Source organism: Cygnus olor, chromosome 19 (genome assembly GCF_009769625.2).
Source record: "Cygnus olor isolate bCygOlo1 chromosome 19, bCygOlo1.pri.v2, whole genome shotgun sequence".
In the NCBI taxonomy this organism is placed as follows: Eukaryota; Metazoa; Chordata; class Aves; order Anseriformes; family Anatidae; genus Cygnus; species Cygnus olor.
The window spans coordinates 2,081,911-2,134,386 of NC_049187.1; the positions used below are offsets into that span (position 1 = coordinate 2,081,911).

General features: G+C 58.9%; 2 protein-coding genes and 1 long non-coding RNA gene across 8 annotated transcripts in view; all 3 read left to right on the forward strand.

Moving 5' to 3' along the window:
- The window catches only part of LOC121057562, a 2,431-nt gene extending 2,323 nt beyond the window's left edge, over positions 1-108 (forward strand). Inside the window, exon 2 of the long non-coding RNA XR_005813844.1 lies at positions 1-108. This exon is cut by the window's left edge and continues 1,809 nt beyond it. This is a non-coding gene — a long non-coding RNA (uncharacterized LOC121057562).
- Positions 109-3,944: 3,836 nt separating this feature from the next.
- LOC121057504 (glutamine synthetase) lies at positions 3,945-11,011 on the forward strand. 6 transcript variants are annotated; one of them, XM_040531825.1, is made up of 7 exons: positions 3,945-3,969; positions 5,787-5,962; positions 6,521-6,682; positions 7,863-8,009; positions 8,864-8,991; positions 9,920-10,119; positions 10,289-11,011. In XM_040531825.1, exons 2-7 carry the CDS (start codon positions 5,797-5,799, stop codon positions 10,608-10,610), a joined length of 1,125 nt encoding a protein of 374 aa, XP_040387759.1. In that variant the 5' UTR covers positions 3,945-3,969; positions 5,787-5,796; the 3' UTR covers positions 10,611-11,011. The 6 variants fall into 6 exon arrangements, with proteins under 6 accessions (XP_040387759.1, XP_040387758.1, XP_040387755.1 ...); XM_040531824.1 differs by lacking the exon at positions 3,945-3,969 and adding an exon at positions 5,480-5,518; XM_040531821.1 differs by lacking the exon at positions 3,945-3,969 and adding an exon at positions 5,511-5,570.
- A 10,610-nt stretch (positions 11,012-21,621) lies between these two features.
- On the forward strand, positions 21,622-51,839 carry ARRDC1 (arrestin domain containing 1). The gene is given in 9 exon segments (XM_040531906.1): positions 21,622-21,874; positions 36,392-36,502; positions 46,927-46,977; positions 47,467-47,621; positions 48,109-48,291; positions 48,670-48,799; positions 48,802-48,845; positions 48,977-49,382; positions 50,103-51,839. Coding segments are annotated over 9 exon segments (1,263 nt in total). The 5' UTR covers positions 21,622-21,756; the 3' UTR covers positions 50,168-51,839.
- Positions 51,840-52,476: the final 637 nt, after the last annotated feature.

Here is a 52,476-nt window from a genome sequence, read left to right on the forward strand (position 1 = left end):
CCTGTCACCTCAGCTTTCTGAGGCTGTGCGAGTGCCATGTCTGCCTTTTTCCTCCAGTTTCTTTCCCTTTAGCCTAAAGTCACTGCCGTAGGATTAAAAAGGAAAATTTAAAAAAAAAAAAAAAAAAAAAAGCTGCTGAAGGAGGGTGGTTGGGATTTGTTCCAGGCACCAGGGCTGGAGGAGCCAGCGGCTTTGCAGGGGCCCTGGGGACTTTGCAAAAGCTCTGCGTCCTGTTGGGAGCAACCTTACTGAAACAAGTGCCTGTGTGTCCCTGAAGCTGGGAATAAGCCCCAAAACCATCTACAGAAGCTTCCTGCAAACCACCCCCAGCGTGAGGAGTGGGAGCCGGGGCCCTCACTGAGGCTGACTCACTCACGTGAGGCTGGTGATGAATCGCTGCCTCTGCAGTTGGGTTTTGCTGCGATCTTGAGCAAATCTCTGGCTCATCGCAGTCAGTCGGTGTTGCAAGGCGTTATCTCCTGGTCACCTGCGGTTGGAGGGCATCCTCCAAAACCTGCTGGGCACGGAGCTGCCCCAGCCAGCCCAGGTAATGTGCAGAGAAGGGACATGGCTTGGCTGTGCTGGTATCCAGCCGGTACCAGAGAAAGCACGTATCTGGAGGTGGAGAGGCTCACCCCGTGCCAAAATTACCCCTTGCCTGCACTTGGAGCTTGGAGGACAGCATGGACCTGGTCAAAATCCATCCTTGCTTGGTTCAGAGCAGGGCTTGATGAGAGGAAAAGTGGGAAAATCCCAGTTTGGGGTCTTTCAATTTCCATCAGGGTGGGAGTGAGTTGGGGTGAGTCTGAGCAGGAGGCTCACGGACCCAGGGAGAGCCCAGGCTGGGAGCTGGGCTACCAGAATAGGGCTGGTGGCTGCCAAAGTGCCATTTAAGTTGGGACTGTGGGTTGCCCAGTTGTGCTTTGGTGCGACAAAGTTATCTGTGAGTTATCTAAGGAGTTATCTGCGTATGTGTGTGCGCGTTTGTGTATAGGAAAAGGTGTAAATGCTGCTTGAATGAAGAGAAAGTGGTTTGGGTGCAAACATCCAGGCATAACGAGATTTGTGTTGCTTAAATGTGTTTTAACTGTGAATGCAAACTGTCACTTCAGATGTTTTGTAGGAAAAGTGTAAAAGTGAGCGTGTGTTGGAGGCAGAAATGCTCCCTCACCCCCCCCAAGGAGACATCGCCCAGCGATGCTCGTGCATGGTGCCGCAGCACAGCCACACAAACAGGGTGAGCTCCACGGGACAGCCAGATCAGCCGTGTCCCTCAGCACCACCTCCAGCACCAGAGCGGGCTCACCCCTGCTAAACCCTTCAGGCCTGACCTGGCCCACCCTGGCCGCATCCTGCCACATCCCAGCAGCAACCCCAGGAAGTTATTGCTGGGGAGCGCACACCCACCTCCAGCATCCCGCAGCATCCCCCTCGTGTTTCCCTACCTGTAGATATCCGCCCCTTCCCGAGTGGTGCGCAGGAAAATCCCCGCACGCCCCCAGCCCCCTGCCCTCTAATCCCTTTATGGTGTTTGTGCCGGGCTCCCCCACGCCGACCCTGCTCTTTGCCTTCCCTCTAATCTCCCCATCAAACAGTTTGGGCAGGGGACAGAGCAGCACGTGCTGTTTGGAGCGGGCAGAGGGAGCGCTCCTGCCTGGGGCTGCAGGCGGTGCTTTGGAGATTTCACCCATGAAACCAGGGCACCCCTCATTTCAGAGCAGCACCCTGATTCCTGGAGGATAATTTTGAATAAAAACCCAATTCTCCATCCTGCTAGCTCTGCTTTGTGCTGTGTCTGGGCACTGGGGGGCTGACCACTGCCCAAGGCTGCAGAACCCCCAGCCCCAGGTGCCCACCCCACTGCTTGTGGCTGGGGAAGGTGTGGGCAGCGATGGGTCCTTTGCCCAAAGTCACCCTAGCTTGTATCTGTTTAACCCATTCTTGGTAGAGCGTGTTGTGTTCCTGAAGTTTTTCAACCTGGAAAATTTGCTAAGGCTTTTGTTGTTAATAAAGCAAAGGCTTTAATAATATCTTTGGTGTATCTTGGCGAGGCTGGGAAATGCTCGGGCTGATAAAGCCTCAAAGTCAGGGAGATAAAACCTGGAAGAGTTTCAGCCTTGGCCAGAGCTCCCCAGGGGTTGCTGACTGCGGCCTAACCCAAAACCCAGGTGCTGGGGAGGGGGCTCAGCATGGAGCCGTGGGAGACCCCTGCCAAGCCCGTGCTCACCTCCGAGCTTCACAGCCACCATGAGGGAGGTGATGGCTCGTCCGTACCAGGGATCTGCTCCTCCTGCAGTCCTCTAGCTGGAGAAAACCCTCCCCAAACAGTCTTCTACAAAGTCCTCTGGAGATTTAATGTGTGACCGTTCACAGACACAAGGACATCCCTGCTCCTGCCTCCATCCCTCTGGCGCGCTGACCTTGGGCGGCTCACGCATCCCTCGCCCGGGTGCCTGGCGGTGGCTGATGTTTGCTGTGCCTGTCACGGAGCGGGCAGGCAGGAGCCCGCTGTTTGCAAAGAGCCCAGAGCTCGTTGGCTGGAGGGTAAAAGGTGGTTCATGAGGCTCAGGGATCCAGGTCGGAATTGTGCTCGTTGCTATTAGCGTACCGTCGAGTTTATGCTGTGGAAATGGCTGGAATTAGACCATGGTGAGATAAGACTTGATCCCAGGGTGGACAGCAAAATGCAAATAACCAGGCGTTAACACTGTACGGCAGGAATACCTTGCTAAAATCCCTAGCAGGCTTTTGTGGCTGAACAACGCTGTGGTATCCGTCAAATATTTGGTGAGCTGCCCCGTTGGCGGTGTTTGGGGCAGGTGTGGGACCCTGCGCTTGCAGGCTGGAGCCGTCCCTGCTGCCCCAAGCCATAAACGCGCCCTGTTTGCCCTGCCTGGCTGGGCTTTGACCAGGGAAGGGATTACCGGGGTTTGTTCTGTCTTCCCCCTGCAACTATTTTGGTGCTTGGCACTTCCAGCTGCCCAAAAATGAGTTTTCCTCCCTGAACCATAGTTACTACTCGACATTAGTGCAGTTGGCGTTTTGTTTGTTTCTCTGTATTTTTGAGCTTGCTGTGTATGCACTTTTTGGGTGTTTCTGGGCACATTCAGGAGGGAAAACCAGAGCTTTTGTTGGGCATAAAGTGAGGATTCGTGGATCTTGGCTGAACCCTGGCATTGCACAGCTCACCTGAAAGCATCACCACTGTGTTAGACCCATCCAACACGCGGGGGGCTCAGTGCTGGCTGCTCCTGGGGCCAGGTTTGTGTTGTTTTCCCAGGACGGGGACTGTGGGTTCTTCCTCCTCACCCCCAGCCATTGAAGCGCAGCACCAGCCCCTTGCACCCCCCGTGGGCTCCAGTTCCCGTGTGGGAGCCTCGGTGCAGCCCAGCGTGGGCAGGGGAGCAGTGACATGGCCAGCACGCCCACGGCCACGCAGCCGCCTCGGGAACACCTCTGGGACCCCGCCTGGGCTGCACACCCAGGCACACGCTTCCTCCTGGGCTGCCGCCCTGTTCGTGACAATTTCCAGCCAGGAACGAGGAAACGTTTGGGCTTCGCAGCCAGATTTATGGATGTGTCCCCAAAGCACCCCGCTGAGGGAGGTGGCTGGTTCGGAGCCGCATGCTTTGAGGGGTTCCTGCACAAAGTCCCTGCGTGTCACCCAGCACGGAGGGTGACACTGAGGAGCCCTGTGCCCTCTGCCACTGCTGCTTGGGTAACCTCGGGCACATCCCTGGGCGCTGACCTCCTTCCCCCGGGGCAGCACCCGCGGGTGGTGGGGTGGGTGACGTCCAGGTGCCGCTGATGTCACAACCTGGGGACCAAAATTGCTAATTAGGTTTTGCCTCTGTGTCTGTCGATCTCATTTCCTGGTGCTTGTGCAATCGCAGATGCTTTTGTGTGTCTTCCTGATTGTTTATCTGCCTGCGGGAGCAAAACACCTCCAGAAGAAAGCCAGAGCTGCGGGTGGGTGCCCGGCGAGGAGGCGCAGGGGAGGGTTTGCTGCAAGAGGGCTTTTTAGCTGCCCTGGTGGCATGGAGATGTTTCACTGTTTTGCACAGAAACATTCCTGGGGGTGAGTCAGACAGCCGAAAGCATGAATCTGCCTGAGGTAGCAAAGCCCCGCTCTGCTTCAGAGCCCGGGCATGTTTTAAAGCATTTTCTCCTCTTTTAAAATAGAAAAACAAGGAAGAGTATGGGGTTGTGTGCGCTCCTGCAGCTCTGGCAGCTGGGACTTTTGGGGGTTTATTTGAAATCCTTTCCCTCCTCCCCCCCCAAATAAACACTATCAGGGGATTTGAGATAACGCCCGTGAGCTGCCAGCGCTGGCTGTTTGCGCTGCGGCTGCGCTCGTGCCGTCGGTGCGCTGGGGCGGTTTTGTTCTGCCTGCTGGGACAACGGGGAGCCCTGCAACGCCGTATCTTCGGCGAAGTAAAAAGGCAGCGGCCTGTTTGATTAATCTAATTGAGATTTGGTTTCAGCTCGATAGCTGGAAGTTGCTGCTGTATTGAAGCAGTCGGCTCCAGCTCCCACCTGATTGCTGGGTTCTTGCAGCTGACTGCGAGTCGGAGCAGAACCACTGCTGCAGGCGGGTGGGTTTTGCTTCTGAAGGTCCTTAATGACTCTCTGGTGCTTGAAAACGTAGAGTATTGTGTTTTAGCACAATGGTTTGTCCATGCAAGGGGCAGGACAGGATTCCTGGGGGGTATGGTCCTGGGGGGGCCGGGGAGGAGCGTGGCACCCACCGGAGCCCTCTGTCACAGCCTCCTGCCCTGGAGCGGGGCTGTGGGGCAAAATGCCGTCGGGATGACCCTACAGAAACAAACTGCCAGAAGGGAGGTGGTAGAAAAGAGTTTGAATAAGCAGGATGCGTTATTTTTAAGGACGTAGAGCTGTCAGAGAGCATCCAAGGGAATGCTAGGGGGATGGTGAGGGGTCCGGAGGGGAAGATGGGTGAGGAGCAGAGGGGCAGGCGCTGAGCTCTGCTCTCTGGGGACAGCGACAGGACCCGAGGGGACGGCACGGAGCTGGGACAGGGGAGGGTCAGGGTGGTGTTAGGGAGAGGTTCTGCACCCAGAGGTGGTCCGGGGCTGGGACAGGCTGCCCAGGGACGTGGGCACGGCACCGGGCTGCTGGAGCTCGAGGAGCGTTTGCACAAGGCTCCAAGACACAGGGGCTGGTTTGGGGTGGTGCTGAGCGGAACCGGGGGCTGGACTCGGTGGTCCCTGGGCCGTTCTGTGCCCCACGGCTCCTCACCCAGCGCTACCGCATCGAGCTGACCCCAGCGCCCACCGCCCCACGAGCATCCCCCACACCCCCCCCCCGAGCACCCCCCACCTCCCACACCCCGGAGCACCCTACAAAAGCACCCCAAGGCCCTGCCCGCCTTCCCGGCAGGGGCCGGGTCCCCGCTCGGTGCCGCCCCCCCCGGGCGGAGCCGCCCCCGCACCGCCCCCCCCCCCCCCCCCCGGCCTATAAAGCGCGGCGGGCGCGGCCGGGGGCAGCGCCGGGGCCGGTGAGCGGCGGGGCCGGGGGTTCGAGTCCCGCGGGGGGCGGCAGCGCTGCGGGTGCGGCGCCGAGCACGGCGGGGAGATTTGGGGGGAGGACGGGGACATTTGGGGGAGGACGGGGACACGTGGAGCGAGGGGGCCGGCTGGGGGTGACAGACAGCGGGGGGGCGCTTTGGCGGAGGGGCCGGCTGGAAAGTAAGAGCGGGGAAGGGGGGAAGAGGGGCAAAAGGGGGAAGAGGGGCGGAGGGGTGACGGCGCGCTCCCGTCCCGCAGGGCCGTCGCCATGTCGGTGTCGCACAGCTCCAGGCTGAACAAGCTGGTGCGGGAGCAGTACATGCGGCTGCCCCAGGGCGGGCAGGTGCAGGTCACCTACGTCTGGATCGACGGCAGCGGCGAGGGCGTGCGCTGCAAGAGCAGGACCCTCGACAAGGAGCCCAAGAGCATCGAAGGTAACGCCGCCGCCACTCCCTCCTGACGGCGCCGAGCATCGCCGGGATAAAGTTTTGGGGTGCTTCGGGCGGCGGGAGGCAGTGCTCGCCTTCCTTGGTTGCGTGGCACCGGTGATACCCGCTGCAGCTGTCTCACGGGGTTGTATAAAGTGGCAGTGTAAATATCCGGCTGCGAGGCTGCCGTTTGCCTAATCTGTAATCTGTCATCAGTGCTGGGTGGGAAGGGGAACGTGAGATCCTCGCCCCTGTCCACTGGGCAAACAGGCGTGGAGCCGGGCTGGCATCCAGCGCGGTGCATGCCAGGCGTTGGCAGAGGGTGGCCGGCGGGGAGGAAAAGCTCCAGGGCTGATCCTGCCTGTGCCCCGATGGCACTGGGGTGGGTGAATGTGCTGGTGCTCAGGGTTGTGCATGAAAACCTCGGTGGCTGTCATGCCACGGTGCTTGGTGCCCTCTTGTGTGCTCCATGCCGGGTCTAAGCCAGCAGCACCTCGCACTATCCGTACGTGAGATACCTCCTCCCAACCCCGCTCTCCCCTTTGTCCCTCTCCCACCCCACAGATGTCCCCGAGTGGAATTTTGATGGCTCCAGCACAGCACAGGCGGAGGGTTCCAACAGCGACATGTTCCTGGTGCCCGTCTGCATGTTCAGGGACCCTTTTTGCCTGGACCCCAACAAGCTGGTGCTGTGCGAAGTGCTCAAGTACAACAGGAAGCCTGCAGGTGAGCACCGGTATTGTTAATAACTACAAATCCCAGCCACCCCGCTATAACTCGGGGTGCCTCTCTCCAAGAAGACCGCTGGCACTGACGCTGCTCCTTGCCAAACGGTGCTGAGCTCTTGGCCTGAGGCTCCGAAATGCGAGCACTGACAGAGGCGGGTGCGTGCAGGGACCTGTTGCAGCAGCTGCTGCGAAGGGCGAGGAGCAGAGCAGCGAGAGGCGGCTGCCGTCCTGCTCCCGTGCAGATAGGTGGCACGGGGTGGCCCAGGGTTTAATCCTGAGCACGCCCAGCCCTGCGGGGCTGTGCAAAGCATCAGTGCTCAGGCTTGTAAATAAGGGGAAACTGTAGGAGAGAAGCAGTGTTCAAAGCGATCGGAGAGGGGAACAGCAGCTCACTGTAATGCACCGGCTTGGTGGCTGCTCGCCTTGTTGATGGCCGCAGGAAAGGAATGCGAAGGTGCTGGCGTGGCTCGGGGCGTCCTTTTGCAAACGCAAGGGCTTATCGCCAAGGGCAGAAGTCTGCAGTCCCAGTGTCTGTCTGTCCATCTGATAAAGCCCAGGATGGAGGAGGGGATGCCTGGGGGGAAGGGTTTGGGTTGGGATCCTTGCCCGGCAGCGCTGCCTCTGCTGGAGCAAGTCTTAAAGCCAGCCCTGGGTGCTGGAGCCAGGCAGCTTCCAGCCCTCCAGCTCCTCCCGGAGCGGGGCTGCGTTGCCATTAAGGACCTTGTGTGGCACGTTGTCCTGCTCCTGAGCCAGCCCAGCTGCTCCCAAAACCACAGGGCTGGAGGGAGATGAGGATTAAGCTGGGGATGGGAGCAGAGAAGTGGTGGGAGGTGGTCAGTCCCTGCTCCCAGATGTGCTGGGTGCCCGGGGGACAGGGCTGGGGATGTGTCCTGATGTCTCGGTGTGCAGGAGGAGGACACTCATGGGGCGGAGGCAGTGGTTTTGGGGGTAGTTTAATGAAACCTCCTGGGCCTGTGGCCTGAAGCTGTGGGCATGCAGTGGCTCTGCAAGGAGGAACCTGGTGAGCAGAAGGCCCTGCAGGAAGGGGGATTCGCTCACGGCTTTCCCTGAGGCTTCTGCGGGAAATGCTCTGGGAGGTGGCTGAGACTTGAGTGGGAGCTGAGCATGGTGGGTGCATGCCCGCGGCGTGGGTCTGACCGGGACCTCCCTGCCCACAGAGACCAACCTGAGGCACACCTGCAAGAAAGTCATGGACTTGGTGAAGGACAGCCACCCCTGGTTCGGGATGGAGCAGGAGTACACGCTGCTGGGCATCAACGGCCACCCCTATGGCTGGCCCGACAACGGCTTCCCCGGCCCACAGGGTAAGTGCTTTCCTGCGAACCCCAGCCCAAATGCTCACCGGGGGATGCTGCTGCTGATGTCCCTACTGGGGCAGCATCCCATCCTATCCCCATCCCATCCCACTGCTGGTGCTCGGGCACATTTCCCCTTGTGGGAGCCAGGAGAAGGAGGGCTGGAGCTGTTTTGCCGACTGCCCGGTGGCTCACGTGATCCGGCCGGCAGCGCCGCTCCAGCCGGACCCCATTGCACAAACAGCTCTGGGCTGCACGACTTGTTTGTCAAGGGCTCGAGAACTCGGCCGGAAAAATCTCCCCGCGGCTGTTGGTGAAAGGACCGGCCGGGCGCTGCAGCGCACGAGGCTGAGCACCTCCTGGGAGAGGGCCAGGGGTTTCCCAACCTGACTTCTTCGCGTGGCAGGGACGGGCTGTTTGCAACATCTCCTTTCCCCTAAGCGGGGAGAAGATCTTCCTCTGACCTGCGTGAATGAGGAAGAGCGCTGTGAAACCACAGCCAGCTGACTGTTCTGGGCACGAACAATGCCAGCTGTTGGCAGAACAATCTCCAGAGCTTGAAGTGCTCAGAGGGTCAATGGGGTGCCCCGGGGCAGACCCAGCCAAGCTCTCCTTATCTCCTGGCTGCCTCCCAGTTGGCGTTACAAGTCCTGTTGAGCTGCAGAGATAAGGCCCAGGTTGCGCAGATGGTCGCTCACCTCTCCCCTGAGTTGGGGTTGGTGGCCCGTTGCACCAAGGATCCCCATTTGATCTCCATAAATCCTCTGCAGCCGCTGTTGGTCCCAGTGCCTGGGGGCGGTGGGGGCACACTGCCGTTCCTCCCCAAAGCCTTATTTGTGTGGTGCCTTCTGTTTCCTTCCCAGGCCCCTATTACTGTGGGGTTGGAGCGGATAAGGTGTACGGGCGGGACATCGTGGAGTCCCACTACAAGGCTTGTCTCTACGCGGGGGTGAAGATCTGTGGCACCAACGCAGAGGTGATGCCCTCCCAGGTAGGTGCCCTTGGGGCTCAGAGGTGCTGACCACGAGGATGCTCCAGGTCTGCTTCTCCCAGACTTGTGCTCCCTATTTCTCCTTGGGGCTTCTCTGCTGTTGGGTCCCCAGTGATGGAAAGCGGTCAGTGGGGCTGGGCCACCCTGCGGTGCCCAGCACAGTGTCAGCGTGAGCCAGGATGGGCCGCGGGAGCAGCAAGTGGAGCTGAGGGTGTCTGCGTCCTGCTCCTCTGCCCTAAGTGCTGAGAACCTCCTGCGGGACACAGCCTTGGGGTGGCTGGAGGGGATTTGGGTTTTTTAGGAGTTGACACAAGGGAGCCTTTGATTGCTTTATGCAGGTGGCCAGACTGGCCGACGGCAATTTGATTCTCCCGCTGATAAGCAGGGGTTTATCAGCAGTGGGGCTGAGGCAGGCTTTTAAAGACCCTGCTGTTTGCCCTGATCTTTTCAGGGTCCTCCTCGGCTGCCCCCAGCACCCCGCACTCCGGCCGGGCCATGCCAGCAGCTGTGGATGCGTCATCCCAGCTTAGTCACCAAGGGTGGCGCAACCCTGTCCCCAGGAAGGACTCGCGGGGACATCTTTAGTCCCGTGCCCAACTTGCAGGAGGATCTTACATGCCAGCAGCTCGAGCGCCAGCCTTGGAGCAGGACATGATACTTGTTAACTTCCATTTTGAGAAAAGCCTTCCGATTTTCTCTCCTTAGTTGTGAGCAGTTCATTCCCATTTTTTTTTGGCGTGCCCAAGCTGTCCTGTTGCTTGACTCAATGCTCCCCATCCCGTCGCTGATTCCTGACGGGTGAATTATAAAGCTCAGCCATTCCCCACGCTGGCAGCTCTTGTTGGGGGGGTGACAGGGACATGAGCTGCCCCACAGCTGAGGCACAAATTTCTCCCGTCCCCCCAACACATCTACTCTCTCCTTCCAGTGGGAATTTCAAGTGGGTCCGTGTGAAGGCATCGAGATGGGCGATCACCTCTGGATGGCTCGCTTCATCCTGCACCGCGTCTGCGAGGACTTCGGGGTGGTGGCCACTCTGGACCCCAAACCGATGACGGGCAACTGGAACGGGGCCGGCTGCCACACCAACTACAGCACCGAGGAGATGCGGAGGGACGGGGGTCTCAAGTGAGTCCCTGGGGGAGCCCTGGGATGCACGTAGGAGGGTTGGGGCCATGCGCCGAGCCAGGGGGAGTGACTGATTTTAAAAGCACATTGCCATATGTGGTGGCCTGAGAGTGCCCCTGGGCTCTGCTGGTCCCTGTGCCAAACCTGACCCTGTCCTGGTCCCCCCCAGACACATCGAAGCGGCCATCGAGAAGCTGAGCAAGCGGCACGACTACCACATCTGCGTCTACGACCCGCGGGGCGGCAGGGACAACTCCCGGCGGCTCACCGGCCACCACGAGACCTCCAACATCTTCGAGTTCTCTGCCGGCGTGGCCAACCGAGGCGCCAGCATCCGCATCCCGCGCCAGGTGGGCCAGGACGGCTTCGGCTACTTCGAGGACCGGCGGCCAGCGGCCAACTGCGACCCCTACGCAGTCACCGAGGCCATCATGAGGACCACGGTGCTCAACGAGACCGGCGTGGAGACCAAGGACTATGCCGACCACTGAGGCCGTGGGGTGGGTGGAGGTTTTCGTGTCGACGCGAGCCGTGCCCGCACGGTGCCGTCGGCTGTCAGCTCAGACTCTTTAGGAAGCTCGCTTCTGGTTTTGTGAAATGTCGCCTTAGAAATTATATATATTTTATAGTGAGAGGGAGGGGCCCAACCTATTTTCTCAACCACTTTTTCTGGTTCCTGGTTTTAGGTCATCCTTGGGGAGTTTTTTAAGACTTGGATGGAATTTTTTTTTCCGATGGACTTTACACTGTGATGTACATAGATTCCTACGTGGAAGCTGCAGCTGCCGCTGTTTGCACCTGGGGAGGGTGGGTGCTTTTTTTCCCTGTATCTCTGTTGCAAGGAAAAGATAATAAATAATTTTCCTGGCTGTATGGCAGCCGGGTTACGCTGCGGCGGGTGCATTTTTCTGTGGCTCCTCGAGCTCCGTGCAGGATTTAATTGGGGTCTTGCTGATGAGTTGCTGCTTCTGGGGCCAGGGAGCGCAGGAGTTGAGATGCTGGAGGCACCTTGGGCAGGTTTTAGCCCTGAAACGGGGAGGGTCTCCCCCAGCTGCCGGGGCCGCCCTGCCCCATTTGCCGGCGGCCGAAAGGCCATCTCCCTGCATCGTGATCCCCACAAGGCAAACAGAACGGCGCAGCCTGAGCAAACAGCGGCCGGGGCAGCAGCTGGCGGGCGTTTACACAGGGCGTGCGCCGCTGAGTCAGCACCGGGCATGGCGGGTGGGCGGCCAGCACGGGTGGGGGGATTTTGAACCTGGTTTTGCCTTTACCTATGCAGGGATGAGCCCCAGTTGAGGACCCCAGGTCCCTCCTGCTGGTCACGGTGCTGCCAGGGTGAGCTGGGGGTGCTGCTGTGACCTGGACACATGAGCAGCTGGGTGCCCTTGGTGTCTCTGAGCCATTCATGATTAATGTAGCCCGGTCCCCACACTAAGAGGGACAAATTTTCCTTCCAGAAATTGCCAGTCACAGCTTTTAGTTGTCTTCATCAAAATCACAATGCTGCCTCGTTTTCCTCTCGTTTCTGTGATGTCTTTAACGGGCGATGTGAGCACTGGGACAGCGACTGCTGCCTGCAGCTGGAAAATCAATGAAGAGCTAAATCTGGAGCAGGAAGATTCTCGTGTTCCTTTCCCTGGCTGTACCAGCGCCTCTAAGTACAGTGCCGCACGGCTAAACCTGGGGAAGCGCATCAATCCGCATTTCCAAGCGCCTTTAGCACAGCACTGCGTGGGACCCAGCCCGGCGCTTTGTGCCTGTTCCAGGTCTCAGCTGCAGGTCTCACGCTGCAATTCCCCTCTGCTGGAGCAGCCTCCCCTGGGGTAGGACTGGGGGGCTCCAGGGACTCCCCAAGCCACAGCCGGGGCTGTTCCACGAGCTGGGGCCAGCCCTGGCCGCTGCTCGCAGGGGTTGCTGCAGCTGCTGTGTGCTCCGATGGTGCTCCAATGCCTTCTTGCTCTCCTTTGCCAAAACACAGATCTCGCTGGTCCTTTTTGAGGTCAAAATGGGTCAAAAACCATATTTATTTTTTTTTCCTAAAGCAGGAGGATTTCCACCCACAGGGCCAGCACCAAAGGGGAAACAAGGACACACGCGTGTTCCTACAGGAGCTTTTGTTACAATTCGCTGTGCCTGCTGCTGTTGGAGGCGAGCTGTGGGGCTCAGCTGGCGGGGCAGGCACTGGGGACGGATCCAGCCCTGGGGACCGGGCCGGGACGCACCCAGCACCACCCAGTGCTCCCCAACAGACCACGGAAGTGGTGGCAATGGGGGACCCCAAGGCAAAACCCAACACAGGATAGGGCTGCTGGGGCTGCCGGGGGTTTCCAGGGGCTCGGCTTTGCTTTGGGGGATCTTCATCCTCCGGGGCTGTCCCCAAAAAGCTGGGCCGGGCCTCATCCTGCACAGCCCGCGGCCGGGCGTTGGCGCTGCCTGGGGGTTTGCTGCCCTCAGCAGGCTCCGGGGCGAACGGCAGCGAGAGCAGCCCCGGGACAACCCCAAAAGCACACCAGCACCCAAGCTGGCATTTCCACCCCAGTGGCCAAAAAAAAAGAACAAAAGCAAAAAACAACCCCAAAACCAGAAAAAACAACCCCCAAAACAAACCAACAAACAACAAAACCCCCAAAACAAAACCAACCCCCCTTTGGGGCTCATCCCATACGCATCCCAGAAGCAGGGCACTGCCCAGGGCTCTGCGGGGTCACCCCAGCAGCCAGCACCCGGCAGCACTGCCCAGGGGACCCTGCAGCTCCCAGCTTTCCATGGCTGCCGATGCCGTTAGGCTGATTTCAGGCGAGGCCTTCAGGATTGTTTTTTATTCCGGTAATAAAAAGGACATCAGAACCGCAATTCCGACGCTAACAATAGCGTTACTCAAAGCCGCTGGGCAGAAGCGAGGAGTTCTGGGTAGAATAAAGACCTAAACCGAAATGTCAATAATAACTTTTTTCCCTCTCCTTGTCTTCCAGCCTGCACAATCCGCTTGAGTCTCTCTATCTTAATGAGCATTAAAATGGTTTCAAATTAGATCTACAGAAAATTGAACTTTATTCCCTCGGAACTTCAGTCTGGCCTTTAAAAGCCGGCGGTAATAGTTGGGTTTCGTGTAAGAGCATCTCTGATCTCAGAAGCTCTCAGCCTGGGCGGGAGGCACCAGCACCAGCAATTCTCCGCTGCGGAAACACAGCCACAAGCCGAGGGGGACGCACAGCACCCAGTGGCACCCAGCACACCACGAGATGAAATTGGGCAGGGGCTTGGCATGGGACATTTGGTCCCAGCCCCACGCTTGTTCTGGTGCAAGCCCTGCTCCTTCTGGCTGGCTTTGCACCAAGCTTTTGGCTCTTTTTGGTCCCTAAAATAGGGAAGAGGATAAAAAGCCCTCAGGGTGTGCCTCATTCGGGGAGGTGCCCCCTTGGGGACACCCCAGGTTGTGTCTGGCCACGATGGCGATGCAGCCCCGCACAGCTTGTCCAGCCTGTGACCAACTGCGTGGCCCCGTCACTGTTAAAAACTGAGTGGGGAAGGGGTGACGGCGGCTGCTGGAGACCTGACGTGCCCTCGCTGCTGGGAAGATTCAGCACTTAGGCTTTCCAGGAAAGCTGTTTCCATGGCAGGGCACTGGGACCAGATGGGTGTCCCCCAAAGCAAGGGGGGCTCAGCACTGGGGGGGGGGGATAGACACATATGCCACAAATGCACCTCCTGTCTGCTCTGTGCTCATGGGGTGTCCACGGAGCAGCCTCCGCAAATGGGCCCTCAGCGAGCTGCAGCAGCTGCTGCTGCTCACCCCAGCACCCCCAAGGCACCCGGTGCTAGCGGAGGGTCTGCAGGGCCAGGTGAGCTGCCCAAAGCCCCCTGCGAGCTGCAGGCTGGGGGCTGCAGGGGTGCTGGGTGGGGGCAGGAGCTGCATAAGGCCACTAATGGGCTTTGGTGGCCCCAACCAGCCTCAGCTGGGACCCTCACCCACAGGGGCTCCATTTAAGCTCAGCCAGGGGCACTGATCCTTGCCTGAGCTGCCTTGGTGGGTGTGCTGGTCTTTGGATGAAGCCTTGGTCATATAGACCCTGACCTGTAGGTTGGGTTCCCAGCCTGACCTTGGGCCTGTCTCGTCCCTAGACCTGCTGGAAGGTCTCCAGGCTGTGCCTGACCCTGGCTGCCTTTGCTGGGCCTGGGTTGCAGATTGGCTTCAATTTGGATTTGTGTTTTTTGTGGGGAATTTGCTGATGGTCTGGGCTCTTGGTTGGATGTTTCTAGCATCTCTGGGCCTGCCACATCTGGAGGCAGACACCTAGGACCACAGCTGGGAGACCCTGCCCTGAGGCTGTGGTGTCCCTGATGGACCTTGCTGTGCCCCAATAGGTGGGGTGGAGGGCTGGGAGGGCTGTGCAAGGGGCTGCAGGAGGAAACACAGTGCTGGAAGAGGTGGGCTGTGGGGTACGGGTGTCCCTGGGTGGTGCCCCCTGGGGTGGCGTAGGAGGATCCCCTCCATGGTGCCCCTTGCAGTGCTCCCTGATGCCTCTCCATGGTGAGGTCCCTGGAGGGTGGTGGCACCCCCAGCTGGGTGCCTGGTGTGTGTGAGGAGTGTTGTGCTGTGCAGGAGTTTGCTTGTGTGCTCGAGCTGGGACCCTGCTGCTGGTTTCTCAGGCTCTGCTCGCTGTGGGGACCCTGCACCCATGGGTGTCAGGCTCCTGACCGACAGCGGTCTCTGTTTTGCTGCCAGGTCTGTGTCTGGCTGAAGGCTGCTATGGTTTTGGCTGTGGTGTCTGCTGAGCTCAGGAGAGGGAAATGAGAACCTTGAACTTCCCCTCACTGCCACAAGTATGCGGGCTTGGGGCCAGTGCAGTGACCATCACTGTAGGGCTGGGGTGCGATGCATGGTGACACCTCACACCAGTACCCATGTGAGGAGCTGGGGACACCACGGTGTGTCCCCACCAGAGAAGTCCTCTCCCCATGCATGGGGACAGGCAGTGGCAGGCTGGGGCCAGAGTCCAATTTCTTTTTCAGTCCTCATTTCCTGCAGAGATGCAAGGCTGGTAATGGGATGCTGTGAGCAGGAACACATCTGAAGGGGACAACGAGATGCAAATGCCGTTGTTTTTTTTTTTTAAGCCCATTTCATTTATGCAGTTTATGCAGGTGCTGGGGTTGCAGTAAGGAAGGCAAGTGGTGGGATTTTAACACTTGCCAAGGGAGGGGAGCTGTAGTGGTCTGTAGACAAGCAGGTAGCTGCTGGAGACAGGGTTCAAACCCAAATGAAGTGACTTTGGGTGCTGCTCTAGGCCTGGGCACCGTGATGCTGTGAATCCAACATTCTTGTTGGCCTTGATTCCCCCCTGCAGCAGGTGTGTGGGCTGGCTTGGCTGCACCAGTGGCTGAAACGTGAACGCACACTGGGTTGGAGGAGGACTTAATCTAGGACACGGACCCAAATCATGCTTGGGGTGTTTCCACCTCGCCCATGTGCTCCCAGGCCATGCTGTTACCTGGCTCCTGGCTGCTCTGACCCAGGCACACAACATCCTTCCCTCCCTGCCCTCAGCCAAGGGTGCCATGGCTCGTCACATGAGCCCTGCAGTGCCCAGGGGGTCCTCTTTCCATGTTCCCCCCCTTCTGGGGAAGGGACAGGCTACCAGGTCCTGCACGGAGATCACCGCTGGTCTGCTCCAAGCTGCCCTTCTGGGGGACTGGTTGTTCAAGGAGCTGGTTCCTTGAGGCATCTGAGTGATGTCTCTCCCTAGAGCTGTCACACACTGCTCTGTCCTCTGCTTGTGCCCCCCCCAGTGCAGGGGCTCTGGTTTTCCCCATACAGCCCAAAAAAAGGGCCACGAAGCTGCTGGCTGCAGAAGCATCCGTGCTGCCTGCTCACTCGGTGAAGGTGGGCTGGGGGACCTCACCGGCTTGTCGAGGTGGGAACCTCACCTCCTCACCGGTGGGACCGAGCCACCAGCTCGTCTGGCAGTGTCCTGGGCCGGCAGGGGATGTCCTTTGTCATGGCTGCGGCAAGGTGGAGCAGTGCTGGGAGGGGCGGCTGGGACAGGCCCTGGGGGCAGGCACTTCGTGATGCTCAGGCTGGGGCAGGTTTGTCAGAGGTGACTCACCTGCTCCTGACGTTTCCGCTGGCATCAGACCAGTGGCCTTTGAGCTCATGGAAACACAGATCGATGATGACTGACGGAAGGGACGTACCCTGCGTGGAACAGCCCCGCTGTGGGCAGGGGGAGAGGAGCAGGGGCAGGAGCAGCAGGGTGCAGGGGGGGATGCCCATGCCCTCCTGCTCCCCCCTCCCAGCATCCACCCCAATGCAGTCCATGAGCAAAACTTGTTCGGAAAGCATTACTTCGTGCTGAAAAATGTTCAGTGGCTGATGGTGCCCTCCAGCAGCAGCGTGTCTGAGATGACTCCTGTCTGCCTGGGTCTGGGGGGCTCCCTGGTCCTTGGGGCTGCACTGCTGATGTCCCGCAGCCAGTCCTGGGAGGGGGCTGTGGGGTGTCCCCTCCCCAAAAGCTCTCGGTGTGGGATGCTGACATGACCCTGGTGCCCACCCTCCTCTCCCCAGGCACTTCCTCCTGGTCTGCGAAGAGGATTGGGGGATTTCTGGGTGACTTTTGTTTTTAGCTCTGTCCCCGGTATCTAGGGCAGGGTGCATCCCACAGCTTTTAGCAGCCAGAAGGGGGACATCTGGGCTGGTTAAATTAATCCTCATGGGGGGCTGCTGAGAGGTGCAGGGATCACTCCTCTGGCTGGCAGCTGGGGTGGTCTCAGATACACCACTGCTGCCTTCTGCCCCTGGATAAGGCCTCTGCTGGAGGTCATCTCTACCTCTGTCAGCAGCGTGGGAGCGAAGGAGAAATGCAAAACATGTATAAGAGTCTAGCCCTTAATTTTAACATGGCCCTTGTCTCAGGAAAGGTCCTGCTGCGGTCTCAGAGCAGGGGACAGTCCTCCTGTCCCTGGAGCCTGTAGGTGACAGCAAACAGGCTGCAGTCCCCGCTCTGCCTGGGCTGCGATGCGGAGCCCGTGGGGAAGGGACATCTCACCTGATCCTCCTGTCCAGCCCCACTCTGAGCAACAGAAGCTCCTCCAGTGAGGGAGGAGATCACAAATCCCATCAGTGAGATTAGAGTAATAACAATAGTAATTAACGCCTTGCTGCTCTCTAAGGATTTTCTAGCAAGGCTCACCAGGTGCTGGCTGGGTGTTAGGCAATTAAAGCAGTAGCACCCACGTAATGGAGACAGGTGACAGCTGTGCCACCGGCTTGCAGTGCCTCCGCTGGGGTCTTGTTCTGTCCTTCGATTTGTCAATTAAATGAAAAAATGGGGTGAAATTAAATGGGAGGAGCTGGCTTAGGAGGGGTGACCCTGAATCAGCCTCTTCCCACAATGGTGAGGGTTATGGGGGGGGAAAAGCAGGTCAGGAGCACCTGGTGTTGCCCATGGATGCTCATCTGGTCCCTAGCAAAGAGACACAAATACCCCTGCGTGAGCTCAGGGGCTTGCAATACCTCTGTGTGCATTTGGGGACAAAATCCAATGCATCAGCTCCTGCATGCGTGTCGATGGAAATCTGCAGGAGCAGCCTCCCCCATAGAGACACAAATGCCAGTACGTGGGCTTGCGTAGACACAAACCAGCACAATAACATGGAGGCTGGAGAAAATGCTTTGTGGGGAGAGACCTGAAGAGCTCAAATTGCTCGGTTTATCAGGGAAATTGAGATGTGTCTTGATTTCAGCGTGTAAGTACCATCACAGGGAGAAACTACTTGGCACCAGAGTACTCCTTAATGTCAGGGAAAGGCAGAACAAGAACCAGTGGCTGAAACAGAAGCCTGCCAAAGAGCGACTAGAAAGCAGATGTGTATGTTAGCAGCGAGAGAGGTGAGGAGTGGAAGCAGACTGCCAAGGGCTGTGGCAGGACTTTTTCCCCTCTTGGTAAAGGATAGTTTTGTCTCTCTGGTGGAGATTCCTCAGCTGAATCATCACCCTATTATATCTCTTAGTTGTCTGCCAAGCCCCCTCCTTGCATGGGGGGCTGCTGGAGAGCCTTGGAACATTGAGATCCTAGAGATCTGTACCCCTGGGGTGGGACACTTAGCTGGAATGCCACTGCGTGCCCTTGGGTGAGCTGTCTGGCAGAGCACCCACCGAGCAGAGAGGGGGTCCACGGCAGCGATGTCTTGCCAGCAGAGAAGGAAGGTGTGTGGGAGGTGTGGCAGAACAGTGCTAAGTACGGTGTGAAGTGATGAAAGGTGTCAGCCCAGCACAAATGAATAATCGGTGTTGCTGCTGTCAGTATCAGGTGGCACGGTTGGCTGGCCAGGGAGCCGGCTGAGAAGCAGTGAGATACTGAGCAAAGCAGGGCAAGGGATTTGCAAAGGTTAGAAACCTTTATATTATATTTATATTATAAATATATCAGTATTGTGGGTTCTATATATATGTGTAAAAAAAAAAAAAGTTATGAGTGATATATACAGTACAAATACATCAGTAGTGAGCCCTCCAGGGGCTCCATGCTCAAATGTGTAGTTTTAGCCCAAGGGAGGTTTAAGATGCCATGGACAATTTCCTCGGTTGTGCCTCTGCTGCTTTCTCTCCTCCTCAGTCACAGCAGCTCCAGTGCCTGATGTCTTGGGCTGTGCTGGGGTGTCCCCAGCCAGAAGCTGAGCCCCCACCCCATTGTCCAGTAGGATGTGGAGAGCATTGGAAGAGCAAGGATGATTGAGATGAAGACTCCTCATTCCTTTCTAGTAGGACTGGAGAGGAAGAGAGGCCAAGAGGCCAGGCTTGCCCCTCTCCCCAGCTCTTATGCACCCTGAAGTGACAGAGCAGGTGACGATGACCTTGCAAGCTACAAACTGTCCCAGAGATAACGCTAATGCCTCACCCAGGAGTGCTCACCTCATTAAAGCCTGTGCCAGTCACTGCTCAGGTATCTCCGGTGCTTCCACACTGCCTCTCCCGGAGGCTTCCTGGTCCTGCTGGGGCGATGATGGCCGTGGGGCAGGGGAAGCTGAGGCACGGCCAGGTGCTGGGTCATCGCGTGTGGCTGGGGGACAGCCTTGGGAATGCTAGAAGGGGACACATTTAGTTACAAGAAATTGCCCATGATTTAACCATGAAGCCTTCTGCATACATCATATCTATCTATCTATATCTATATATATATATAGGTAGCACAAGACTTGCAGCTACAGCTGTCCCTTCTTGGGCATATTTTGTTCCCAGCCACTTTCCCAGGCCCGTGGCAGAAGCTCAGCTGTGCTGTGGGCAGAGCATGGCTCAGGTGCCATGGGTGTGTGTTGGTGCTTGTTTTGTTTTGTTTTGTTTACTACTACATTATTCGTCAAGAAGTTTCGTGTTCCTTAAAGTTAGTGGAATGTGATGACGTCTGAAAGGAAAATGCTATTCTAAAGCTGGGGTTAGCATTTTTTATTTTTCCCTTTTAAGATTTTTCCCTTTCAATACGGGGAAAAAAGAGGAAGGGAGAAATGAGGGCGAAGAGGAAGTGAGAGTTCCCACCACCAGAACAAAGTCTTCAAAACAATTTTAAGCAAAACAACAGGCCAGAATAGCAGGAAAGGGAATCTTTTTCAGTTTATCAAACATCCTTACCTCTTTTTTTTTCCCCCATCTACTCTGAATTTCAGTGCCTGTGAGTCTGCAGGCAATTAGACAACATCGGTGACTCCAGGGCACATGCAGATGAGCAGGGAGGCAGGAATGCAAACAGGCATTTGACTCTAATGAGCAAAACCCTCCTGAACTGAGCACCATCGTGCCACGTATAGGGAATGGCAGGTGCCCTGGCACTGCAGGGCTCATAATTGTGCCCATCTCATTACGTTTTATGGACAGTTAAGCACTGGGGAAGGATCAGTGCCATGGCATTGCTGCCGGCCATGTCACAAGAAGAGCTCCTGTGTTTGTTAGAGCGCTCAGCGACTGTCTTGCAGGGCTGTAGCTGTGCACAGCGAGCATGTCGCTGGAGCCAGGATGCCTTTGTTCAGCTCTTAGCACAGGAATCCTTTTTATTCTTGTTATGACCTTGGGCAAGTAACTTTACCATGCTTAAAATTACTTTTCTGCAAACAAGGAGTATAAATATCTTTGCATCAAGAGAGTTGCAGTGCAGCGAAAGGGGCTCTGTTTTGGCTCATCAAAGGATTTTTTTTTTTAACTGTGTGTCACTGCTCAGCGTCCCTCTGGGCGAGGGTGGTGGTGCTGCCCTGGTGATGGGGACGGAGAGGGTATGACCGCTGGGTAGCTCAGTGGGCAAAGCCCTTGGTCTTCATAGACTTTCCATGGGGGAAACAGGTTCAGTAAAATCTGCTGTGGCACAGGGTGCTTCTGCCACCCCTCATTTGTTTGTTTTCTGCTGGCAGTGCCACCTGGGGTGGCTGAAAAGGAACCGAGTTGCAGAGGCTGATGAAAGAGGCTGCAGGCTCATCTTACAGAAGGAGACTGGTGCGTGTAGCCTGGCAAAACAAAAGCTAAGGGCAGAGCAAGGAGAGTGGTGTATGGAAGCCTCCGAGGGTATGCACCGCAGGAGGAGATGAGCTACTTAAAGTGTTGGCAAAAGCCCATTGGGGTGTATGTTGCCTGTGATGATGCTCAGGCTGGAAAGAAGAGGTAGCTTTTAAGCAGTGGAGGAGCGAGGGCCTGGAAGAGCTCCCCAGCAGGAGCCCGGTGTGCTGGGAATATACAAACTACTTCTCAAGTAGCACTCAAACCCCTTTACGTGGGGTTTGACATTGTGATGGCCACCGTAAGGTGACCCTGGAGGCTCCTGCAGCTCGGGCTGGTGTCGCCGCGGGTCCTGCTGGGTCTGCGCTGGGTGTGCTCTGCAGATAAATGGATAAACATGGATAAACAGCCCTCCTCGCACTTATTCATTCTGCCCATGTATGCAGCCTGCTTGTCACCAGCCAGGAGGCCTCTCCGGGAGGTGCCTTTCCCCAGCACTGTGTTTGCTGTTTGATGTGAAATAAAGAAATAGCAAAATGCCTTTTTTACTGATTTTTTTTTTTTTTTTAATTGAGCCATGGAGTTAAAAGCAGCGCTGGGGGGGGGGGGGGGGGGGGTGGTGCACGACAAGTGCGAGCCAGGGCGGCCCGCTATTTGCCCCCAGCTCCCCGGGATGCCCCAGCTGGGGTGCTGGCCTTCACCCCACTGCTCTGTTTGGATCCGTGGGGCGGCTGTTTACCAGCCCTGGCCCCACGCTGTGTCTGTACAACTCCCACCGGCCGCTTCAAGCGACTGGGGACGTAAGAACAAGCAGGGGGGAAGGTGACAGCTGGGCAGGGGGAATTACGAGGAGAGCTGCTTAGCGGGAGCACCGGGAGGCAAGATGGCACCGGGACGGTCGCCTCCTTCCCCCAGAGCCCTGCCCCAGAGCCGGGCCTTTCCCCCAGAGCCCGGCCCCTCAGGGCCCCGGCCCCTCCGCCCGCCCCTTCCCTCAGGGCCCGCCCCGGCCCCACAGCGCGGGCCGGGCCGGGCGGAGGCGGGGCAGGGCGGAGCCGCCCGGCCGGGGCAGGGACGTCGGGGCCGGCACGGCTCGGCTCGGCACGGCTCGGCAGGGCAGGGCAGGGCAGGTACCGCTGCCGGCAGAGCGGAGCGGCGCGGCCATGGGGAAGGTGCAGCTCTTCGAGATCCGCCTGGGCGAGAGCCGCGTCATCTACAGCCCCGGCGAGCCGCTGGCCGGCACCGTCACCGTGCGGCTCTCGGGCTCGCTGCAGTACCGAGGTGAGCCCGCGGCCTGCCCGGCCTCGGCCGCGGCTCCCCGCTGCCCCCTGTCCCGGCCGGCTCCGGGCACGGCGGGGCGGCGGCGGCGCCCCCCCCCCCCCCCCCCCGGGCGGAGGGCGAGCGGCCGGGGGGTGCCGGCATCGCCCCCGAGCTGCCGGCGGGGGGTCCCGGGGGGAGCCGGGGGTCCGTGCCCCGGCCGCTTGCTGAGCTGGGGGGTGGCCGAGCTGCTCCGGGCACCCGCTGCCCTGCCCGAGAGGAGCCGGGCACGGTTACGGGTGCTGGAGGCTGGGAGGCGCAGGCTGGTTTCCGGGTGGTTACCGAGGCTGCCCTGCTCGCTTCGCCCGTGTGTGCGCCTCGTCCTTCGCGACAAGTTGTTGTGCGTGCGTGTGTGTTGGGGGGGGAAGGCTGGAGGGGTTAAAATGCGAAGCCTCCCGAACAGGCAGTGGGCGATGGTGCTCGCGCTGCCTCGGCCGGGATGTTCGTGCTTTCACCAGCACCTCTCCCAGCTGCCTGCGATAGCTTTTGGAGGCTTCCTCGGGGAAAAAAAATGCCTTGGGCAAGTGCAGACTTGTAGGCTGTTTAACTCCTCCTGGAGCAGAACGGGGCACGTATCTCCTTGGAGCCTTCTCCCAGCAACGCTCCTTCCAGCTCCAGCGAAGGCATTCGTACCCAAGCGTGTGCCGACTTCCCCCCCCCGGCCCGTCCCCACGACTCCCACCCCTGTTCTGGACGCACCCCGTGGGTGCGAGGAGGGCGTTTGGTCTCGGTGGGCTCAGGTGTGATTTCGCTAATGAGCCTGGGGCGGCGGAGCAGGGCTTTCGGAGAGCTGGTGGGTGCTTCGGGCCAAAACCTGAGCTGTTCCTTCGCCTTCTGTCGGAAGTGTCACAAGTGGCTGGTTTGGGTTGAGGTCCCGAATCGGCTTTACCGGCTGGGGTGGCAGCTTGCTGTAACGGGTGTCTGCGCCTGCCCAGGTAACCGGCGCGCTTGAGGTCGGGGTGCCAACGTCTGCAGAGCGCGAGGTGACCCTCTGTTGGACGTGTCTCACCTCCAGGAACAGGGGAGGAAGCTCAGGTGGCTGCCGAAACATCCCGCTTGGTGCGACAGGAGGTCTTCGGGGAGGGCCTGGGGCCAGTCGGCTCTGCTGGGGCTCACGGGCCCGGCAGCAGAGGGATCGGACGACCTCTGCCATGCTGTGGCTTCTGCTGGGCTGTGGGGAGAGGTGGGCGAAGGCCTCGCAGCCGTGCGGGTCGTTGTTACAAGGCACATCCACCCACACCTCCTGTGACCACCTAGGACTCCTCAGAGGAATAAACAGCTCCCTGGAGAAGACGTGAGGTGCTCGCCCTTTGCAGGTCAGGCCCACGGCACCCAGGTGTGATACTTTCCATTTCCTGAGCTGGACCAGTCTGACGTGTGTGGTTGTGTTTTGTGTTTTTTTTTTTTTTTTGAAACCACAGACAAGCTCACGCACGATTACTTCACACCGTGCCTCATTTTATGGCTGTTGGAGATTGTGCCTATCAGGAGGTGGACAATACAAACGAACAAAGCTCGTTCTGCCTTGCTAGACACGCTGGAAGTCCTGGGTCACAGAAAAGCCTAACTGGAGACACACCTTTCAGGATCATAAATACTCCCACCTCCTCTGGCTTCCTTGCCAGCCCTGCTGACTAGCAATAATGGCTGTTCAGTAACACGCCGTCCTTGGCTGGCCGTGCGGCCGTGTTACGAACGGTGACTCACCTTTGTGGTGACCCGCACGGACCTTCGCAGCCCCGTGAGCGGGGACGCGCTTCCCCCGTGGCCCTGCCAGGATGGAGGTGGTCCTCTGAAAGCCGGGCCTCTGGGGAGAGCGCTAATGGCACTGCAGGTCCCTAATTGTTGTGCCTAACTTGCTGGGTAAATCATCAAGCGCCTGTGTACAAAGAATAATTAATCTAACAGGAAGCTGGTGCTGGGACGGCTGGGTGTAGAGTTAGTTTGGGGAGAGGGAAAGAAGTTACTGCAGAGCTGGGGACAGCCCTGGAACAAAGCTGCTGCTGCTCCGGGGTGCTGGAGCGCTTTCCTCTCTGCTCTGCAGCTTCCAGGGCTGTGCCGATTATTTCAGTCTTGCTGCCTACTGCTCAGCCGGGCTTCTCGCGGGCGGAAGCGTAATGATAAAATAACAGCCCTCTCTCCCAGGTCACCGAGAGTAAAGAACCTTGAAAGCACTTTCTGGAGCAGATTTCAGCACTGTGCTCTTCTGCACTCTATTATTTAGCTGTCCAGGTTTATGCAGTGATGACTTGACTTTCAAATCAGTCCCTTGAACTACAAGGCTCCAGACAGAAGTACCGATGTCTGCTCGAGTTCTAGAAGTACCTAGGTACATAATTTCCATTTCTGCAGAGCCTGCGAATCATAATTTTCCACTCTAATCTTAAATGTAGTAAAAGGTTTCACTTCTCATATGGAAAACCAAGAAAGTTGGTGGTGAAGAAGGAGTTGAAAGCAGGTCACTCGGATCCTGAGCCATGCTAAGCTCAGATTCTTGTACTGACTAAAAGGTCACTTCTGTTTTTGTGGAGGGGCAGCATGAGGAAGTTTGGTTTTGGCCAATGCATAAGGTGGTTCTGATATTCGTGTAGCCTGTGCCCTTGCTGGGGGGAAGAGGTGACATCTGAGGGCTCTGTGCAGAGGGTCCTGGCTAACACAGCCTGACCTCTGCAACAGGAAAATGTTCCTGCGGGAGGGCCGTGGCTTGGGCTGCTCTGCAAAGTGCTGGTGAAAGGATGGGTTGAATCCCCAGGTGGCAGTCTGAAGCATGCTCTGCCCTGCGACAGCAGTTTGTGAAGGTGGATTTCAGATGCCTGTGCTTGGCAGTATAGGTCAGCTCCCCTTGTCTAACCCCAAATCGGCGGGGCAGGAGGGTCCTGGGGCTCGGCTCGGCTCCAGGTGCAGTCCGGTGAGGGAGCGCGATGCCTGCGGCGCAGAACCAAGCGAGGTCCTGGTGCAAGGCAGGGACGGCCCCAGAGCTGCAGGGCCCCCAGCAGTGCCCGGGGAGGCCCACGGGTCGCCTGGCATCCGCTCGTGGGCACGAGGGCGAGGCAAGGTTGGCACCCGTGCACGGGAACGCTCGCGTATCGTCCTGCAGCATCGCTCCGGCAGGCTGGATGGCTCCGGCTCTGGTGGCAGTGGATTAACTTTCTTTTCTCATTGTCTGGAGCGAGACAGCAGTGAGCTGTGTGGCCAAGCCTGTCTGAGACTGGGGAACAAAAGAGGGATTTTTGCTATCCTGGCTGGCTTGCTGCTGGAACTGAAACTCCTCTGGAGTCAATAACTAATCGCAGGATTGTTTTGTGTCTCTTGTCTCTGCAGTGTGCGCCGCTCTCCGCTTCTCCCCCGCCCGCGCACCACTTGTGCTCATCTTGAGAAACTGTTCGCCGCTTTCTTTGGCGAGGAGACGTGCTGCGGCCTTCCCTCTTGTTTAACAAAATGAGGGAACAAGTGGAGTGGAGCTCTGTCTGTCTGATTCGCTTCCAAGCGTGACAAACGGGGTGTGATTGCGTATTCTTTCCCTGGAGCAGCGCAGAGCGGGCAGAGGCGCAGCCTGTCTTTCTGGGCTGGGGTCAGGTAGGCAGGAGGGAGGCTCCCCCGCCGGGAGGAAGAAGCCCGTGGTTTTCTGTCCGTCCCTTCTGGGGGCAGCTCCCTGACCCTCGCAGGGGCCCCGCAAACAGGCACAAAAGGGAGTGAGTAGGGTGGGTGCCGGCTCCAGCATCTGCCGGGGCGGTGCAGGCGGCAGTGCAGGTGGACGTGCTCCGCTCCTCTTGCAGCCTGCTGTGGAGTGCTTTCTGCTAGGGTCACCCCTCGGAGGAGAGGGGAAGAGGAGGAAGTACGTGTGGAGGAGCCACATAGCCATCGGTTGACGTGGCGAAGTCCTGCCAGAGGCTGTCGCAGCCAGGAGGAGCAGGACAGACCTGCCGCCTGTCCTCTGCTGCCTGGAGAAGGGGATGCTCGGCGGCCGTCAGAGAGCAGAAGGGCCACGAGGTGGCTGGGTTGTGATGCAAGGCTCCTGCGGCTGTGACCTGTAGAAAAGCACGGAAAAAGGCATTCTGCGGGGAATCAGGGCAAGTCTTTTTCTCCTCCTGCTCAGGGCAGCTGCTCCTGAAACAGCCTGACAAGCACACCGGGGCTGGGGTTTCTGCTCGGTGCCTGCTGACTCGAGGGCTGATCAGAGAGATCCCATGTGCAGCCTCGAGGCTGCTGCTGTGACCTCTGACGATGGCCATTGCCGTCCGTGGAAGTTAGCGATCTCTGTGTGCTCTTAAAATGTGGAAGTGCAAAGTGCTTCGGAGGGGAGGAAAAGCGCGAAGGGCCCGGCTGGCTGTAGGTCTGCGGGGTTTTGTCTGGTGCGCAGGTGTGCCCGCGTGGGCTCTGTTTCGTGTCTAGGAGCTGAAACTGGAGTTGAAACAGCTTCAGACCACGAAGATGTGCAGGTTTCTCTCTGCTCATGGTGGCTTGTAAAAACCAACGTCACATCCCCCAGCACTCTTTGATGGCCAGTTAAAAATAGCCGATGGCGTGCAGGTGTCAAGTGTGAGCTAGATTTTTTTTTATTTCTTATTTATTTTGCTGTGAATAAGCTTGTGAGGGGAGGCTTTTCCCCAGAAAGGGCTTAGCCCTGGCCGGGTACTGCTTTGTCTAGGATTGTGTACTACTTTGAGAAGGGTGCTTGGTGCCACGTGGTTGAATTGAATGGGTGAGTGAACTCTGGCAGGCGTGCTGGGACGGTGAGGTGCTGGGTGACTGCAGAGGACATAGGGGTGTCCCGAGGTAAGGACAGGCCCCCCTCAGCAAGGTGGGGGTGACAAGTTAGTGCCAGGCTGGAATCATTTAGAGACCTAGTTTAGTTTAAAAACATCCTGACCTTTGAGCACCTCACCCTTGATTAAAAACTGGAGCTTATCAGATATCCGCAGCAAAAAGGCTGCTTCCGAGAAACATGAATCATTTCTGGAGCATTAATGCTTATAACTTCCAATCCTTTGTTCTTGCTGAGGGAGCTGCTGCTGCTTGGCTGTTCTGGCTCCAGCTGGAGGTAACGATGCTGCAGCTTGCTCTTCATCCCCGGTACGTACGCACCCGCCTTAACCCCACATGTTCCCTGCAATAAGGCATGGATAAAAATGGCTTGGAAGGCAGCATCCCCGGGGAGGAAAGCTCAGCGTGTGCGTTCGACTTGGTGCCTTTTTGACAGGGATTGTCAGCGCGGGACTGGATGTCAGGTCCGGAGGTTTAGCTCCGAGTCCCGAATGCTGTTTTCTGTCTGCTCGGACACCTGCAGGTGTCTGGCCTGACCGTGAGGGTTGTCGTACGATCCCTCACCCCTCCTAGCATAGCAGGGATTTGTTATGGATCTGGTGCTCTGGTAATAACAAGAACGTGAGTCGTCTTTCCAAACTGATGATCGGGCTATAAATAGAGAATCCAGCTGCTTGCACTGAATGGCATCAAAGGAAATCATAGGAGCAGCTCTTATGCAGAATGAAGTGGATTCTGGCTGCTTTCTCCCAAGTCGCTGGGGCTGCTTCTTGACAGCTTAGACGTCTGAAAGCAATGCTTGAGAGCTCAGCGTGGCGTGAGAAATCCTCAGCGGGGAGCACGCGGCCCCGGGGGCTGCGCTCCCATCGCCGTCCCACCTCCCGGGCACAGAACCAGGCCACGCAGGTACCCGGCTGTGTCGGGGGGGTCGCTGGATGCAGGGGGGCTTTATTGCTTGTAAATAGTGCTCTCCAGGAGAAGGCACTTGAAACCTGTCCTGCTAGGAGGGGTGAGCCGGCTCCGGGCTCGTGCCTGGGAGCTGTGTGAAGGCCTCGCGGTGTCTTGGGGTGCCCTGGGGCAGGTGGGCCGTAGCGCAGAGCTGTGGGAGGTGCCTGTCCCCGTGCTGCTGTCTGCTTTCCTCCTAGATTGGCTCCCACCCCTCACACCAAAACTGTCGTGTCTGGCATATCCGAGCGGGTGTGAGCTCGCTGCTTTGGTCCTTCTCAGCAGTGCCGTGGTGCGCGCAGGAGGCTGGTTATGGCAGCGGTGTCCGCGCTGCGTCCTCTCGGCCCGAAGTGTGCGTGGCAGGGGGTGTTCAGCCTCTAACAGGCCTTTTTCCAGCTGGCCGAGTATCAAGATGACTTCGCAACTGCTCCTCCCCCTGATGCTGAAGGATGAGTCCTGGAGAGTCCGTGCCCAGGAGCGTCCCTTGGGCCCCGCGAGGGCACAGAAGAGCGACCCCTCCTCTGCTCGGCGTCGGCGCTGTGCCTGCAGCACTGCCTGGTGCCGAGCAGCCCTGGAGCCCTGTGTCAGGCGGCGATCTGGGTGGCGGTGAGGGTCTGCCAAAGAGCACCAGGCAGCAGGAGCTGCTTGAGCCACGGCTCCCCGGACCAGTGACTCAGTCCCACAGCAGTCTGGCCCAAAGGAGCCGTTGTGCTGTGGCATTATGGTAAGCCTGTTAAGCACGAATTTCCAGAACCCTTTGAAGCCTTTATTTAGAGAGAGCCTGAAAAGGGAGTAGTCTCCGGTGAATCAACCTCTCCGTGGTAAGCAGAGAAACCTGATCAGTCGGCCCTTTATCTGCCCGCCGTGGCTTTTGCACCCAGCGCCGAGGGGCGAGGGCAGAGAGGCCGTCACGGGAGCGGTCGCTCAACCTGCCGGGCTGTGGGAAGAGCAGAGCTGGCGGTGGTCACGGACAGGCGTGTTCCCAGGAGGACAGGTGTGTTCCCAGGACATCAGAGACCTCGGCCTCCCTGGCTGCTCCTCGTGTCGGCTGCACAGCCGGCTGGTTCTGCCAGCGAGATGGGGTACGGCGTCCTGGCAGGGAAGGAGCAATTGCTTTTGTTAATGAGTTTACAGGGGCAGTTTGTTACAGCATGAGCCCGACTTGTCTTCAAGCACCTACCGAACGCCTCCCGGGACCTGCGGTGTGGTCAGCTGGTGGGGTTTCTTGCCTGGCTCCTCTTCCGTTTTGAGACAAGGAAGTCAACTGTACTGGAATATCCGAACTGCCTCAGCCTAAAGTAGTGCTAAGTGCTGGGTGGAAACCTATTTTGCTTTGGGCAAGCTATTAAAAAAAATAAAAAGTGTTTCCCCTCTTCAGTTTCAGCACTGCTCAGCCCGAGGAAATGCGGCTGTGGCCAGGCTGGCTGAGGCGTTGAGTGCTGGCAGGTCCTGGCATCTGGCAGCTTGCCTGGGCCAGCTGCCGGCTCCACTCTGCTGCCTGGCTGCACCTCAGCCGTGTGGGACTTGCATTCCCCCCCCACAGCTCTGTTTTCAGGGCCTAACCCTGAAGATTGGGATGCTCGGACTGTTCATGTACAGCCTTGTTTTGCTTTGGAGGGCGTGGTTTGTGTAAATCCAGCTTGCCCAGCGCTTGCAAAAGCAACTGGAAGCTCCCAGTGTCCCCTGGGCAGGATGACTGCGGGTTAGGATCTGCCTTGTCGGGGGATCACGACTAAACCTTGCCTGGGCCTCGCTGGGATCCTAAATACCGAATTCCTGTGCTCTCTGACCACGCTGGCAGCGTGTGTGGCCAGGAGGTGTCCGTGCACCGGCAGGCAGCACGCGGCTCGGAAGGGCTGGCTGTGAGGCTGCCGGGCTGCGGCGAGCTCTGCGCAGGAAGGAAGGCGAGCACAGAGCGCAGGCACTGGCAGCGGTCGTGTTCGCTGAGATCTGCTGGGCGAGGAGCTGAGCTGCTCCTAGCTGGTGCGTGGCTCTTGCCCTAAGCCCTGCTTGGAGCCCGGTGCCGTCCGAGGGAAACCGCAGCCCGCTCTCTCGTGGCGCAGCCGGGAGGAGTGAATTTGGAGAGCAGCTGCAGAAGGAGGGCAGGCACAGCCACCTCCAGACAGGTCAGAATTTCCCTCTCTGAACTTCTGTCTAGGGAAGCAGAAAGGGAAGAGGTTTTCCGAAACCGAAAGCTGGCTGTGCACGCCAGAGCCGAGAAGGCCCACGTGAAATGACTCCGCGATCCCCTCCAGCCTTCTGTTCCTCTGCAGCCCCTCTGCGCTTCTGGTAGATGCTGGGAGAGGAGGCTGAGTGCTGGCAGTGCAGCCGAGGTGGGTGGCTGGCATGAAGATTTCCATGGTGAGCGTGAGATCTGCCTCTCTCTGCCAGATACTGAGTTTCCTGCAGTGCCTCCTGTGCTGCTGCCCGCTCCGGCTGTTCGCAGCGCCCAGGGGTGCCTGCACCTGCTGTCCCAGCGCGGGGAGAGGCTGTCCCTCGGCGTGCAGCTGATGCTGCTCCACGTTGCACGGAGCAGTGCTGATGGAGTGAGAGTTTGGGCTTCCAAAACTGGTCTGAGGTACAGCTTTCCTCCTTCCCCGCTCCCCTGGAGCCGCACCTGCCCCAGGCGGGTCCCGCAGGAAGCCCACGAGCTTGCAGGTCGGCCGTGACGCTGCAGCCAGCGCTGCCCTTGCAGGATCCAGGCAGAGTCCCCCCGTCTCTTCCCAGCCTGGGTGCCGCAGCACCCAGACCTGCACCAGCCTGAAGCTCAGGGAAAACTCCTTTTTTTTCCCAAGAGGTGGTTTTGAGGAAAAGGGGTGCTGGGGGAGCTCTTTCTGGGGGGTAGCGAGGCAGCAGCACTCCGGGATCCAGGGCGAAGGCTCAAGCGCAGCCGGTGCTGGGCTCGGCGTGCGGATGCTGCAGCATTTGTGCCTGTCACCGAGGAGCCCTGTGGCACTGTGAGGTTTTCTCCTGCAGGCTGGCGTGGGTGCAGACAGGCTCGTTACACGTGCTCAACCGGGGATGTCGTTCCAGATGTTCGAGATGACCCCTTTCCTCCCCGGGCAGCCGGAGCGCTGATAGAAGTCTGGGACGCTATAAATAAACCTGGCAGCTCTGCAAGGGAGCAAAGCCTGGGCTCTGAACAGGAGGTTGTCCAACAGTTCGCTTTCTTCCTTTGGGATGTCTTGTAGACTCCTGATTTTGGGGAGGGGCTGGAAAAAACAGGCTTCCCTGCTCTCAGCCTGTGATGGAGAAAAGCGCTCACAAAGCGGAGAGGATTGACCTTGGCTGAGAGGGGACGTGGCTGTCACAGCTCTGCGCTTACAGGCATGTGCCTGCACGGTCTGTCGTCGGAGACTTCTGCATTTCCAGATGACGGCACCCTCAGTGGATTGGTAGCACCTGGGATGGATTCTGGATAAAACAAATCAGCCTTAGCCAAAATAACGGCTCACTTCACCCGTATAACGGAGCTGTCACCGCCCTGGTGTTGCTGCAGGTGGGGTTTGTACAGGCTGGGTGCAGGAGCTGCTCCAGGCTTCCTGCAGGTGGGCTGTAGCAGGGGGTTGAGGACGTGTGAGGCCCTGCTGGGACCTCCTGGCTCGCTTGGCAAACGCAGCCCTGCCGCCGCCACGGGGGGAGCGGGCGGCCTGGCCCTCGGTGGGTTTTGGTGAGCTGCTGCTGCCCTGCGAGTGGGCTCGCCGTGGGTCAGGAAAGCCTGAGCAACTCTTTTAGATGACTCCTGAGAGCACAGGGCTGTCCTCCTTCCACAGCTGGAGGCCGAATCCCCTTCCTGCCCCTGTGCTGAGCCCTGGGGAAGGAGACGGAAACCTCTCCAGACAGTCCTTCGCTCTGTGCCAGACACGCCGCTGCCTCCGGCTTTCAGTGTGAGCTCTGCTCTCGCCTCACTGGCTCGTGAAATGCCCAGGACTGTTTGTGTCTCAGGAACTGACAGGAAGGACCCGGAAGGATGGGGACAGCCGAGAGTTAATTAGGAGCTGCTGGTTTAATTAGTGGTGTCTCGGTATATTTGAGCACGGGAGCCGGGGGAGCAGCGTACCTTGGGAGCTTCCAGCCGTCCTTCGTAGAGGAGGACGTGAGCCCTTTCTGCCTGAGCTTGTGCTGCTGTGCCTGTGCAAGGCTGAGCAGTAAAAGGCCTCGGCGTGCCGCTCGTTGTGCTCTCGGCTTCCTCGGTGCATGTTTTTCAGGGAGCTTTTCTAGGAATTGCCCGGTCTCTACCAACTGCTTGAGAGCAACTTGTCCTGCGTGCAGTCTCGCTGCCTCCCAGGCTTCCCACCTTGCCAGCACCATCCGGCCCCCTCGTGTCTGGGCAGGTGGCCCTAGGAGTTGCATTGCCGGCTTGCTGAGGTTGCCTGTGACGAGACCTGCTCTCCTTGTGGCCCGGCCTCGCTCTCCCAAAGCCTCTCGAGTCCCCAGAACCGGCACCGGTGGGGACGGCAGCGGCGCCATCCATCCCCTCCCTCTCGCCGGGCCTGGACCGTGGCTGTGCCTGGCTGCTGGGGCTGGGAGAGGCGGCTCTGTCCTCATGCGCAGCTGGAGAAAAACTAATTAAAATGTGGTGATGTGGCCTGCTGTGGCTCTGGTGAGAGGGGTGAGGAGAGGGCTCCTCTTGGCTGGTTTCCATGAAATGAAGACTTGTCTGATGCAGGCTCGCTGGTCTCTCGCAGCCCTCTCCCCCCTCTGCTCCCCCGTTCTCAGGACCCAGGCACCCACCGGCCCTCCTGCCAGCACCTTCTGGGAAGTGCTGGGGTGCTGGCACCTCCGTCCCCCGTCTCTTTTAGGGGTGTTGTGTGCTGTCACCTGGGGTTTGGCGCTGTATTTGCCTTCTCTAGGAGCGGGGCTGCCCCCAGCAAGGTGTAGGAGCGGCTCTCCTTGCCCTTTATGGACGTGTGCCCAGTCCCTCGTGCTGTGTGGCTGCGGATGCTTCGGGGTGGCTTTGCAGCCCGTTGAGCCCAGCGCTTGTGGGTACGGGCTCCCCATCCCAGCTGAAGCCTCTGGGTCAGCCGCAGGCCAGGAACTGGCTTGTTTGGGCTTCAGCTGGCAGAAATCCGGGGCTGTCCGTAGCTGTCCTTCAGAGCTCAGCACTCACCTCCTCGTCCATCCTTGCAGCAGCAGCAGAAGAAAGGAAAGCCCCAGGACACCAGCGGGACGGCGCGTTTGTCCTGCCTGAGCCACTGCCAAATGCAACAGCCGCCGCCCCGCCTGCTGTCGCTTTTTGTTGCTTCCCTGTGGTGAGAGGTGCTGTGCTTGGGCTGAGCGGGTGCAGCACCCCGGGGGCTGCCTTCCCCCCCCACCTCAGCAACCCAAAAGCAGCCAAACCGTTGCCATCCTCCCTCTGTTGCCCGTACCTGTTGCAGGGGTGTGTGGCACAGAAGGGACTTGAAGCCGCTTGGGACCGGCTGCAGTTCAGGGAGGGCTGTGCCGGTGGCCAGCATGACTCTGCTTGCTCAGCACGACTGGATTTTGGAAATCGAGGAGGGGGACGTATGGATGCACGTCCTCTGCTCTCCCCTCGCCCGCCTTGCGGTACCAGCTCCCCTGGGAGGGCAGCTCCCTGGATCGACCGAAGGAGACATTTGAGGTGTCCGGCTGCTCTCCTTAAATCACCCTGGGAGAAGGCAGACGTGCCCAGCTCCTGGCCTCTCTATTTTTACTTAGGGCAGAGATGGATATGGCTGAGCTGTCTCCTTATATTTCCAGCATTTGGCGAGTGCTGCGGTGCCTTGCTAAAGACGCGTCTGGCTGGATGCAAAGCTGCTGCTGCTTCTCTGAGTGCTGGGGGACTGCAGGGGCGAAGGGCCCTCGCCTTCTGCATGGCTTTGTAATTCCCTGCTCTTCTCCTTGCTGCTTTTTGTCTTGCCCCACTGCTTTCTTTACGGATATTTGACTTTTTTTCCCCCCCGTGTTTATTTAAAGCAACCCAGGAGCTTGGTAACTGGGGCCGCTGGTAGCACTGGATTCCGGAGGCATTTTTATGGGTTTCTAACAACGGCAATTGGCCTGTTCCGAAGCAGAAACTCTTCTTATTTGCTATACCCACAACTTGGCACAGAGACTGCCTGCAGGGGAGGCCTTGGAAAGTCTGACTGTGCATTTAGCTTCCTGGCAGTTGGGCTGACGAGCTTTGCACCTCGGGTGGCTCCGGTGGCAGCAGCTCAGACGGTGCTGGGTTGCCGGACCTGTCCCCCTGACTCCGTTTTTAGCTCGCAGCTGCCCCCAGCACCACGGCTCTGCCCGGCAGCTGTGAACAGGATCCCTGACGCCACAGCCAGGCGCGTCCCCAGCTTCTTCCTCTCCTCGGGTCACGAGATTGTTGCGGAGGGGTTGGCGTCGTAGCCGGTTGCTCCAAAACCCGGTGAGGTTGCTGTGAAACTGCCTTGGAGCTTTTCTGCTCGATGTGTTGTGTGTTGCCCCTTTGGTTACCCTAACGCAACACATAGGCAGAAACACGGCAGCCGGGGTGTCCTGCCAGGCCTCCGGTGCTGTCCCAAAAGAGCTCGGGGACTGGTTTGGGGTCGGATCGCTCCCCTCCAGCCAGCGTGTGAAGGAGCAGGGGCGAAACCTCCTCCATGGTGTAGGGGAGGATGCTGTGGGCCCACAGCCGTTTCTGCTGATAATCTCCTCAACAGGAGCCCGGGACAAGGAATGCTCCACGTGCCAACCCATGGTCACAGCTGTGGTCACGGCCTGCCCCAGGGGGAGCGACCATTGGGACTGGGGCTGGATTGGGCTGCCCTTGGGGGTGACCCAGGACCCCAGGATCTCCCTCCATGGGCCGAGGCCTTCCCTCCTTCTCAGGCTGGCAGTGCCAAGCCAGTTTGGGTTCTCAGTGGTTAATTGAGAAGCCCTGGAACTGACAGCCCTGTGTCCAAGATGGAAAACCGTAAGCAGGGCTTTTCGACGAGGTTCGGCACAGCCCTGAGGTACGTTGCAGGGGAGCCCAGCATCGCAGCAGGGAGCACCAGCCAAGGGCCAGCTCCGTGCGCCGGGCTGCAGAGCTGCTGCCTGCGGTCCCCGAGTCCCTGCCTCCCATGGGAAGGGAGCTGGGGCCGTGGTGTCTGTGTCGGAGCGCGACGGGAGCGCCGCAGTGCAGTGAGCGGGCTGGGATGAAAGGCTGCCTGCCGTCCCTTATCTGGGCGTTGCGACAGATGGTGGTTAGCTACGAGCTTTTCACGGTCGTTATCTGTGAACTGGCTGAGGGAGGCTGTGGGGAGCCTGTTCGGGGGCCGTCCCTCCTGGAGGGTGTAAACCTTCTCCAGTTCTCCCTTGGGCTTTTCTCTTCTTTCCCGTGTGAAAACCTGGGAGCGGCGTGGCTGAGCCCGGGCTTGGTCTCACTGGAGCCGGCCGAGTTGTCTGGGCTGACTTGGACAGGGGCAGGCTCCTTGTGGCCCCGGGGCTCAGCGGTGTGCCCGAGGTGGGACAAGAGCTGGCACCAAGGCTGTTAAAACTGCTGCCATCCGACGGGAGAGGAGTGGGCTCCCTGTGGGGTCCTGGGTGTGCTCTGTGCTCCAGGAGAGGACCCATGGCTCCGTGCTGCGGCACGGTGCTGGCCCCGCTCTCCTCTTTGTCTTGGGCCTTGGAAGTGCCGGTGTGTGTGGCAGTCCAGGACAGAGAGCCAGAGCGTGTGGCAGTGCTTGATTAATGAGAGCTGGCATCCAGAGCTCTTCATCCCGTGCCCTTGGGTATGAAACAGCGCTCGGACTGCGGTGGGCTCAGGGGCTGGAGGTCGCGGTCAGGCTGGGACCGGGGAGGCTGTTCCTCCTGGTGGGGCTGGAGGCTGTAAGCCCAGAGGAGCTTGGGTGGGTGGAGGTGGGCAGGCTGGCGTGGCGGAGACACCTCGAGTGGAGCAGGAAGGGAGCCCTGGAGGCAGCACAAACTGGCCGCCCGCCTCCCACAGAGGCTTTCTGCGAGACGCCGCTTGGATGCGGGGAAGCAGATGGGTGAAATGGGAGAAGCCTGGTAGTTCCCGTCACCTTCCTGCACGCAGAAACGTTCACCTGCCAAACCCGGCGAGGGAGCTCAGTGGGATCTCTTAAAGCTGTTGCAAAACCTGCTGGGAACCAGGACAGGAGGTGTTTGGGCTGGGGCCGCCCCGAAGTCCCACCTTGTGCTGGGGTGGGTCTGCCTGCGTCCTCCCTGCGTGGGGGAAGCGCCGCGGATGTCTCATGGTGTGTGACAACAAGCAGGGAGAGCTCAGGGATGACCTTCCCAAGGCAAGGCACAAGCATAGCTCAAACCCTCTTTGGGCTGGGAGGGTTGGATGGCATCTCAAATGCTTCCAGACCCTTCCAGACACTGCTCCCAGTGTGGCTTTGCTGTGAGCTGGAGGAGGGCGTTGTTGCCACAAAGGTTTCTGCTCTCAACCTGAGCGCAGGGGCTGACGTGGGTGTTGGGAGGGGATGCTGGTTTGTTTGGGGGAGAACCAGGGAGAGGGTTGCCTTTCGGGGAGCTGAAGTTGCTGCTGTTAAGGCCTTTCGCCCTGCACGGAGGCCAGCACAAGGACTTTGGTGGTGCTGACAGCTGGGAATGGCGCTGGGGGAGCAGAGCAAGTGCAGTAATGCTGTGAGTCAGGGGAAAATGTGCTTCCTGAATGAGCTGAAGGTGTGACCCAATTCCCCTGCTCCCTTTTTCCACCCTGCGTGTGTCGATGAGGTTCTGCTCCTGTACCAGTCCCCGTAGAGTCCTTGAAGCAAGTCTGAAGCTCTGGTTTTGCTTTCTCCTGGCGCTTATGTGCGTGGTTTCTGTTAACAGCCATCAAGGTGAGCTGCGTTGGATTCTGCGGGGTGTCCAACAAGATCAACGACACCGCCTGGACCGTGGAGGAGCAGTACTTCAACACCACGCTGTCTCTGGCAGACAAAGGTAAGGTCCACAAGCACGTGGTGGAGATTCGCCACTGTGCGGTTTCTCGTGGGGAGATGGGTGGTTCTGGGCTGCAGCGGTGCATCACCAAGACCTCAGCATCTTGTTGATGTGAAATGTCCCTTCACAGGCAGCTTTGGCCTGTGCACATCGGATGTGAGCCAATATTAGACTGCAAGAGCTGTGCAGGGAGGCATCCTGAATAGCTGCAGAACTTGGCAGCCCCCTTTAAACATTGCTCGTGTCCTCTGGTGCTGGTCTGTCTGGAACGGGGCTGTCAACAGCCACTTCCCCGCTGCTGGTGGTTGTCTACGAGCGCAGCAACTGTGAAGTCCCTGCGGGTTCACCCTGCTCTGCTTTCTGCGTGTGTTGTCTCTGGAAGTCACAAAACACTCATCAAAGCTGGTCAACAGAAGCTGGTTGCAGGGCGGGAGTGGTTTGATTACAGCAGCAGGGAGGTGGAGGTGTCGCCAGTCCTCCCCGAGGAACACCGAGAGCACGCCGTGAGCAGCCCCCCGTGGTTCCCAGCGCACCGCAAGCCGAGATGCCTGGAGATAGCGGCGGGGCTGCGCTGTCCCGCGGGGTAAAGTGACACCCGTAGCCTCTGGGGAATCTGGGCTCGAGTGAATGCTGGCTTTCTGCTATTAAGTAGGTCAACCTTACCACAATTAATTTATGCTGGGCTCTGGCTCCCATGGAAATCAAGAGGTACCCGTATTCACCTGCTGAAGGCAGCGGCTGTGGCAGTAATTGCAGCGTGGCAGTAGGCCAAGCCAGCAGGAGTTGAGCCCTCTGATGCTGTTTTATCTAATAACAGGAAATGGGTAAAACTAACACGGCAGCTCCTGCTATCTCAGCAATTCTTCAAGCGGAGCTTTTAGCACCGAGGGGAGGCTGACCTCATCCTCGCAGCGCTCGGAGACAGCGCTGCCTGCTCAGGTCCCAGGGAAGGGAGGCAGCTGGCTGGCTCGCCGCTTGGGTTGGCTCCCAGCCCAGGGGCTGCAGGGGGAGGTAAACTGCCGGGGAGGGCGATGAGAAATGTTCCTGCCTGCTTTTGGAAGCGGTGCTGATCGCAGCCGGAGAGCCCAGCTGTGAATGTCAGGGTAGCAAAATCCTGGAGGCTTGACGAGGGGCTCGAGGGAATTGAGCGTAGGTGAGCTGGCGACTGAACAACTGCGGGCTCCTGGCGAGGTTGAAACCTGCAACTGTACTGAAAGCGAACTTCCAAATTTGTGTCTAGTATTTAATGATTCATGAGGGAACTGTGATACTGCGGATGGTTCTCTTCTGGTAGAGCTGAGCTGTGGCAAAAGCCAGCCGTGAGGCAGGGGGAGGAGGTGGGGCTGCTGTTCCCCAGCTTTGCAGCCCCTGAGGAATTTTGACAGCCAATTCGGCAGTTGGTTATTGCAGGGTTGCCCTTGGGAGCTAACGCTGTGACATCTGGGACAAGTGTGGACTGGGGAGGATGGAAGGAAAATGTGTCGATAACCGCACGTTCTCACTCTAATTTGACACCTTTGAATACCTGCAGTCCGGAAAGCCTCCAAAGTTTGGTATTGCCAGCTCTTAAAGTCATGGAAAGCCCTAGGCTTTTGCTCTTGATTTCCTGGGACCCAAACCTTTGTGTGCTGCTCAGTTCAGTGTGGCTGTTTGTCTGCCCAGGGGGCCCAAGCCCTGTGCCAGTGCTGGGGCCGGGCCGCTCTGCGCCAGGCGCTGCTCGCGGAGCTGGCGGCTGCCCCGCTGCCAGTCGCATGAGGCCCGGCAGGCGGGAGCGAGCATCAGCGGAGCGTGGCTTACCCGAGAAGTCGTGAAGGCAGTGAGGGGGAAACCTGTCCCGTAGGACCACTGAGCTCGGAGCCCAGGTGCGTTGCGGTGCTCTTACTGCCCTGTCTGGCCCCAGTCCAGAGCAGCATGGTGCGGGCTCGTGGTGGAGGCCCGGTGCCCTCTGATCTGTACAGCTTCCGTGCTTTGTACAAGCACCAGGCGGTGGAGCACAGCCGGGGCCCCCCAGGATGGCTCGCCGGTGCTGGGGAGGTAGGTACGGAGAGGGCAGGTTGCTCCTGAGCGCTGGTTACCTCTCCTCTCTGAACCTGGGCATAAAAAAACAGGGGGTGGTCCTGGGCAGGGCTGGGTGCAAGGGGACGCCTGGCTCCCCGCTGGCACCATCCCCAGTGCCCTGCCAGAGGGCTTGTGCAGCCAGACCGTGCTGGTGCTGCCGAGGGAGGACCCAGGTGTCCCCAGGACGCTGCCAGTGTGTCTCGAGCTCCACTGGCCTTGGGCGAGCAGGGCCATGGCAGTGCTGGTGCCTGGGGGGGGACAGAGCAGGGAGGGAAGCTCAGCCTGAAAAATGAGATGCTTGCGTGCTCTCTTCCCACATCCCGAGCAGCAAAATAAATAATAATAATGAAAAAAAAAGCGACCTGTGCTCTCCAAGGACACACACGTAGGGGAAAGGGGAGACGAGGTTTGCATAACTGTTGAGACGTGGATCGCTGTTTAAATATCTGAGGGCGACTCTGCACCTCTCCACCCACGCACCTTTGCACTGAACTAGGGGAGGGGGCGGCTAGTCCTACGTGGCATCAGTTGTCACTCGTATTACACGCTTTTTAAAATATTGTTTTTTTAAGGGTGTATATTGTGTGAGAAAGGAGGCCGGCCCCGAAATACCCCGTGAGCCTACTTGGCAGCGTAAGGCACTTATTTAAGGCACTGGCACCATCCTTAACTTCTCTTCTTGCTTCCTCCCCTCGGAGCAGCGTCAGGGTGCTCAGGCTCCCTCCAGGGACCGCAGCAGCTCGTGACTGTGCTGCAGAGGACCCCGCTCGCTGCCCTGCTCGTCCCTGCTCGAGTGTCTCAGCCCCGCATTCCCAGGCAGCCCCCGGCCGGGCTGGCAGCAGCAGCAGCAGTCAGGGCTGGGGACTGCGCAGGGTCCGTGCTGTAGCCTTGGCAATGACACGCAGGCCAGCAGTTCAGTGAACTCGGGCTTCTTACGCAGAAGCTCTAGGCAGGGGCCTCCCGCTCCGCTCGCTGCAGGGCACGGAGCAGTGCTGGGGGGCCGCTAGCCCGCGGGGGCACTCGGTATTTGCCTCCCGGTGGGGAGGATTTGCCTTTCCCACTTGGTCTGGGTGTTTGACGCGGACCCTCGCTCACTGGTTCGTCCCAGGTCATCTCCTCGCAAGGAGGAAAACCAAAGAAATGCGGTGACGGGGGGAGCCCTGCAGGCGCGAGCGGTGCTGGGTTGCTCCGGGCGTCAGCAGCGCGGGAGATCGAGCGCACCAGTGGCAGCCAGTACAAAACAGCAGCGCTCGTCCCCGCTGCTCGCAGACAGAGGGGTGTTTCTCCTGACCCGATATAATGGAGTAATTCAGCTCTGCGGAGGACTCGCGCTCCTCTCCCCTCCCCTACGGCAGCTCTGGCCTCGTTCAGCCCAGAGGAGCGGGTCCTGTGCCTGGACCCGCACGGGGCCGTTCTCCTCGGCCATCCTGCGTCTCTGAGCGCGCGCACAGCTTGCCCTGTGTGTGCAAAGGTAGTGTTTTCCTTTTTCCTTTTAATCCTCCTTGTACCTGAGCTGAATGCATGCAGAGAGCCGGCTGTAATTTCCAGCTGACCTTACTTTTGGCAGCTTGTTAGCTAGCTAGCAGGCGCTGCGGGGAATTCCTGGCTGCTACACCTGCTTCCTCTGCTGGCGTATTTCTTGCACAAAGTGCTAAAAGGGGGCAGCTGCGCATCGCTTCTTCCCTGGGTGGTTCTCTGCTGGCCTGGCACGCCGCCTCCGCAGGCACAGGGTGACGATCCTGTGCCAGTTGAATTAAAAATCAGAATGACTGGAGCGAACAGGCACTGAAGGACCTGGGGGTCTTGGTCTGATCTCAGGAGCCGCAGTGCAAGCAGGACGGGCCGTGGGGAGCCGTAAGGACTCGCTGGTGCCAGCCTCTGCCCACACAGGGGTTGTGGAGCAGTAACGGCACCTTCAGCCCAGGAAAACCACGTGGAAGGAGCTGCAGTAGCCGTGGGTCGCAGCAGCTTTCTCAGCACTTCCCAGTTTGCCTCAATAGATCGCTGTTAATCCTCAGAAATTTCTGCAGCATTGCCGTGCTGCCAGATCCTACTAATTCTTTGAAAATGTCACTGAAAGCTGCTGATACAGAGATCCGCAAGCAGCGGAGCCTTTACCGCAGCCTCACTGCTGGGCGCTCCGGTGTGTTTTCTTCCTGTGTGCGCGCCTCCTGCCTTACAGAAAGGTCGGCCTCGGCAGCACCAGCCACATGGGAGCACCGGAGGTCGTTCCCGCTGTGTGTTTGCATGCACACAGACCTGGCGTGAGCAAGTTGCTGCTTTGAATGGGAGCCTGGAGCTGCTCACACCATCTCTGCCCACCGAGGGGCTGAGCCGAACGCCGAGCCCTTCCCCGGCAGGTCTGGCCGCGCTGGCTGTCAGGGCTGTTCCCTCCGAGGGACTGCTGCAGGGCCGCTGCCAGCAAATGGGCGCGTTTACCCTCGTTTGTTGAGGTTTGTAATCCCGTGTATTAGCTTAATCCGCCAGAGACCGAGTTGGAGTCCTCGTGCTAATGCTGCGCTGGCCCAGCGTTGCCTGGCGTGCCCTGGCACAGGCGGGATTAGCGCTTCCCGGCTGATGCCTCCGATGCAGCCTCTGAGAGCAAGAGGAGCCCTGGTCTCGTGCACGCCTCATTCGCAGCGTGCTGGGCCGCGAGGAGGGCAGGGGCGTGGGGGGTGCTGGCGGGCAGGGCTGCAGGGATCCGCGTCCCGCTGCGCGGCGCGGGGCTGCCTTCTGCTCCTCGCACAAATATTAGACACCGACCTGCGCCTTTCCCGGCCCCAACCCGGACGCCGACCCCATCAGCTTCAGGAGAGGTCCCGAGCTGTGCGTTTTCAGTGCTGCCACCAGCTGAACTCTCCTTGCCCAGGGGCCTTGGGGGGCTGGCCGCGGGCAGCAGGGGCTCGCATCGCCACGAGCAGGGGAACGGGGGGCACCGGGCACCAGTCCGTGCTGCGTGGCTTGGCCAGCACCGTTAATGCATCACTCAGTAAGTAGCCAGAGAGGAATTGCCATATGGCCAGGCCTGCTGTTCCTCTGTTAGAAGAACCAAGAAATACGCGCGGGCCAAAAGCTCGGCTCGTTGCTGCTCTGGAGCAGCAGTGGCTGCTGGCCTCCGGTGCCAGCCGGGAGCTGGTGGTTGGGGCGGGAGCTGGCTCCTGCACCCGGGGTGGAGGACACCTACCTCCTGGTCACGGCTGCAGGGCAGGTAGCACCCTCCTCCCTGGGGAACGGAGGGAGCGATGCACCAAGTATTCCTGCTTTTAGGCCTTGCCGAGCTGTGGACAAAGCCTGGCGAGGCAGGGCGAGGTGTGTTGTACCCTGTGCTGCCGCTCCAGCTGTCTGGCCCCGCAGGCTCCTGCGTGCTCAGACGTCTGGGCTGTCCCTCCCGGTGCATCGGAGCGTGAGATTTCAGAGGGGTGAGTAACGAGGCTCGACTGAGGCTGTGTGCGTGTGTCGGTGGCCGAGGCATCTCCCTGCCCTCTGCTGGCTTCTCTCCAGCTCTGTGCCCCGCTGGCAGCAGCCCGGCGGCGCTGGCTTTGTCCCGGTGGCGGTCAGCCTGCTCGGAAGCAGGCAGGCCGCTGCGGAGGTGCAGGAGGTGCTGCGAGGCGCGGAGCTCCTGGCTCCTGCGGGGAACTTGGGTGGAATTGCTGGGGCTGGGGGAGCAAAGCTGGGAGGAGGCGTTTGGCCGATGTCTCTGCGGCAGCGCTGGTTTGAACTCGTGGCCCAGGCAGGTCTGGCTCCACCTGTAGGGTAAGAGCAGCTTGCCTGCATGGGCTGCCAGTGGAAAAGCTGCAGAAAAACCCGTGGAGAGCCGGCTTCCTCGTTCCTGAGCCCCAGCCCTGGCTGCTGCCGCTTCTCCCTGCACGGCGCTGCCCTCGCCCTCATTGCTGTGAGCACCGGGCGCACCTGAGCTGTGGCAGGGGGAGCTTGGCTCGGATCACTTGTTCAGCAGCGTAAATACCGGCGTGCTGCGGTTTCTCCCCCTCCCACAGTTACAATAGCGTCCTGTTTTCTCAGCGGCCGTGCCTTGAGCAGGATGGAGGCAGCGTGCTGGCTTACAGGGAGCACAGGCAAACCTTCATGTGTCGGTCCAAACCTGTCTGCGGGTGCGTCTGGATCCGGGGCCGGCTTGGGAGTACGCTCGGCTTGAGCTTCGCATGGGAGTGCTGTGTGGCCCTGGGGAGAGCCCGTTAACCTCTGTCCCTCCATGGCACATCGGGGAGCCGAGCTGCACCCCAGTCACCTCCTGGGCACCAGGGAGAGGGCTCGCTGTGGATGGAGGAGATTCCTTTCTGCACACGATGGACCAAGCCCTCCCTCATCTCCTCCTGACAAGCGAACGGCCCATGTCCAAATGTGGAAGGGGACCGGCGGAGCCGTGAAAGGGAGAGTCCTTCTGAGGCCAGACAAATCCCTGCTGGCAGCAGAAGCAAGGAGGGAAATCTCCAAGGTCGTTCTGTGCTCTCCGTGCCGTTAGCGTGTCCCTGCTGCTCCAGGCTTGTTGTTTTCCCAGCTGTGGCAGGCTGTCGGGGCAGCAGCTCCTTTCTCTCCAGGAATTTTTAGGGAGGATGTTTCCAGCGCGGGAGCAGCCCAGCCCCCTGGCTCAGCTCCTATCGGGAGGAAAGGTACGCCCCGTGTCAGAGCCTTGCTAATCCAGCTGCCTCCGCTGCCTAATGACTTTCTCAAGGTATTTTTAGCTGTACGTAAACTTCAGGAAAAGCTTTTGTGTCTGAATACACAGTGGCCTTTGTTTGGGCTTCGGGGAACGGTGAGGTAATGGCTGCAGTGGCCTGCACGGCCCTTTCCCCTCGCTTTGTGCATTTAAAAGCTGCTCGGGAGCCCTTGGGCATGCTGCGTGCTGCCAGGGCTGCCCCGGTCTCTCACTGGAGCGTGTCCTTAGCGCAGCTCCTGCTCCCGAGGCAGCTCTCTGCCTTCCCAAAGGGCTGAGGCAGTGTCTGCGTGCCGGGGCAGCCACCAGAGGAAACCTTTGGACCTCTGTCAGCTGCCAGCAGCGGTCTCTGTTGCAAAGCCAGCCTGGGTGTCCCGAGGCCGCTGTGGGGCCATGGTGCAAGAGGACAGCCTGGCCGTGCTGCCTCCAACCCGTGCCAGAGGGAGGGCAAGCGCTGCGTGTCCCTCGCAGGGTGCCAGGGTGGCTTTTGGTGCTGATTTCCAGGTGAGAGGAGCCGGGGTGGCTGGGGCAAGGGCAGCTGCAGATTGTCCCCTTTGTAACAAACCGTGCCAGCGTTTGGGAATGGGAGCTCAGCCTGTGGGGCAGAGCTGCCAGCTGGAGAGTTCAGGGGTAGTTGTCACCTCCCTGTCCCAGTACAGGGGGCACTGTGCACCGGGCTCGCCAGCTTCCCCTCTGCCAAAGCCACCCGACACGTGGCAAAATCCCGAAATGGCTCTGTGATCCCAGGCAAGGCAGGCGCGGAGCTACCTCTGTGCCCGTGCCGGGGGGAGCCCTTCCAGCAGAGATGAGCGGGAGCCCTGGGAGCAGCTCGGCGTGGGGCTGCTGCCAAATGTCTGCCCCTGTCCTGCCGGACCCGGGCTTCCCGGCAGCCCTGCCGCTCCGCCAGGCACCCGAACACACCTGTGCTTTTGTGGGAGCCTCCCATTTGGCCAGGATGTTCTGGTTTTCTTCTATTTTTATTAGCCCTTGTCCCAGGAATGGCTCTGGCACTGAGGTGTTGTGCTCGTCCCGCTGTGCAGGCTCCTGGATGCTGCTGCGTGCACCCGGGCTGGTGCTCGCAGCCCGCCTGCTCCAGCAGCTCCCGCGCTTGCACCACAGGCAAGAAACTCGGGTGTCTGGGGGGGAGCTGGGGCTCTGCGAGCACCCAGCCCTTTGTTAGCTGGGCACGGCGGGCCTCAGGGCTGGCACAGAGCTGCTCCGTGCTGTTGGGGTGGTGGGGGAAGGAGGGTGTGCGATGGGAAGGCTCAGGCCTGAAAACCGGGGCTGCTGCTAATTGCCTGCAGCGTCTCTCCGCTTAATGGAGCTGAGGGCAGGGCTCGCAGCGTTTCCCTGGCTCGTTGTGGCTCTCAGGTAACGGTGGTGATTGGGCTTGGTCTGCGCTGTTGGGTGCTCTGCGCTGAGCTCCGCTGGAGGCTGGGGAATGGCATCGGTGCCACCAAGTCAATTGCTGGTGGCTCCCAGAGCCCAGCCGCCTCCTCTGCGAGCGGCATGGGCCTGGCAGCGTGTCCCTGCCTGGTGCTGCATGGGGTGGGCTTCATCTCTTGCCCCGTGCAATTTTAAGGACCCCTGGTTTTCCACTAGGGGTTGAAAACTGAGGGCATGAAGCGCTGGCAGCTTCACTTCCAGCCCGGCTTTGTTTGGTGGACGTGGGCTGGGCAGGAGCTGGGCCTTCAGAGAGCGAGGGCCCGGCTGTGAGGCCACAGCGTTGCGTGGAGCCCCAGAAACTCTTGGAGTAGTGACCAAGCACCGAGTTAGTTAGCAAGGCTTTGCCCTGTAACCAGAAAAGACACCCGTCTCCCAAACCGCTGCCTTTCACCCAGCAAGACTTTCCCGAGAAGGGAACAGAAGGCTGGGGTGTCCGGAGGCTGGCAGCGCGGGCTTTGCCTTGCTTTATGCCTCCACCTTGTGACAAGCCGGCACGTTGCATTTCAGCCTGCATAGCCTGGTTGTGTTTGGGGGATGGGGAGGGCAATCACCGGGGGGGTGTTTTGGTGGGGTGATGGGAGTGAGCAGACCGTCCCCTTTCATCCTGCAGGGACATCTCTCGCTTCTCCTTGGCTCCCTCTGCAGCAGCCCCAGCCCAGACGTGTTGGGGCTGTGCTGGAGGCGGGCTGCCAGCAGCGAGGGCAGCGCTGCGGCGTTGCCTGACGCGAGAAGGGGACGGGGCCGAACACCGCCTTGTCTGCCTGGAATCACGCTGCAAATGGGGGCAATTCCCCCCAGATTCTCCCCCCCCCTTCCCCAGCCCTGTGATCCCCTCAGTCCCCTGGCGGTGGGACCATTCCTGTCAGCTCTGCGGAGCCAGCACTGCGAACAGGCAAGCTGCCTCCTTGCACCAACCCAACAGCTAGCCAAATCCGGAGCCTCGGCACTTCCAGCAGCGATCCTACAAAGCAGGACAAACGCAGCGTGAGTTACTTGGTGTCCAGGTCCGCTGTTAGCACTGCCAAGCTGGAAACAAACCCTCCCGTGTTTACACACATTCGGCAAACGTGGAAGGCCCTCTGCGTCTCGGTGCTCGTCTGACGGCAAGCGGCCTGCGGAGCTGCCCGATGCTGCCGGTCGCGCTGTGGGCCTGGTTTGGGGTCACCGCTGCCCTGGGAGGGGTGCGGGACCCGGCTGGGCGCTGGGGAGGGCGGGTTGGGGGATCCTGGGGTTGTAGCTGTGGTTTTAGCCGTGTTTTGGCTCTGCTCTGCGCCCTCGAGGCTGCTGTTGGGGAGCGAGATCGCTGAAGAAAACCAGCGCTGAGGTTTGAGCTTCCAGCGCTGGGCTGCAGCCAGGGGCCGGGAGCCCGCGGCCCTCCCCGAAGTGCTCGGTGCCATGGGTGGGAATTCACGGCCTCGGTTCGCTCGCAGGCTCCTCTCCCCGCTCAGTCTGCGTGGCCTCTCGCTGCCGGCGCGTGGCTCTGCAAGGAGAGCAGAGGTCTCCTCTGGAAGAGAGGCCCAAAGCTGGGACTGGGGGTGAATTCTCCATCAGGCTTGGCCATGAGCATCGCTGCTGGTGGCACAGGGACAGGGACCAGGAGCCACCCGTGTCACAGCCGAGGCACAGAGCGTGGCATAGCCTCTGCAGGAGCTCACCCACACCGTGGCACGGCTCTGCCCAAGGGAAGGACTCGGGGACGTTGTGGAAGCTTTTCCTTGGCCCCTGTCATCCAGGACGGGCTGAGGTGCTGCAGGTCCCATCTTGGGACCAGGCTCTGCAGGGGTGGATTTAGGCCTGGGAGTTGGGCCTCTGGTTCCAGCTTGGTGCCCACCAGCCTGGTGCTGGGGCTTCCTCACCTTCCCGGCTGGCTGCAGCCTGCCTGAGGGACATAAACACGCAGCATCCCCTCTTGGCGCCCTGTGTTGGTGGGCTGGGGTGAAGTACCCCGGGAAGCATTCTCTGGCACCGGCATCCCTTCAGCTGTGCCCCAGGTGACTTTATTTCCAGAGTATCTTAACCTAGAACTCGTTGGGAATGGGGATGTCTCCTGACCCCATGAGAGGTGGGCAGCAGTGGATGTGAAACTCATTGGGCCTGGAGGATGAGCGTGGTGGTGTCCGGTGGGGTGAAGGCAGCTGAACGAGTTGCGTGGCCTTCCCCCGGCAGTGGCCTCTCTCACCAGAAGCTCGTGCTCCAAAATGCCGTTCCAAGGCACCTGTCCCTCACCTCTTCCTCTTGTTTCCCACAGGAGTCCTTTCAGCTGGGGAGCACAACTTTTCCTTCCAGTTCCTGCTGCCAGGTACGATGCGGACGACCAGCTGAAGGCTCTGCCATGCGAGCCGTGGCTCTCCCCGCCTTGGGAGCTGAGCTGAGCCCTGGGCTGGCTGGTAGGGGGGGCTGGCGGCGAGGCCCAGAGGTGCTGGGGGAGTGTAAGGCTGGCCGCACACAGCGGAGGAGCTTAGGCAAGCAAACGCCTCCTGCCTAGTGCAAAACCAGGCCTGCGCTGTCTCTGACGGCTCCGAGCATCTCTGCGGGCTCTCAGGTGGGTTCCTGGCCGTCCGTCCTGCCTGCAGCACGCTCTGCTGTGGAGTGGGGGGTGCCTCCTGCAAGGAGGTTGCAGCACAGTCACTGGGTGACCCAAGTGTTCAGCCCCAAGCCTTTTCTGGGATTTCTGCTCTGAGATACTTGCAGGACTCTTGAGGTGAAGAGGAAAGTTTTTTCATGTTTGGACATACTTGGCTTGACTCAGTCTCACACTGCCTTTTCTTTCTCTCTCTCTCGACTCCAGCCTCGGCTCCTACATCATTTGAAGGCCCTTTTGGCAAGGTCCTCCATCAGGTGAAAGCTGTGATAGACACGCCTCGCTTCTCCAAGGACTACAAGTGCAACAAGATCTTCTATGTCCTCTGCCCTCTCAACTTGAATGACATCCCTGATATTGAGGTAAGAACAAGGCTTCAGTGCTTGTCCCTGTCATGTGTGAAAGGTGGGAATAACTGCGTGGTTGGACGCCTCTCTGACTGCACGTCCTGCTGTGCAAGAGCACGATGGGGACTCCTGCTTCTGATCTGTCCTGTCTTGCTTTCTGTCCCTGCTCTCTGTGATTTCTGGCTCCTCCACACATTACTTTGGATGGTGTAGGTGAATTTTCAGCATGCTGAGTGAGGTCTGCCAAGAGCTCCTTAGGACCAATACCTACTTGTAGAGACCTGGGTTTGGGGAACTTTTTCTGAAGGGAAGAGACGCTGATAGGACAGCAAAACTGGGGGGATGGAGGAGTGAGACCTGTTGTCTGTGGCAGTGCTGTGTTAGTGGTTCTTTGTGGCCTCTTAGACCGGTATTTCTGCTTGCTCGTTTTGGACCCGAGTGTTTTCCTGGAGGTGCTCTGACTCCCTTGGGTCAACATCTCTGTGTCTCTGTTGTTCTGCAGCAGCCCAACACGATGTCAGTCACCAAGAAGTTCAACTACAAGCTTGTGAAAAGTGGCAACGTTATCCTGACCGCCACCTCAGACCTGAAAGGGTACGTCGTGGGGCAGGTGATCCAGCTCCGCACAGACATAGAGAACAAATCGGGCCGGGACACCGGGGCTGTGGTAGCCAGCCTGCTCCAGGTAAGCATCCAAAAGGACGATCCCTCAGCTGGGCTGTACTCCACCTCCTTGAGGCCGACGTGAAACTGGTGCAGTTCCCACCACAGTGCACATCTCTTTGCATGTTGCTGAGAGGTGGCAGTGAGGAGTGCAGGCCTCCGGTTAACTTTGTTTCTCTCCCTCTTCCTGGGGAAGGAGGTGGTAGAACATGTCGTGCTTATACCAACTCAGCCCGTTGTGTAACGATGGGTTATCCTGCCCTGTAACGTGCACGTTAGGTTTGTGCTCCTGCTTATTTGACAAAGCAGTTGGGTGGTTTTGTGTCCTGCCTTGCACTTGTGGGAGACAGAAGAACATCTGCAGTCTTCCTGTTAGCTCTTTTTAATTCTGTCTGCGCAGAAAGTGGCTTACAAATCCAAGCGCTGGATTTACGACCTGAGGACCATCGCGGAGGTGGAAGGCTCAGGAGTGAAGGCCTGGAAACACGCGGAATGGAAGGAGCAGATCCTCGTCCCGGCACTGCCCCAGTCCATTTGCAGGGCTGTAGCCTCATACACATCGACTACTACATCCAGGTGAGTACCTTGATGCTTGATCACTTGAGCTCAGCAGATGTGTGGAGCGGGGGGCCCTTGCATCAGGTGGGACTGGCTGTGCCCTGTGCAGTGTACAACAGAGGATGCCACTGTGTTTCCTTCTTTTCCAGGTTTCCCTCAAGTCACCAGAGGTTTCAGTCACCCTTCCCATTTACATTGGTAACATCGCGGTGAACAGGGTCCCTCTGAGCCCCTCCCGATCTGTGCAGCACCTACCATCTGCAGTGGTACCCAGTGCCCCGCCGGAGGAGGAGGATGCTGCCAGCGGCTATCACCCGATGGACAATGTCTTGATCCCCACCAAAAGCCATTCCCAGCAGCAGCCGTTCAGCTACGCCCCAGGACTGAGCTTCCAGGAAGCGGACTCTGAGCAGACGGGCTCCCCAAACCACCCCACGCTCTGCCTCTCGACGGGAGCCACCGTCCCTTACTACGCCGAGGGAAACGTGGTGCCCGTGCCCACTGCCAGCTCTCTCATTTTGCCTCCAGAGTACAGCACGTGGGGCTACCCGTACGGTGAGCATCCTGCTCCCGGGGCCTGAACAGGCTGGCGGTGCCATAGCAAATGTCTGCTATGACGAGAGTCTCTTTGCTAGCTGAAAAGGTTAGAGTATGGGGATGTCAGCCCACCGGGGGCTGGACTCAGAGGGGATCATGAGATCTCCCTGCCCGCCTTCTCCAGAGGCGTCCCCTCCCGTGGCTGTGACAGCCTGCTGTCCGTTCCCACGTCTACGCTCGTGCTGCCCTAGGCTCATCGTGAGAGGATCTCCCTGTTCTGAAATGAGCTTTCAGCCTCCCACAGATATAAAAACTTCTTGGCTTGTGGCGAGGCTGGCAGGAGCAGAGCCAGGAAAGTGATGTAACTGAAATCTTATGTCTGCCTTGGAGTGGGCCTGCATCTGGTCTGGAGACAGAAGCTGTGGGGGCGGGCGCCGAGAGACTGTCCAGGACAGAAAAGCTTGGGGAAATCCCAGCACGCTGCATTCCTCGAGCGGTGCTTGTCTGGGGTGGCAGAGAACAGCGCTGTGGCATGGTCCTGGCCGAATAAACCAGTCTGTTAGCGCTGGGCTGACACTCGGATGTGTCACTCGTGGGGCAGGCTTTAGGGTGCTGGAGAGATTGCCTGCATGCGTGTGTTAGCAGCTTGCTTTGCTAACACTGAGTTACACAGAACGGGGTGCAGGGAGCCTCCCAAACACCCACTATAACCACTCTTGTTCTGTCTTTCCCCCGCAGAGGCGCCTCCATCCTATGAGCAGAGCTGCAGCAGTGCCAACTCCAGCATCAGCAACGGCAACTAGCCTCCCCTGCTTCGCGTCCCGTTGGCGCGATGGTTCACCTGCCTACTGCAAAGTCTGGTACAGCACAAGGCGTCTTTTTATCTCTGTGGCTGCTTGGCAGGGTAAATGGCACATCCCAGCCTGGGCTTTTTGAGTCACTTTCTTGGGAGGGGGAAAAAAAAAAACAACAAACAAAGGGCAGCCAGAGCAGCCCGCGTGTGTGCGCGCGTTTGTGTAGGAGAGGTCTGAACCGTCTCCTGCTGCATCAGGTGCTGGAGAATTGGTTTTGCCCCAGGGATGCCCTCTGCAGCAGCCTGTGTTTAAAGTACTGTAGTCAACACTAACTGCTTTACTATCAAAGCACCTGCGATGCCTTATCTGAAATGCTCCTGACTTGGCATGTCTCTGCTGTAGGTTGAAGGCTGGGCTGTGTGAACTTTCTTTTGTGGGCCATGTGCTCTCCGGAAACGCTTCAGACAGCCCTCCCTCCCTGTCCTCGTGGGTCTCAAGCGTAGCTGAAACAGGTTTCTTGGAGTAAGCAGGTTTGGAAGGCCAGGGACTCTTACAGAGCCAGAAGCACAAGCCCTCGCTGTACCGGTGTGGTGGGGTGAGTGACTGGCAGCCTTTGGTCCCCTGGCAGTGGGCTGGACCGCTGCCTGCTTGCGGTGAGTGGAGAACAGGCCCTGGCAGCGGGGAGCCTTTTCAGCAAGGATAATTTTTCAGAAGCCCTGCAGGAGACAGACCGTCCTTGCTTGCTGCGAGGACGACCAGTGCTAGTCAGGTCCCACGTCCCATCTCCTGCTCCTGCAGGATACCCTCTCCATCCCTGCTGCTGCTGCCTTAGGCAGGCCAGAATTACACGACAATCAAGTTACAAAAGTCTGTCTGATGCTACCTCTGCGTCTGCCCGAGGACCCCATCCGTGGAAGCCCAGTCTTCTGGGATCAGCCTCCCTCAAGGCTCAGCCTGCGGCCTCTCTGTCCGTGGTGCCCCACCAGTGCACGTGGCCTGGGGACGGCGCTCTCTGCGAGCTGGTACTGGTTTGCTGCTCGCCTCCTGAGCCACCTCGAGCCACAGCAGGATGCAAAAACGAGTGAGTGGGAACACCGACTGCTACGCTTCATTTGCAGCCTCTGCTGGACCTGGCAGGTCAGGGGAAGAAGCTGGTGTACTGAAAATGACATTTTTTCTTTTGTGCTTTTTTTTTTTTCCTTAATGTCTAGCTTTTTAGTATTGACTGCCCGAGCTGAGGAAACCGCAGACCAGATACTCAGCTCAGAGCTGTAGGCACCCAGCCAAGGCTGAAATTGCAGACTGCACCTTTGGCACCTCTGAGAATTGGTCCCCACACTTCCTCGTGCTGGGCAGGCAATATCTAACAAACCTGTTGTGAGCGCCACAGCCTCTGCCTCCGCACAGCCCTGGCAGGCAGCTGGGAACAAGCCCCGCTTTGCACTCTTCCTTTGCAAATGCTTTTTATTTTGTTTTATTTTATTTTAAAAGTGTTGAACTGCTTTAAGGATGGTGCAGAGAAGGTGCCGTTCTGAGCAGTGCTGGCACAACATGCACCAACGTTGAAAGAATGATTGTCATTGTCCCTAAATATATATATATGAGATAAAGTTTTGTTTTTAATGATTGAATTCATAAACACAAATTTTAATGCTGTATTTAATAAATTATTCGAAGAGAACTGCTGTGCTTTTTCATCCATTTCTGATGCTTACCCATATGCCTGTTCATGCCAAATCCAGGAATGCACCTTGCTGATTTTTTACAAAACGAAGCAAGCTTTTTGCTCTCACCGGGAAGATGGTGACTTCTGCCAAGGCAGCTCTGGGAAAACAGCCTGGGCGCCGTGCTGTGCTCCCAGCTTCAGCGGGCGGAGGGGGTTTGGCTCCGCGTGGGCTCAGCTCTGGAGAGAGCCCCTACTGCCCCGCAGCAGCGTGCGGTTCCCCGGCACCGTGCCCTGAAGCCGTGGCTGGCCCCCCACGTCTTACTCAGCGCTCTGCAGAGTTCAGGTCAGAAAGGAGGAGCTGGAGTGCTGGGGAGGAAGGGGAGAGGGGACTCATCCTTCAGGAGGATGGAGGTGGAACAGCCAAGGTCAGGCTGCTAGGGCTGGACACCGCCAGCCTGTGCCCTCTCCTGAACAGTCATTAGGAAGAAACTTATTCAAAATGGAAAGGAAGGCTCCTCCCCATACCCACGGAGTTTGGTGATACCATGTCTGAAGCATGTAGGTGTTGTCTGGATGTTGTCCCTGCCAGCAGCCTGAGGCATGACCTGTCTCATACACAAGGCTCCTTGTTCGGCCTCTGCTCAACCTGGGC

Bases quoted from the DNA above. Each gene is read 5' to 3' on its own strand.
- LOC121057504 (XM_040531825.1), top strand. From the start codon at position 5,797: ATGTCGGTGTCGCACAGCTCCAGGCTGAACAAGCTGGTGCGGGAGCAG. The intron at 5,963-6,520 runs GTAACGCCGCCG...CCCACCCCACAG, and splicing joins GGAGCCCAAGAGCATCGAAG to ATGTCCCCGAGTGGAATTTT. The intron at 8,010-8,863 runs GTAAGTGCTTTC...TTTCCTTCCCAG, and splicing joins CGGCTTCCCCGGCCCACAGG to GCCCCTATTACTGTGGGGTT.